The following is a 60,948-nucleotide window of genomic DNA, read 5'->3' as shown; positions in this document are numbered from 1 at the left end:
CCATTGTTTTCATGACAGGACAATCAATAGAGCGAGGACGCGAGGTCGCCTCCCGCCGTAGAGGCCCATTATTGTTTCACCTTGACGACACGCAGAGTGGAGTCTTCACAATCATTTCCCCGTAGCAACGCAACGGTGTGCGTTTATCAATAAATCCCTTAGTACTCCGGGTTTCAGAATCTAGACCGCTGTTCCCGAAGACTTTTATTGCTGCGGAGCGCTTTAGAGTCCTGTTTGAATAAAGAAGTAACAGTCGGAGCTGCGACTGAGACGATGGAAATGAGCCTCAACGCTTTTGTGTCAGCACGGAGAATTAACACACACTCACACATACGCACACTCGCGCTCGCAGTGCGCTGCGGGCAGAAAGCAAAAGCTCCTTAATTGGGCCCTAGGAGAAAACACCAGAACAATCTGTCCGACATTTCATTATGCATTTAACAGATGATTACTGTTACTGAAATGCGTTGCGTTTTTACATTTCTATCATGTGGCGTCATTCAGACGGTGGAGGGGCCGCCTCACAGCTGAGTCCAAGCGAGCCACAAGAAAAAGTGACCTTTTTCCCCTTTCCATTGATTGCATTTCACAACATGGGTTTGTGTTTGTTCCAAGCCGCGTGCCGGCGTCATCCTTCCCTCCGACGTCCTCCAGTGTTCTGTTGACTCTGCTGGAGCTCGTTGCCGTGTCGCCCCGCTTTTAGCGGGGAGCGCATTTGTTTGCCATCGTTTCCCTGCTCGTCTCTGCTCTTCGGTGACCATTCCTGCAACAGAACATTTGCATTCTGATTGAAAATCTAATGGAAGTTGATGAAGGTGCACTTCGCATACAGCCCGAGCTGATGTGTAGGAATTTGTCTTGGTGGAAAAACAAACAGCGGGAGATGTAACTCGAGTGGGCTGAGAGTCTGGTTTTCCTAACTTTTTACTCTCCAGATTGCATCTAAAAAAAGCTTTGTGACCCCAATTCTGGAATCTCTGCCAAAAAATTTTAATTAAGTCAAATGGCGGACGCACCCACCCTCCATCCATCAATGTTCCACCATCTAGACTAGAAGATCAAAAATTTAATTTAAACAAAAAGAAATACGTCACATCATGCCTTCGCCCCACCAACAATGAAAGAAACCAGAAAAATGAAGCAGCTCTTACTATGAGGTGTGACCTTGAGCGTGTGGGAGCCCGGTGATGTGTATCATTAGTGTATTCAGGAGAATGTGCTGAAAATTGAATGCATATTTCATTATCCCGCCACATTAAAGACATATCCACTGGCTGTTTCTGTTTCACACACAGCGGCTGGTATTTATTATTAAATTAATTCAGAAATAATACTTTTGTCAGCTCGATTATTTAGAAATTGAACAAAGCTCAAGTGTGTATGAAGATTAAAGTACCCTATAACCTTTGATTTTCAGTGGAAGCTGCTGACGCAGTGTGGAGACAGACCTCCTGACCCGGGGTGCGAGCCGGAGATCACAGGAGCGAGCTCCAAGCGTCGGCTGATGTGACGATGAGAGGTGGTGAAAATTAGATTTACATGTTTAAAAAAACACAAAGAAATTCACTGTAGGGTGAGGAGCATGTCTGGGTGCTGCACGATTACAGGCCACTTCCACCGCCTCAAGTCAACAGTAAATTAGAAATTTAAATGAAATAAGGGTATATGGATGGCATATATTGAGGCCATGGCTAACAGCAATTCTGTAACACTTTGGTAAACTTCTTAGGATGTATTTATTTTTGCTCTCGGTAAAGCCCTGCCCTTAGATCGAACTATTACAATAGAGACAATTCGATGCCTCCACTATGCAAACCTGTGCACAATGTGCCATTTTGGTTTGGATCTCATCCTCTCTTCAGCTGTGGTTCTACAGGGTTCATGTCAAGCATGACAGAAGAGGAAGGAGGGGAGGGCCGCTCCGTGCCACTCTCCCTCACCTTCACCGCTAAAGGAAAAAAAAAAAAAAAAAAAAAAAGAGGAGCTTTTCTCGCTCCACACCTTTGAAAGCCGACATGATGTTTCAGTGGTTCCCCACCTGCGGGGTGTTGACCTTGTCAGTGGTATTTCAGGCTCGGGGGACTTCTCTCACTTGGCTGCCGGAGCTCGCAGGTGGATGGAGGGAGGGGTTGTCATGGAAACAGGCCACTGGGATGGGACACGGCGCCGGCTCCGGCGCTCGCTTTGAAAAGCTCTCATTGATAGCTGTCCCAATGAGCTGATTTCCGGTCTGTTACTAGGCTACCCACTGAGTGTGTGGAAAGGCTCGTCCGCTCCGTGCAGATAAAAGGAACGGCGGCGGACGTTTCACAGCTCAGGTTTAACAAATGCCAGGGCGCCGCTGTGCTCCTGTCCTCCTGCACCGTTCCTGGGTATTTTTAGAGCAGAACCTTTCTTCATCCTTACCGTGTGAGGATAATATTGCATTTTACTGCATGTAATTCAGTTATTTTCTAATTAGATATTGAGATCTCTTCATATTTGTTGTAATGCACTTGTTGACAGTGCTGTGATACTCAAGCTTTTCCTGAAGGACCACCTGTCCAAAAACGCTCTTGGGGATTTTTTCTCATTAAGGCCATCTCAAACACTGACATGGAAATTCCAGTCATAAGTGTTATGAAGTTATATTTTACTGTACTGCCACAACGTTTGACATCAACATGCAAGCAACTGATTATAAATGTTCATCTTTCAGTTCCTGTCTCCTGGTTTTTGTCGATAACTACAGTTATTACTTATATTTACAGGATTTATCTGTTTACATGTGTATCTGCCTTTCATGAAGGTCTATGGCTGGCTAGCTTTTTTCTGAGCTGAATGTGTTTTACATGTAATAAAGAAAAATTGACATTCAAAAATTATTTATAGAACAAAACCGTAAATGTAAAACAAATTATACTCTTTGAATGCTTTGCATGTCATATTGTATGATGGTATCATATCGAAGCGTATTGCTTTGCACTGTAAAGCACTGTTTACAAGATTTTTAGAGGCATGTGTAAACAAGCTTTGGGTTCTTTTTAGCTTGCAAGACCGTTATTTAAATTACTGAAATAAAAGCCAATAGTAATACCATTTCTTAAAAATGAATCTTTCACATCACACACAGTATTCTTCTGTTGTGAATTACCACTGTGAAGCTTCATCAGTACTTGTCTTTAATGATTCTGTAATAACTGAATTACTGATAAATACACAAAAGGTGAACTGATAGCCCAGAGTGTCTTTATGGAAATACCTGCAAGCTGCGAGCACCTGATGAGCTGCTCATTGTTGTCCTCACACTGAACAATGTGTGATTCCATTGCAGCAATAATTGAGGAGGAAAGGGGCGGAGAGAGAGCGCAGGAGAACCAGCCTGTTGTCAGGGGAGACAAAACGGAGATGGTCTGATTGCACCATGAGGCCCAGAGCTGTCAGTCAGCATCACAAACAAACAGGGCTGCCGGGCTCCCGCCGGAGAGAGACACACTTTTTCTCGACAGCCACTTTTATTCAGATTCGCATCGTGGAAGAACCGCGGACCTCCCTGAGATATCGCTGGTTGGCAAGTAACTCCACACCTGAAGCCTGTTTTGGAGGAGGAACAGATGGCTGTTTCTTGTAGAACAGTTATTAATATGTGTTGCAACAAATAAAAATAAACTGGACAAATGATTTCAATCTTTGAGATACTTCCTGAAGCCGAGCACCGACATAAATACTGATTAAATGCCAATAAGCAGAGTTTACACGCGTTGTCGTGAACCATGTCTGTCTGTGTCGATGCTAAGTTCACGTCAGTGACCTTGCAGGCTGGAGCACACCACTTTATCTACAGCATAGAGCGTCTACCTACGCACTGCCCTGCTGTAGATGTAGACCAAGTGTTAATGAGAGAATTAGTCATATTTAATCATCTTTAGCATGTAGTATGTAGCACAGCACAAAGTGAAATCCTTCTGATCGACATCCTTAAAGCGATACTTCAACATTTTGGCAAATTGGCCCATTTAGTGCAATTCCTTAGTCATTTCGAACAGCATACTTACTTTTTTTGTGAGGGCAAGCTGTTGTTTATTCAGAGGTGAGTCGAGGAAGGTTTTCGGGACGGACACAATGGAAGTGGATGGTATTTTTGTTCCCCCTCGTCAAACTCATCAAATACAAAATCCAACAACCCCAAAACGCTTTGGTGGACACATTATAATCCGCACATTCACTACGCTGTGGAACACCAACAAATAATATTGTAGTGTTACGACACTGAAGCAAATACTGGGAACTACTTTTTCTTTTGAAATCACTACGCCCAGACGCCATGTTTAGTAAGTAGTTCCGTCTTAGCAATCTTCGCATAAACAACTCAATCTCGTAATTTTGCATTAATATTTCACAGCGCAGTGAATGTGCGGATTATAACGTGTCCACCAAAGTGTTTTGGGGTTGTTGGATTTTGTATTTGATGAGTTTGACGAGGGGGAACAAAAATACCATTCACTTCCATTGTGTCCGTCCCGAAAACCTTCCCCGACTCGCCTCTGAATAAACAACAGCTTGCCCTCACAAAAAAAGTAAGTATGCTGTTCGAAATGACCAAGGAATTGCGCTAAATGAGCCAATTTGCCAAAATGTTGAAGTATCGCTTTAACACTACTAAAGAATCTCCAAACCACTGACATCGTCTGTCTTGTCTTGTCTGCCTGCTGCTGACGTTGCCGACGGATGATATAACGTAATTTAAGCTTTCACAACTATGAGTACTCCATGCAGTGCCCACAGATTGATATCGGTGCATCCCTATATTGATGCAATCTATACCTTTTCTATCCACAGTTATTACCTCCTTTCACGCTGGCTGTGCTGAACGTATTATTTCATATGTGCTCGCTTTAGTACAGCTTAGTGGTTGCAGAGGAACAAAAACATGAGGTTGAATAAAAATTGGAGAATCGCTGTCCTCAGTTTATGAGACTGAATTTCCTTGTCTTTCGAAGTTCCTGCATGTACTCCCAGGCATATTGTGCTGTAATTATTTTCTTGTGGGAGTCACTTTTAAATTATTCTCTGATAATTGCTTTGCAGAAAGAAGCACGCTGCTGTCTGCATCCTCCTGTTTCACTCTATCAACACTTATGTCATAACCTACAGCGACGCTCATCACACTTGTATTAATGAAATCCAAGCGTAAGATCCTGATATGAGAGTGTGACAGAGATTTCACTTTTTAAGAGACTTTTTTCCCATCTGTTTCTCGAGCACACGCTTCACATCTGATAGCAAAAAAAAAAGACACTTGGTATTTAAATCGGTGTTTAGAAAATATGAGGAAAGATTTTATTTGACTCGCTCCTCGTTAAACAACATGTTTGTGTGTGTAAACCACAACAAATCCAGTGATTGTAGACATATTCTAGCAAAATAAGAAACAAAATATTTAAGAAAACCCAAAAGCCTTACACTATGTACCTAGTTTTTAACATTCATATTTCTATTGCTGGTTTACAGTAGTTGCTCTGCAAACGGAAATGTCTAAATCAAACATACTGTTATTCATTGTACAAAAAGTAAAAGTAAATCATAGCTGATACAACATTACAGAAGAGTTTCTAACATTATTCAATAGACAGGATATCAAGTCTAAACATACTTTGTCAGCTTACATTTGCGTCGATAGACAAATTAGTATATATATTTCAGTGCACAACAGTCAACAGTGAAACTGTTTTACAAGAGAAAGATTGCAGTGTTTAACAGTTCTGCCAGAGAAAAGAGTCATGGAAAAAAAAAAAAGATCGAACTTCAGCGTTCCTTTTGCTTCCGCATGTGTAATCCGCCTCAGTGCTCATGCTGTGTTCATCAAAACGAGTACTCAAAGTAAAGCACAATGACTACCAAATCCAGGAAGCTAAAGAAAGCTGCCATACTGTGTCAAAAATGGGCAAGAGGTAAAAAGGCAGTATGCTAAACTAGAGGTCTTAAAATGTTGCTTCATTGCTTGCTTCAGTCTGAGAGACCCAAAAAACCCCAGAAAGAAACGTGAAAGGAAACAAATGTTTTAGTTCACTCGGGCGACCAAGAAGCAAATATGTAAATTTGTGCTCCTGAAACAAAGGTGTCTCTGTATTTCCGACTAGAAAAGCTGCTCTCACCACATGTAATAGCTGCGTGTGGTGTCCACCTGGCTGGGTTTGGTGTCGGATGAGCCCTCCTTCTCCTTCTCGCTGTCTGCCTCCCACAGATTGATGAGGGGAGGGTACAGCTCATTTAGCGGTATTGAGGAGGTTTTCTGCATATATTTTTTTAGGGAGTGGTGATAGTTTTTCCTCTTCCACCTCTTGGCGATGTACACACCCAGAGAGGCCAGGCTTATGATTGCAAACATGGTTCCCATGACCGCTGCCAGGGCAGTGTTGGTCCCTTGATCCGATATTTCCACGGCGAAGGCCGCCTGCTTCGTCGTCACGTTGACGCACGACTTCTGCGTCTGTTGGTGGATGTTGGAGACGGTCAGGCACACCTCGTACTCGGTGGCTGGTTGCAAGTGGGTGAGATTGTACTCGTGGACATCCACGGGCACCCTGGCAGTGTACGTGATGTGTGGGTTGTCTATTTTCATTGTTGCGGACGACCACTTGAGGTTAGAGGTCATCACGTTGGAGTTTATTTTCCAGGAGACGAGGATGGAGTGAGATTCTGTCTGTTTGACGTAGATCTTCATGAGCTGTGTGCTGTCCAGCAGAGTGCCGTTCACTCGTATGGCTGTCACCCTGGTGTCGGCTCCCTCGGAGTTTTGAGCCACGCAGGTGTATCTGCCAGAGTCTTCCACTTGGATACGAGAAATCCTCAGAGTCCCCTCATTGCTGAGGCTGTACTTGTCAGATAAGGTGTCAATCATTACCTTGTTCCCCATCGGTGTCACCCAGTAGATTTCAGGCTCAGGTTGAGACATAGCTCTGCAGTCCAGATCCACGGTCATGCCGATGTCTAAATTGAGGTGGCTGGGGAAGGTATCGTGAGAAATCATCGGCAAGCACTGACTTATCAAGTTACTATGGAATACCTCCCGCACATGCATCCCTCTAACCTCAGCCGGCATCGCGCAAAACATGGACAGAGGCTCCATGAAGCGAACTGTGGTTCTGTTAGAGCTCATCCACTGAATGACACAGTCACAGCGCAGAGGGTTGCTGTGGATACTGATTTCACGCAAGTTGGGGAGAGCATCCACTGTGGACTGGTACAGGGCGTTCAGAGCGTTGTTGTTCAGCATCAGGCTTTCTAAGGCTGGCACATCGCGAAAGGCTTGACGATTGATGAAAGAAAACTTGGGGTTGTTTGTAGCCTCCAGCTTAGTGAGCTCAGGAAGGTTGTCCAAGGCGTGACGTTCAATAGAAACCAACTCTCCCATGTTGTTTATACCAAGCTCCTTCAGTCTCAGCATGTTCTTGAAATCTCCTTCCTGAATCTTGTGCACTGGGTTTTTGTTCAAATCCAAGAACTTGAGGTTAGGCAGTTTCTGCAGGGCTCTCTGAGGAACTTGCACCAGCTTATTGTCATAGAAAGAGAGACTCTCAAGATTGTCAAGTCCCACTAAGGCATTTGCAGGAATGTCTGTCAAATCCATTCCAGCCAGAACCAGGCTTCTCAGGTTGTTCAGTGGTTTGAAATTAAAGTCCATTATTCCAACAACGGGGTTTTCTCCAATCATGAGGATTTCTAGATTGGGTGTAGATTCGAACCACAGGCTGTTGATGGTCTTCAGCTTGTTGGAATTGAGGTGAAGCCTGAGCAGGTTGTGGAGTCCAGCAAAGGCATTGGCAGAGATTGAGTTGATCTGATTGTGGTTAATGTAGAGCTCCTGCAGGTTGCTGAGGTCCTGCAGGCAGTAATCGGGCATTTCTGTGATCTGGTTCTCCTCCAGGTGGAGCGTGGTAAGCTGGGACATATTGGTAAGGCCAACATCTCGAATGCTACTAAAGTTATTCTGGGACAAATCCAGCTCAGTCAGGTTAAAAAGCTGCTCCAGCTCCTCACTGGTCCTGGCAATGTAGTTACTCTGTAAGAGGAGAACCTGAGTGTCGCTGGAAAGGTTCCCTGGAATGCGAGTTAAGCGAAGGTCATTGCAGTCCACCGTGATGGCTTCTCTGTAGGTGGACTGAGGGGTGAACCAGGGTCGGATCTCGCAAACACACAACTGGGGACATTCGTTGCTCTGGACGAAAGACAATCCTATTGACACCAGGAGCAGGCAGGCAAATGCCTGGCTCAGAAGTGGGCAGTCCAACCTCCGTCTAGCCATGCTGGAATGGGACAGGAGGATGGTCCAATGACTTTGGGAAAGGGTGCGTCACACTCATCAACCAGGCCTTCCACTGATCACCTCCTTCAGTCCATGGAACGATGGTGAGATTCAGGGGTTGAGGTCCAAGGTGTGTTTTTACAGCAGAGCCTTGGTGTCACGGGATTATCTGTAAAAGAGAGATGGAAAACATATGTCATGAATTCTATTTAAATTCCGTTGTTCTAACTCAAACAGTTTTGGTCAGTCAACCAGTCTGTTGGTCGTCCTCTCCTCTGATTGAGATTCAAATGTCAACTATCAGTTCATATTTCATTAGTATTGCTCAAATTATTTTGTATCTCTGAAAAATAATAGGATTTTCTGCAGATTTTTCTTTTTCATTGTGTGTTTTCTCAGTAATGTTGATCTTTTTGCCTACAGTTGTACAACTCTACACTTTCCTTGCAAGGAGAAAGACTGCAACAACTGTTGTAATTCCCTAATCTTCCTGCTCCACTTGACTGCTATATTTTGATGCTCAGTGATTAGAGAAAAGTATGAGACAAAGTAGTTTGTGTAATCTTGTTGTATACTCGCTGTATACCACTTACAGCTACAGTAAGAGAACTAGCTTAAAGAAATGTCTGTTCAATCATAGAGCACACGCACAGACACACAATCACAATACACATTCAAATTTAACATTAAAGAGAGACAGAAATTCACTTGATATGCACTTTTGAGTTGTTAAAGGAAACTAATAAAACTGGAGAAAACACGGGGAGGCACAGGAAGAAAATGCAAACTCTACATAAAAGTACCCCAAATCTTGAATGAAACTGGCTAGAGCTGACGCCTACATCGCTGAGACCACACGAATCCATATCTCATTCAATATGACAGCTCAGTTTTCATATATTGTCACCATATGAGGTTTTATGTTTTCAAATTTCAGTTAATAACTTATGGTTCTTTTGATTTTGGTGACATGCCTCAGAGGTAAAGTAGTAGAAGATATATTTATCTATTCATCCGTCTTCTATCCAGTTTTTTTCCTGTTCAGGGTCACTGGAGCTGAGACCAGCTAACTAATGAAAACACAAAGTGAGGATGGCAGAAAAGCTGCTGCTGCACTCATGCTCCACCGCCACAGTAAAAAGTTCTTTTGCAAATTCGCAAGTAGATGGACAACAACAACGTTTGCCTCCAGAGCGTCATGACTCGCAGTGTGTGTGTGTGTGTGTGTGTGTGTGTGTGTGTGTGTGTGTGTGTGTGTGTGTGTGTGTGTGTGTGTGTGCGCGGGGGGGGGCTTCATTACAAAAACAAACATCACCCACTGGTGCCCCAGTTTCTGTCAGTTCTGTGTCAAGAAACATCGGTTTCAAACTGTTGCTCTGTAACTGCCCAACTTTTCTGCCACAAAAATGTAAAAATGACACGTTTTCACTTGAAACACTGTTGTGTAAACAGAGTCTAAAGAGACAGGCTAAACCCTGGACAGTTTAGAGCAGGAAAAATATTTGTGGAAATATCTGTATTTTTTGAAATTCTATACAGCAGCACAGTACAATCTGTCCTTTGCATCGAGCCTGTCCCTGTGGGAGAAGTGGGAGGTCACTGTGTGGTACCCAGGGAGCTTTCTGGGGTTAAGGGCCTTGCTTTGAACTTTGAACCCTGATCCTCTGGTCACAAACCTCGCTCTCAGACACAATGAACATCAATAAAACGTCACTATTAGGTTATTATTTTTTGTCAGTTTGATTGATCACCAAGCGCTCACATGTGGGAGTCAGCTCTATGATTTGATGGCGCACACACCTGCTAATCAGGAGCGTTTTCCTATTGTTTCTGTGAGGAAAAATCACAGCATTGAGCTTAAAGCACCATTGTGTTCCAGGGATGCCTCACACAGAGAGAACGTTCCCTCAGTTTAGTCTTGTTATGTGTAACAATTACAGAACGACCCGATAATGTTTTCCGTTTCTTGTAAATGCGGCAATTACATAAGACAGCAGATTGACTAAGAACAACAACAGTCTCTGCACAAGCCTTGGGAGACTGCGGGTTATGTGCAGCATCAACAGTTTTGAGAAAATGCAAGTTCAGCTCATTACAATGCACGCACAAAACCGGGCTGTGAACTACTTGGAAACAGATCAAGTCCCATTGAGGGCTTTCATCTACCCAACAGGCCCATAAGGACATGATCATTAGCCTCTCCGCACATCATTAAACACCGTGAGATATTAGTATGTGCCAGGCCTCAAAGAAAGAAAGAAAGAAAAAAAAACACAAAAAAACTCAAAACAAAACAAAAAGTAGATGCACGCCTTAATTTTTAATGCAACTTCTTCAGCATCCTGAATATAGGGCGAGCAAGAAAAATAACTTTCAGCTGGCTTGGGATTTTTTTTTTTTTCTTCCAGGATGATCGAGTGTGGAAGAAAAACTGTCAAAAGTTTTTGCAGCGGTTCTGAGCTGAAAGACGACAGGCAGCTTCAAACGGGACTTTGAGGAGAGTGATGTGGGAGGAAGAGAGAGTCTCTGGTTTGGAGGGGAGGGAGATCCTGAGAGGTGAAACGGGCATCTGCCGGCCCATATGGCCGCAACACTTGACTTCCACTCACATGGACGATAAAGCATTAATTCTCGCAGCTTTTACTTAAAAGCAGTGCCACATTTAAACCTCTTAACTGGAGACCTCACTCGACTAATTTTTTTTTTTTTTTCCTAGGGATGGCAGTGTTGATTGGTCTGCCACTTTGGTCCAGAATCAAACACTTTATCCAGCCAAAGGGCGGGATTACGATAAATTATAGTGAAGACACTCCACTTCTGACTTCTTGATTTATTTCCCAAAAGCAATAATTCGCTTAGAAGTGGCATTTTCTCTCAGAACCCATGAGGTTCCACTTCTATTCTTGTTTGAACAGTCTCAATATCAACTGGATGGATTCTAAATAAATGTGATGCATGTTCTTTAAGGTGAACAGCCTTTTTTTTTTTTTAATCACACCATACAACATTGAAATCAGACAATGGATTCAATGCAAAATTCATTTTCCAGACACCGTTTGGCTGCATTGTGTATTTACCTCCAACCTCATCAAGTAAACATTACAACATAATGTACTGTCAGTTTTGGTGATCTGCCGTAAATTCTGCCCTTAAACAGGTAACAGTTTTATTTTTCTTTGGCTGTTATAGAGATATAAAGACTTCACTGGAATCCATATATCAATAATGAGAACAATAAGGTTGTATAAAACACTTTCTATGTCAAATGTAAGAACATATTACAGCAGGGTGCAATTCAGTGAAACATAAATTGGACTTATTACCTTTCTGAGTGAACAGAAACTAATAAGTGAATAGAATAATCAGAAGCGGAACTGCTACTGGACCACATGGAGGGCTGTGTACCTTCAGTGATACAGAATATCATCTGTGTTCCAGATCTGAAAATGTTTTGTGTCTGTTTTAACATGTTTTAAAGGAGATGTAAATCGATTCAGCCTTTAGCAGAGATGCTGATGTTTTCAAGCTGAACAGAGATTCTTCAGCTGGCCCCCCATGACTTTTATCTGCAGACTTTGACCAAGCACATTTTCTGTTATTCAATCTTTTTGTCATCTTTCTAGTTGTTTTATGACTGATCACCTCATATTGCTTTGTTCTGTTTCCCCCAAATTCTGATTCAGTTACTATGAAGGCTCTGGTTTGATTACTGTCTCCACAAAACTGTCCAGCTTCAAGGTGTCTCCTTTTGTTTCTGTGCTTTAGAGGACTCAGCGCTCCATCCAATCCCTGCAAGCAATGAAACGTCAACATGCCAGCTTACAGTGAACAATTCTCCTTTAAAAAGCACCTTAATTATGCCAAACCCTCTTAAACAAGCATACAATTTGGTGCACTTCATTTGAGGTTAGAAAGTCAGGCCTATTGTCACAATGAGAAATCTGGTACAAGTTGTTCAACAACAAGACAATTCTATTTAGTGAAAATCCATCCATCGTATTTGCTCATTGTCACATAATTAATTGATTACCAATATTTGCCTCATCACATCATGGCATCAATTGGCTCGTCAATCCTCATGCCGCGCTGTAAACACAGCCATGAACCAATCAATTCACTGGATGCGAGTGGAGTACAATTCCCTTTTGGGGGAGGAAAAAAAAGGCAATCTGTCTCATAGGTACAGCTGAGTGGTGTGCATCATGGGGGATTTGTAATCTACGGAATGTTCGCTGAAAAATAAGTTATTGTTGTTTCCCATTCAACATAAAAAAAAGTCCAAAAACAATTTGCAAGAATACTGACATCTAACTGAAGTCACACTTTGTCGTCAGCACTAATTAACTGGTAACTGATAACCATTACATGGACTTACATCAGCACGTCACTATTATCAATATCAGCATTTGAGGAGGTGAACTGTGGGGTTTAGCGCTCAGCAGTGTGGTGAAACTTCACTGAGCTGCCAGCCTGCATTGTAAAAATGTTTATTTCCCCTTCCTTCTATCTTCCTCACGTCTAACATGCGTTCCACCCACAGTATACAGACATCTCCCTGCCAGCAGGCCGTGCACGAGCTCGCAGGTCTGAATTAAGGCTATTTAGCAGGCACCCCATCCTGAGCGCAGCCGCATAGTAACAGCAGCGAGCTTCCACCTTCTTTATGGTCAACACCAGCTTAAGAAGATAGCACTTAAGAGGCTTTCAAACAAGGGAGCTGAGTAATACATCCCAATGTAAACTGCCTGGCAACAGCAGCAGGGGGACAGCAAGACGGCCGCGATCCTCCTCCTATACCGGGGATTCCCTATGGGACAGGGCGGAGCGAGGGTGAAACGCGGATGCCGCGCTTGTCTTGCTTTCCAGCTTTGAACGGCGAGGCGATGTTGTGACGATTCGCCGCGCCCGGTAGGAATAGCAGATGGAGATGCCGAAGCGGAGATTAGCTGGGGGCAGCGTGCCCGATTCAGACCCACGGGAGACAAACAGGTCACTTAGCGCTTCAATTAAAAGCAGCACATCAGCAGAACCCGAGGCCGCGGAGGCAGGAGAGCGGCGGCGCCGTTAATGCATTCATAATCTCATCACAACAAACGGCTGCTTAAGTACTTGTTTGTCATTTAGTCGGCGAGTAAATGTACAACTGCAAAGCAACGTTTCAAGTAACTGGAGCTGAACAAAGCTTTGACAGACGCTGTGAATCTATCATTTTTATGCTTGTTTTATAGTTCCCAACATGTTTTCATCTCACACAAAATCAAAACATTTCAGTTGAGGTGATAATTACTCATCCTTTCATTGTTAAAATTTTGCCACAAGCATTTTGGGAAAGAAAGCTACTTTTTTTTTAAAGGGTAATTGGAACATATCTACAGCTTAATGCCTGTGCTGCGAAATGGTATTTAATACCATGAAGCATGGAGATTATTCAGTGATATATATCTGCCTGCTCCCACATGCTGTTTCCTCTGTTTACCATGAACGGGGTTAATCTTAGATTCTCGTCGTTTGATAAACGGCGACAGCTTTGTCTGTGCTCCTCTTCATACAATGCGAGATTAAGAAGTTTCTGATCCCGTTTTTAATACGGGTCACACAACATGACACAGTTGTCAAAGGAGAAAGTGGGTTAGCCAGCTTTTGTTTTTTTTTTTTTAAGGGATATCTAAATGCTGTTATAGTTTAACCATGAGTACTTAGAAAACGAGAATGAAATCAGGGTCAGCATCCAGCTGGGTAATTTATTTTTCTTTTTAGTAAAAAAGAAGAAAAAGGAGGTCTGGAACAGGCTGATACAGGATGTGCTGGTTTCAACAGTGAGTCCAAAGTTAAAGGAAGGACTCAAAAAAAACCACAAAACCGCTTTAACTTGTTTTTATTTGACTCTGGAGGATGTTTATGTGGCTTGTCGCCACTGCTACTCTTTATCACTGAACTTATCGAGTTGAAACTATTGATTACAGGGAAATCTAAAACTACCCAGTCAGTCCAGGAGAAGATAGACTGGGAGTCAAGATACTCTGGAGGCAAACATTGTTACTGTCCGTCTGCTGGGGCAGAAGAGCTGCTCACTACATCTGTGGTGCGCATGTGCAGCAGCAGCGTTTGTGCTTTCCCCCGTTTCCACACAGTTTGAGCATTTTTGAAAAGTTCAATCTTGTGGGGTGATTTTTAAAAAGTTGCGTTTTCAGTGGCTCTGAGCAGCGTTTAATGTTTTCAATGAGCGAACTCTTTAACATTCATCATGATCTTGCTTTTTACATCATTACATTTATTTGAATGCTTTGACTTAAAGAATATATATATGTGTGTGTGTGTATATATATATATATATATATTTTTTTTTAATGCGTTTATGTAAGACTACCGTGAAATGGAATGCCTGCCAACAACTTAGTGATTCTGACCTTTTTCACTGTAATAAAGCCAATAACACGATCATTTTCAGATAGTGTGATCTGAATATTTCATCCATTATTGCAACAACTGCAACCGATAAGGTAAAAAGTTATTACATGATTGGAAAAGTATTAAATAATCATTTGAAACTGTAATAACTGCGGCAAATAATGTAATTATATACGAATAAAACCATATTTCTTGGAAATGAACACCTTTCTTGGAGATTTTGTGAAGTTTGCTTAAAAACAATAAGCATAGAAGGAAACACTCTTCAACGCCTTCTCTCAATGACTTGTTATTGCCAATTTATTTCAGTATTAATTGTTGCAATCCTTAATTTTACCCCTCTTTCCTCTATTTCCTGTCTGATCCACTTTCTCTTGTGACATAAAACCTCTGATATTGACAAACACCGTCACCTTGACCCGAAATCACCACAAACCCGTCTGTCCTCAAACTAATCCTGTGTTCTTCATGCAGTTTAGAAATCACATGTTAACCTGCACTATAAATAACTCTGTGTGTTAATCTCAGTGGAGACTAAATCCCATTTCAAGTTTGATTCTCATATTTGAACTCGTGAATGGGTTTCTCGCTCTCATCGGTGACAGCTGAAGGTTTTATGCTGGTCGGTTACTGTTTAGGAGACTGTGTAGCGCTGCTACGCAATTCACATGAATGGATCTGTAATATGAACCCAGTGTGTCTCGTTTTAACTGATGTACAGTGCTAGTGATCCTCATCTGTAGATGATCTTACACCGATCGTAGAGATCCACGGACCGATGACAGACGAAATGCTAATGAAGGCTTGTCACTCACTTGCTCAATTTCAGATCTTGGCAGTGCCCTTTAATGGTTCATTTCCTGCGGTTTGACAAACTGCATTAGGCTCATCTCATGGTCGCCCGGAACTTTTTCCACGGTGCCAAAAGAAATTAAGTGAATGAGCGTTTTAATTATCATGGGCGTGGGCCCAAACAGACACCTGGGCAAACAGCTGCAGGCTGCGGAGGCCTTTGTGTGGGCGGACTATTTATTTATGCAACACTCGGGCTGCACACAGTGATATAAGATTATTAGGTTGAAATTCAGGGCTTTGTGCAATAATTACCTTTGAGGAAAGCTTGTGCATCTGCTGCATTATGATATTTAGCAGCTGCGCTCCTCTTATTAGACTGACTCTTTCTTCCTGTGGATTGCATTCCTACTGTCCGTCGTCACAAAATGTGCCACGGAGATGCTCAATCTCACTGAATCTGCAGCTTACAGAGAAGGTGAAAATACAGTATATACAATAATACACAGTAGACTACAAAAAAAAAAAACAGCACTGGCAACAGGATTTTTAGAAAACTACATGTTTACGGGAAATGACAGAACAACAGTAACGTTAGGACGTTCCCTCAACTAAAGCAGCCGGAGTTTAAACTGTCTAATAATTTACATATTGATGACTTGAGGTGTACCAACAGTGATCTACAGGCACAGCATGCTTCATTCTGTCAGGAGATGGTGACTTCTGATCTAAAAAGAGAAATCACCAGTAGTTCTCAGTGTCTTTGTCTTGTTGTATTATTTCACTGTAATTTGCACCTCCTTTAAAGCTTTTTCACACAGCCTCAGTCGCTACAGGTAAGAGGAGCACAACGGCTGCCAGTTCAGCTCCGAGCGCATCTGAGAGCCGTGAAATGCTCGGAGTAATTTCATGCAGCGCGAGGACACCACTGTCATTCCCACTTGAGGAAGTGTCACTTTTACGGAGTGATACTGAGATCCCGCTCCGTGTCTGGCATCTGGATGCACGGCACGCACGCACGTACACACACACACACACGCACACACACATACACACACTCTCCAAGTACAACATCACCTCTGCAGTTGTAGAGGAATTATGACTGATAACTTTAACCAAGTTCACTCCAAGTTTCCTTCAGTCTGCAGACAGCTGTTCTGAGTGACTCTTTATCTCAAAAGTTAAATTCTATAAGCTACATTAAAACCTGGATCTTGTGATGGGAGATGCTGAAAGACATCAGACAAATATTCGAAGCAGGAGTGTAAAGCTCAGTTTAACAGTTGGTCTCAAGTGAAATGATCGCGTTACTGTTTATAAATAACAAAAATCCAAATCTTCACTTCTTAAAAGTGCCTCTTTCTGAGAATTTCTTAAAAACACAAAGAAATAACCTGAAATTACCTCCTAAAAGTGGAATATGAAAGACTTTTTTGCCACAGTGTTTCTGTGATTCTTCAAATCCCAGAAGTATGTGGACTGGGAGTCACGCCAGAGGCGGCCATTGTTGTTATTGTCCGTCTACTCAAGCCTGTGCAGAAGAGCTGTTTACTACGGCCATGCACAAGCACAGGAGACAGGGTCGGAATGTTTTTAAAAAGTTGCATTTTCAGTAGCTTCAAGCAACACTGTCATTTGAATATTTGATTTATATTTTTCACACTATGTAATGTCGGTGACCGGGCCGAACTCCACTCTCCGGAAGGCCACATTGTGGTCCACTCGCCATATGTTTAACACTCTAAGTGAGCAGAGGAACCTTACAATGTGATTTAAAGAGAACAACAATATCTTTCCACTTCAGCTGTGTGATGTAAATGTGATGCATGCACGCAAAAAAAAAAAAAAGCGAAAAGATAGCAGAGAAATGAAGAATAACAGGTGGAGCAGGTGAGATAAACAACCCCAGGGAGCCAATAAACACATCTTGGCACAAATGGAGCCAAACTGAGGTGACAGAAACATCCCTGGATTTGATGAATGCAGCAGCAGATAAGCAAGGAGGAGCGGAATATGGAAGAAGTGAGAGATTCTGACGAGAAGCCTGAATATGTGAGAAACATCCCCTTCTCCAGACTCACGTCATGGAGGCTGTATTTTCACGGAGAAAGTCTCTAATCTTTCTCTTGAGGGATTTAGTATCCAAAGTCGCTGTTGGGATCGTGAGTCAAAATACGGCCTGGTTCGGTTAAACAATGCGAGCAGGTTTGATCAGTCCTCTACAGCGTAAACATGCTCAGCCTGGCTCGCTGTGCACACAAACACACCGGGTAATTACACTAAATCACACACAGTCCAACAAATCCATCATCGTCTCTTCTGAAGGGGACGGCTGGATTCCTCTCATATGTGAACATATAACGATCCGGCGGTTCCACATTTCTGCCGCTCGCTCCAGGTCCTCCCTGGCTGGAGACGGCCGGGCCGATTCGTCACCTGCGACGCCGGCGTCATCGATTTCACGGCGGCTCGGTTTTCTGCACGTCTCAGAATAGCTTCACCTTCAGACGAGTCCGGTGGGAACAGACGCAACGGAACACTGTAACACCATACAAGTTCTTATGTTTTTGTTTACTTTTGTATTGCAGAGAAGCTACAGTAGCCTCAACATTCAGGAAAAAAAATCCAAAGGAGAATCTTGTTTTCCTCTGAGTTCCCACCACACTGTGAGGAAAGGATGTGTCCTCCGTGTGAACAGAAAACTATTCTCAGAGTCAGGTTTTGGCAAAATTAACCACTTCTTATGTCTGTAAGGCGTCCTGGCGCCGCTGCAGCAGTCACAGGGTTTCTGCAGGTTTGATGCAAGCTTTTAGTTCAGAGCTCCAAAGAGTCTCCTGACAGGCAGCAGCAACTATAAATAACCAAACTGTCTCACAGAAAGTACCAAGAAATATTAACCTCTCTGCCTGAGCGATTAAGAAGCTTTACTGTCACTGCATGGGAAAATACAATGAAATGTCATTTAGCCGCTAAATATGAACTGAAGTAACAATGTCAACTTCAGTATAAACGCTGACATAAACTACTGTCAGATTCAAGCAGCGAAGTTCAGGCAATAATGAAAGACGTTTCACTACAATTAATATCATCCCATCGTCGGTTTTTGATAGTTTAAGTGTTTGTTTTCAGCACATTCCTAGGTAATACATGTGTATTGGACAATTATTATTCCTGATTAGTGACACAAGATGATTTTTGTTCATCTAAGTCCATTAGAACTGAAGGGAAAGTGCAATAATTAACTGTTGTATGCTGTGTGTATGAGTGTGTTTTTTATGCTGAATGTGTTTTTAGGCATTTTGTTGTTCCCTCTTAAACCTTCTCCATACTGTGCCACATGCACAGTTTTTTTTTGCGCTCTCTTTTCTGTCTCTTAGAAATGCATTCATAATTTTGTTGTTTCTTTTAACAACGACTGAGATGATTCTTATTCTGAACTGAATTTCTGTGCTTTCAAACTATACAGTCTATAGAAGATAAGCAGCTGGACCTGCTCACTGGATGGAAGGTCGCCCTCCGGAGACGTCTGCTGTCACCAACAGACACACGCATACACGCGCTCGCTCACACACACATACGTGTTCCCTGGAGCTTGAACCGCAGGTGTGTCTTCCTGAACGCTGATATCTTCCTCTCTCCCTTCACACACGCTCCCGTAAATAAAAAATAAAGAAAAAAACCACATGACAACTGTTGAAAGACGTGTCTGCCCTCTGAGCTGAGCTCCTGTAGGGACAAAGGCTGAGCGCCTCAGCCCTTCTTACAGGAATAATGGTGGAAGCTTGAGCTGAGTGACCCCCCCCCCCCCCCCCACCCTACTTTATGCCCTGGTGCGCGTGCGTGTGTGTGTGTGTGTCATTACACTGTTGAGTTGCTGGATCAACACTTTAATTTGGCCCCCAGTTCCACATGAGGAAAGATGGACCTCAGCACTTTGACGCTGGAGGGCAAAAGCTCAACTGTTGCAGCGAATCCCCCTCACATTACAAACACGCACATTAGAAAACAAACAAACAAGCAAACAAACAAACATCCTCTCAGAGAAGTCCCCCTCTGTCTGAAGTTGAGCGATGCCAGTCAGCTCGGTCACAAAGGGCGCAACAGCTGCAGAGATGGAGCCACAATGGACCCCCCGCCGCCGCAGCCCCATTCCCACCCAGGGCCCGGTCCTCACCCCCCCCCGGCAGGAAGACTCGGCGACTTCTCAGCCCGGGGAGGAGGACTCGAGACATCTGCCGACATACTTTTGACATTAATATGCAAATCACGTCTGCACGGCGGCGCGCGCGGCGCACGCGGCTTCCTCCTGGCTGGCACGGCAAGTACCGCAACGAGATCAAAGTTTGTTTTGCTGAGAGGGGGGGTGCAAAAAAAAAAAAAAAAAATCATTTGTCGCATTAAAACGGCTGATGCATGACAGCAAACGCACCGGGAGATGAAATGTTCACATGTGGATTCAGATCAGGAGAGATGAGAATCCACCAGGCTGTTTACAGGAGAGAAACGGTCTTGCCCTTGAGTGTGTCTGCTTCTTAAATGCACCCCAACTCAGCGGATCGCCCCTTGCAGAGAAATTCGAAGTGAGTGCAAACATATTTACGCAGCAGGCACGATTTAACTGATGGAAACAACACTAATCCGCAGCTGCAGCGTTCATTTACATTTTTTTTTTCACAGTGAAATTGCAGTAAAAGAGGAAACTGATGGGAGACCCAGCCTCTCCTCTCCTCTCCTCTCCTCTCCTGAAGGGTCTCACCTTGTTGGCATTCCAGTCCGACGTTCCCAAGCGCGCGGCTCCCTTTATCCAGACATGCGCGTCAAAGCACAACAATAAATAAGATCAGTGCTGCGGCGGAGCGTCGCTCATCGCGCTGCGTAAAAACGCATATTCCGCTTTCCTGCGGGCTTCAGCTGGCGGCCGCTCACTGCGATCTGTATCCGATCAGTCCCAGGGCGCCTCGGAGAGAGGCATGGTGCGGTCTGCAGAGAGAGAGAGAGAGAGAGAGAGAGAGAGAGAGAGAGAGAGAGAGAGAGAGAGAGAGAGAGAGAGAGAGAGAGAGAGAGAGCGAGCGAGAGCTGCAGCCCACCGCCGACCGGTTTGTTGCCCCGGTATTAATTCCTCCGCTCCTCCTCCTCCTCCTCCTCCTCCTCCTCCTCCTCTTACGGATGGAGAAGAAAAATGATAAAAACACCTGGCGCTGTCCAGACCAGTCAGCTGATTCTCCGGCAGACTATTGGCTGAGAGCGACTGTCTGTCACCGCCGGCCAAAGCAAAGCAAAGCACCATCTGCTCCGGGCTTGTTGTGATGAGAACAAAGGCAGGAGAGGGCTGTGGGGGCACGGGGGGAGGCGGGCGGGCGTGTGTGTGCGTGTGTGTGCGTGTGTGTGTGTGTGTGTGTGTGTGTGTGTGTGTGTGTGTGTGTGTGTGTGTGTATGTGTGTGTGTGTGTGTGTGTGTGTGTGTGTGAGGGCGGGGAGGGTGTGACATGGCATTACTGCTGGGAAAAAAAAAGAGAAAAATAAACCTACTGAGCCTCCTCTGTGCACAACATCACCAACAACTGGAGCAATTCTTCAATAAAAACATTTTTCTTGTTTTACCCTTTTAAAGTTAATATTGATTAATGTAGTTATTGATTGGCTCGCCTATATTTTGAATATTTGAACAGCTTGCTTTCAAAAACTTCCTTCCTTTCAGGGCCAATCCGTGGTTGAGGGATTACACAGGTCACCAGTTCATCACAGGGCAATCAGATCACTTCCAGCCAGCCTGAGGCACTGTTTGTCCATATCGTGCGTTTCGGGCCAACCGCTTGAGATCGCATACCTCTACGTTACATCCGCTGAGCTGTCTGGTCCAGCATCCCCAGACAAAGCCCAGATCGGTGTCCTCTGCCCTGGGAGCTGAAAGGCACCCTGCAGAGGCCCGGGCATGGATGCTGATGCTCTTTCCCATAGTTTTCTGGGAAAGTTGGAAAGTTGTAAAAACTGAAACTAAGACCTGTAAATTCTTTTAAGCTAAAATCTGGCATGCACTAATGGCATTTATGTATTTTTCAAAAGAAAGTATCATTAAAATTGGTTTTATGTAGAAATTGTTGAATTTTTTTTTGCTAGTAATTGTTTGGGTTTGTAAAAATATTGGCGTTTTAATCACGTATACTCCGCTCCAAAACAAAGAAAAACTTTAAAATTCCACTGAAAATGGGTTGTAAGTGGCCCCTGAACTGAATATGTGTGTGATACCATTGTGATAAGGCTTTTGATTGATCGATGTTACACTTTAAGCAATAAGAAAAAAGGTACGGCAGTCTAAAGAAAGTACTTGGAATGATGTCAAGAGTTAATTGTGAGACTTTCTCTCTTGATTTTGGAGAACTGGCCACTCTGCCTACTTCATTTTTAAAACAGAACGATTTCCTGTGTTGTGTCCAGTCTGCTGGTAAAGTGTTTTCATTACTGTGAGAGTTAGATCGATTTTATCTCCTAAACTGCCAGTAAAATAAATCTTGTAGTGGGTTAGATCTCTCTATCCCCTCAAGGCATCACAGCCTGATTATATCCAACACAACCCAGAGCATAAATTTAAAATAATAAGGTTGTATTGTCCCTAGAAATATCAAACAAGGCAGACCTGGCCATGAAGAATCATGTACACAATTTTAAACTCTTAGAATACTCTCATTTTAGGGAGTTTGTCTTTAAAGGACTTTCATGGAGTTGAAAGTGAATCAAACACAGGTGGAGGTATTCTGTTGTCAGAATATATGGAAGTCAATGTAAGCCACTGAAGTCCATGTCAAGCTGTGTTTTGAGTTTTCCACATGACAGAACAGTGTTTTGTCAACCAGCCAGCCCAGACTGAAGGAATAAATCTGTCAGATTCGGTCTCAGATTCAACACAGACTCTCATCATGCTCCTGATCTGTGTGGCCGTCTCTGCAAAAGGCTGAAACCAAAACAGAAAATGAACATTTACTGGATGAAAATGACTTTTCAAACTAAGTTAGCAACTGTAGGCGTGACTGATGCAAGAAATTTCCACCACAGCAAAAAGTCCGTTCATTTTTATTGGATAGTAGCAGCAGAATCCATACATCCCCTTTCAGTAGGATTTTAAAGCTGGTTGGCGTTCACTAACACAGATAAAGGCAACAAATTATTCACTTTTCATTTGTATGTTTATTATAAACTTACATTTAATCTCACATTGCACCATATTGATACACATTTATGTCCTCAGAGTTATTTGCAGACGCCTCTTAAAGGGGACGTTGATCAGTGGACCTCTTTTTTTAAACCTGTAAACACTATTAAATAGTCTGATACCAATGTGAAACGACACCAAAGTGTCAAGTAATGCGGTTCATGTCTTTGCCCGCAAGCCCTGAAAAATGTTCTGCCTGGCTGTGAACGCTCTGTTTCACTGAGTTTTTTTCAAGCCGGGACCGTTGTGACTTAGATGTGATCGGGCTTCCTTATATGGTCATGCTCAGACTCGCCCAGGCTTCTCTGTGCCTGGTGTGCCTGTGTTGGTGTTAGATCCAGAGAACATGGCTCCCAAAAAATGTTTATTTGGATATCCTGGAAAGGCAGTTTTATTTGGCTTTCCTGAAGACGAAATCGGCCAGGCAGCAGTGGAAATTATTTCTTTTTCCGGGTCAGAAGAAGACAAATACTCCAGTCTTTGTCTGTCGACGGCATTTTACACGGCACTGTTTTGCAGAAGCGGTAAGTTAGAACTTTTCAGTGTCCTGTGTTTATTTTGTGTTAGCTATAAAAGTTATTTTAGATGGTAAGGTTGGGTGCTCGAAGAATTCATCAGCTGAGAGGGGAATAGCGCAAAAAAGTTAGATTTACCACCAACGTCCGAAATTAACAGTCGCCAACGGCAGATGAATTTTCTGTTTGGCGAGTAAATAGCAGGGTTCTCTGCCGCACGGGGCAAGCGGGTGAATGTTTTCTACCATAACAATAATAATAATAGTAAGCGTTTTGGGACGCAAAGTGTGGGATCACTACAAGTTGAAACAAAAACACAGTGCAGCATGTCTGTAGTGCATCGGAGCTATCCTAGCATAATAGCACATGGTATGCTACACCAAGACGTAGCATGTTTATTATCAGAGCAGCGTCGCTGCAGCAGGTCAGTGAAAATACAATCGTCCCATAAATAAGAAGCAAATAAATATTTTTACAATCAGCTGTTTACACGTCTGAGTCACAGAGGAGAGCCAGCAGTCGTCACCAACTGTCTTTGAATGCGCCACACCGCCGAGAAGGTCCTTGAACGCAACGCAAAATTAAATGGAAGTGATTACACAGAGGAGGCACAGTATGTTCAAAAGTTCAGGCTGGATTTCTGAAGAATGTGCCATTTCACAAATAGCTGATATGGCAACGCTTGTCAGTTATCTCGACTTCCGTACCGGCAGAATGGGTGTGACCAATCACAGCGAGTGGAAGGCGCACATGGATGAGACTCGGATGGAGTCAACTGAACAGAGCATTTTTGGAGGAAGGAGGAAAAACAAGGAAGCGGCGCAGTAAAAGACACAGATCTAAGAAGCTTTCAGTGCTGGTTATCCTGTATAGGCCCTCTATGGGGGGGCGAGAAATTAAATACAAATGAGCAAAACCGGCCGATCAACGTCCCCTTTAAAGAATATCATATTAACAGCTTAATGTTTCCCTGTTTGTCTTTTGTCCCCTCATTGTAAGTTTGAGAAAGTTCATAAACTCTTTCAACTGTCATAACTTCAGGTTAAGACTTGTTCTAACATGAGTTGTTTGTATTTGACCCTCTTCTCTGGGCATAGTGTTAGTGTTTCTACTCTATTCTGTGAAGCCAGATGCTGACAGACACAGTAAACAAAAAAAGGAGCCTTCAGCGTGAAACACATCAGGGGGGCGAGCAGCAATCAGACAGGAGGAGGCGAAGAAAAGGAGCCTGAAACAAGAGACAACGAGAGACTTCAAAATACCACAAGACACTTGAAAATAGAACAAATGTTCCCAGGTCTGCTCTGGTTTACAGAAATTCTGTATTCATGGTTTTGTTGTGAATAACCAGAGGACAGTCAAAGCCCCAGGCTCTACTGCGATCTGCAAAGCCTGCTGAACAGCTCCGAAAGCACAGACCAGTTTATTACACTGTTTGAGTTTATTAATTCAGCACACATTAAAAAAAAGGTGCAAGGAGGGAACAAAGCCCAAAGGGCTCGTAGAGAGGTGCCACCCTTTACAATAATCACGATAAATTAAAGATTTCTGAGACTAACAAACATATTCTGATGAAGTGTTGAGATAACCAACACTGAAGGGTTAAAGATGAATCCATAACCTGCCTCTGCTCAACTGTAATTGTGTTTTTGGTTAAAGATAATCTGAAATGCCTGATATGAGCAAAGACTTTAAGGAAATGTGGAGAATACTTAAAACCATAGTTTGGTGAGAGGGGACAGCTTCAATAACCAATCAACCAACTGGCCAACCGACCAACCACACCAAACCAACCAACAGTTAACAGCCAAGGGAAATCAAAGTGCATTACGATAGGACATAATAATATCCAAAAAAATAAAGAGCTCTAAATGAAAAGAGTTTATCTCACTCTCCTCCGTAACGTTTAGTGCAGCCCTCATGTTTCTGAGAGACGCTTTCAGGTGCATCTGAAAGAAAACCCGTCTCCCTGTTTCAAGGACGAACTGCTGAGACGTTTTTCCTTGAGTTGAATCAAAGATACCATCACAGTTTTACCTGGGGTCATTCTGACAGCCACCTACCCGGAGGGGCTGTGATTCCTGCCGTGGAGGACGCCTTTCACACTGTGTGGAGTTAAGTGGAGAGCAGTTGAGCTGCATTCGTCGCCGTGCGGCGGTAGAGGAGAAGAATCTGCATTGTTCTGTCACGTGCGCAGTGAGTATCCGTGACCTTTTAATATGATTTTCAACTAAATGCAGGGCAGCATTAAATTGGCGCTGGGGCTGGGAGTGCCCCGGCTCCATTAGCATTGTGCCACCGTGTATGATGAAGCATTAGCGTGATTTGAAGAATCCATTTGCTCGCAGCCGCGGCGAGACGAGGAGATTATGAACCCGCCGGCACCGAACGAGGATCTGCAGGCCCAGGCCTGCTGCCACGTCCCGAAGTGCACGGCAACTCCAGGGAGCGTCCAGAGTAGGCATGGAGGGGCTGAAGTGTCCTGAATGACTAATTGCTCTCAAAAACCTCAACCTCCCAGTAAATCCATCCAAACAGCATCGGGAGCTGGGCTAAATATCTCTGACTCTAAAAGTCATCTTTCCTGGTGAACGCTGGCTTTTACTGGCTGGAGAAGTCCTCGTTGGAGAGCTGCAAGCAGTGTCCTCTAGAATCCATTTGCCCCATGAGTGTCCTTCACTTTGAAGCAGCCGCATCTTAATGCCCTGCTTCACACGAGAGAGCCGGCTGCGCCACGGATCCCGGCGAGGCGAGGAGGCAACCGCAAAACAGCGCCCATTTCACACGTATCGATAGATGTTTGACATTAAAAGAAGAAACGGTCTCGGCACGCGCTTCACGACACGTTCGCCCGGCGCCGATTCCCATGAAGCGTAGGCAGAAATCATCTGAGGGAACAACACGGCGAGCCGCAACGAGCACTTTGTTAGCTCGATTTTCAAACAGTTGGAGCTGTCCGCCGGTACATATGTTACGGCGCCGAGCAGCCCGTCTTCAAAGCCACCACCGGTGAGGTGACGAGACGGGCGGAGGGGGGGGGGGGACGCTCTTATCTGTACACTTCCTCTCATCTGCCAGAGATGAAGACAGATGGGAGGCTGGATTTCCTTCACCAGACAAAACCTGAAACAATGGTTTGGTGTTATCACACTCCAAATATTTTAATGTCAGACTTAAATGAATGGACCTGGAACTGATCTTGGATGACAATGTTCCAGTTTGATCATTCCATGTCTTTTTTTTAAAATATTTTTTAGTTTATCAGAGAGATGAGTCAGTGATCCAGAGGTTAAAGACACCAGCTGATATGAGTTTATGGGTCAATGAGCCGAACCCTGGACCCCCAAGTGCCCTCTGGTTGTCTTAGGGATGGGTTAAATGAAGATATATATATATACTGTGACACACAAGTGCCACCACAGGTCGGCTAGACACGGGCAGAACCACAGCCAGTGAGTTTGAACTTCCTTTATTGTCCAATCAGTGGGCCCAATCCCCATCCCTCAATTCGGCGGGCTTCTCTAGCCGCCGCCGCCGCCACACCGTGCAGACCTCGATCCAGGTCGCTCCAGTCCTCAGCCTTTCCAGGCTTGCGTGCGCGTCCTCTCCAGTCTGCTGCTCAGTTCAGCTCTGCTCCTCTCTCCTCTCCGCCCGGTCCAGCACACTACTTCAAGCAGGAGAGAGTAATCAAATCAATTGCCAGCACCTGCTGCACCTTGGACACCGGCTCCCCGAGCAGCTTCCCCGCCTCCTTCTCTCCTGCAGCGAGAGCAAACCACGCCCCTCCTCCACATATACATATATATATATATATGTACATATGTGCTGTATATATTATTCTTCTACTGATCTCTACATCCATCAAAAAAAGCAGTGCTGTCAATCAGTTACATTTTTTTTCAAAGATATTTTTATTGGAGTTTTCACAAAATAATGAAAATATTTTCCAAAAAAGTTATAAATGTAAATTTTTTTCAACAACAACATAAAGAAATTAATTAAATTTGGAAAAAAAATTAAATAAATACCGTGAAATACAACAATATGCATCAGCAAAATGTGATATTAAATGCAATCTTGGACTGAATTCAAACATGATTCGAAAAGTTTTACCTTGTAAAGAGAATAGCAGAAGAGAAAAAAACCATATATATATATATATACATAGTCATCCAAGAGCATTATGCTTGGTGTCCATATGACACAGCACCTTAACTATAGTAAGAGAAAGGAAAAAAAATACAAGAAAGAACATGGTCTTCGAGATAGAAAAGTAAATAATCAGGTCAGCAAATGGTCAGTTTTTAAAGTTTTAGATAAAATGAAATTGTAAAATAATAACGAAAAGTATCTTGCCTACGATGGGATATCACGGAATTGCAACGTCTGAACATAATCAAAGAAAGGTTTCCATGTTTTCATAAATTTGCCAGAAGAACCACACAAAGTAAATTTAATTTTTTCAAGCTTACTAAAGTGTAGAACGTCTCTAAGCCATGCTTCAAACTGTGGAGGCGATGGGGACTTCCAGCACAGTAAAATTCTCCTTCTTGCTAATAATGTAAGAAAAGCAGTGAGATCTGATTTCAATTTAGAGAAGTTCAGAGTTTCAGAGAGTGTTCCAAATGATGCTAATAGTGGATCTACGTTAAGAGGTACTTGAAGAAGAGTCGACAAAGCTGAAAAAATCTGAGTCCAGTAGGATTGAAGGCATGGACATGACCAGAACATATGTATTGAATTTGCAGGTGACTGATGACAGCGGTCACAGTCTGAAGTCACGGTAGGATAAATATGAGAGAGTTTATGTTTGGTCCAGTGAGTGCGATGTAAAATCTTGCACTGAATTAAACCATGCCTGGCACACAAAGAAGAGGTGTGTACCCGGTACAAAATTCAAATCAATTACAATTTTTAAAGTAATCAGTCACAGCTCTGACCGCAATTAATCCCATCATTTCTGAAGTTGTAATCAACACACAAAATCATCCATTTTATGCACTGAACTGGCTTTATCTGAATCTATAAACTTCAGTGGAGCAGTGTCACATGAGGAAACACTCAAAAATCTAGAATTTGAACCATCCAACATTTTAAATTTGAGATGCTCAAGGGAAGACCAGTCCTATTTTTCCTTCCATAAGAATATATTCTCGTTTTACTTGGCCTAATTCATACAGTTAATTAGAATATATAAAAACAAAATCATATTGAATGTTAACTACTGAGAAATTCTGTGGAATAGACAAAGGCAGCAGCACTATAGTGACCTTCAGGGCCATGTGTGAATCTCACCTGTTGCTGGACACCTCTGCTTTACAACATCATGCGTTGACCATTCAGAGCCATTAAAAGCCCGACAGTCGCAGAAGCATTGCTGAAAGCAGACTGGAAAGTCTTTGTTTCCATATGGCGAAAGAAGACTTTGGTGTTCAGTTATTAGAAGCGCACAAATCAGCCACATTGTTCCACATGGTGTCACGTTCCCTCACTGGCACTAACAAAGCAGCGCAGTTTATTTCCAGTCAGTCCCACGTTCACCATCTGCACTGTAGCACAGTTCCAACACTAAATATAGCATCAACTAATGAAACATTTTTCCTGACTCTTCAGTGGAGAAGAAAGTTCAGAAAAACAACTGAGCTTTGCACGTGTGTTAAATGTTCTAACTCTAGCTATGTATCCAATGCAAAAAGCATATTTCAGCTTTAAAATTTCTACAGCAAAAATGCACAGTTGGTTGTTTACACATCAGGCACACCAGCAACATATGATTTACATTATGAGGGGATTCCACATTAATTCTTGAATTGAATTACTTCTTAAAGTAAAATCACTTTTATTTAGATATTTGAAAACAGTAAAAGTAGTTTTTTTAGTCATGTCTTTGGTGAAGGTTGAATATACCACGTTAGTTACACAAGAATGTGTGACGAACGCCCCTCGACCAATCACGGTTAGAGCCTCAGAGGCTCTTCTGATTGGTCAAAGATACCTGGAGCTGTCGAGATTCCTTTTCAGCTCAGAACAGAGACAGATGGAAACGCTGCGCCCTCGCAGTAGTGCAATTATGCTGCACTCCTAAAGGATTATCAATGGATACCCTAACATTGAATCCAAAGAAAACACAGAAAAATTTGCATTGACTCGCGAAATCCTGCCTACAGCACCTTTAAGTTAGCTGATTCCTAATCATTGAAAATGCTTTTACTTTTATTCCTTCCTTTCCTTTTTTTTTATTTTATTTCCAGTGGTCATAGTTGTAATTAAAACATTGTGAGTATCCCAGACACTTCCTGAATGAAACACTTGCAGGATTTGTCCGTTCTCTCTGATTTTCTCAGTCATGCCACAGCATCAACAGACAAATCTGCAAACACAGAGAGCTGGAAACCTTCTGCCTTCATGAGCAAAATGTGAAATCGCAACTTATCAGTCCACATTTGCGTTTGAAAAACTTCACTTATAATGTTCAGTAAACATTGTTTTATTCACAGTATAGAATCCACATGACACCTGGGATTTTAGCCCATGGCTGTTACGTAACAGAGACATAAAGAAATACAGTTCTCTGTCTACTTATCATTTATTTACCACCTGTGCTACTGTATCTGTGTCTCCTGCACAGCCCCCATGTTTCCAGTGTGTGTTGCATCACACACTGGTAAGTTATTTTTGGCTACGTTTGCTCCATCGGGTTCTCGAGGCAACTGTGGCTCAGTTGGGAGGTGGGCGGGTTGTTTTTTGATGGCAGGGTTGCAGGTTTGATTATCTGTCTTCTTTTATGTCAAATTGTCTTTGAGTGAGAGAAATCGCTCCTGATGCTGTTTGAGCGGCTCGCATGGCAGCCATCACCTCTGTGTTTGAATGGGTGAAAGCAACTAACAATGCAAAAATACATATTTATAAGTAAAGTCCAGTTTTCTAAATAAACAGACAGCGGTATTTTGCAGCAGTACGTCAGTCTGGAACTGCTAATCCTCTCCAGTTGATGCCATAACTTCAAAAGCTTCCGCTTGAGAAGAGCTGGAAGTTTTCAACAAAGGCTACAGGACACAACTCTTCAGCCCACTTCCTGGACGTCTGCCTGGGATCGCTTTCTTCTCTCATTGAGTTTTCTTTTTAACGTTTGATCAGTCTCTCTTGAGGCTTCTGTGTCAGGGAACAGAAGTGTCTGTTTAACAACTTCAGAGTGTAAGAGAGAACTTCTTCATCGGCCCGGCAGCTTTTAAAAGCAGCCCTGACACATGTCCAGACACGGTACTTGCACTGTCATGCACTTGGACCTATTAGTTCTGAAGACGGTTCGCTTGTTTAAATGCAATATTACAATCTGGAGTCATGACAGCAGAGTGGCAGACCCCGAGGGAAGCAGATTCACGATATAAATCACTTCCTGTCAATCAGATAGATACGCTCGTTTCTGGATATTGCTGAACAAATTGCTGTGTGACCTCAATGACACACATACACACAAACACAAGGACATGCAATCAGACATGTAACTTCTTGGTGACAATGCAAACCACTGCATGACTGTGCCACTCTGAACTATTGTGTAAGTAATAAATTAAACTGCAAGAGCTTTGTGTTTGAAGTACCTTCACTGCCTCATAACACTCATCTGTCACTCTGTCACATGGCCCCCCACCTTCTGGCATCTTCCGTCCACACCAATGTGTTTTCTCTGAGAGCAGATAAATGATATGATATGATATGATATGATATGATATACTAGCTGATATACTGCTACGATATAACTAGCACGACTGCAGTTCAGATCCTGTTTGAAGGTAAAAATTAGCTCTGATTATGTTATAATCAAATAAAACTTGCTACAGTTAATGGCAATTCCACACTGGAAAGATTAAAATATACTTAAAAGGCAGACCTCACTTGATAGTTCACAGCTGCCGTGTCAATAACTCTTCTGTTTTTGCTCTAAAGTTCTCATCTGTCCCTCGACGGAGGCCCTCCAGTGTCACATGACCGCGGCTCCAGCGAGTGCAGCACAGGGTAAAGTTCATTTTCTCTTTAAAAGGCCCTTTGTTTTTCTTCTTTTCACCTTATTATGGAGAGCTGGCCTCCGTCCCATCGCACCAGCTGACGAAGCGCTCTCCCCTCAGCTGTTCTGTATTCGAGGTATTGAATTCTGCCATTGATCGCCGCTGTTAACTTGTGCAGTAAACACTGAGGCTTATCGAGCAGCATCATCTCCTCACTGTGTCTGCTCAGCCTTTGATAGCATAACCAGCTGCACAACAAGCCCTGAGACACACTCTGTGTGACAATGTGTCTCGGTTTCCCGCTAACTTTACTCTCCCAGGAGCCGGGTAGGACAGAAACTTCGGCGCTGATGACTGCCAGGTACAATCAAGCGATAGCTTTGTTCAGAAACAATTCTGAGTAACTGTCAATGACATTAGCCTGTGTTGGGAATACGCCGCTGTATAAGTTCTTGCTTCGAGACAGATAATAAATATGGATATCTCTCAGCGGAGGCAGCGTGTAAAATAATAGCATTACATTGTTCAATATTAGCATTTCCACTCCCTGCCTACGCCACAGGAACTCAGAGACAGATCGCTATAAATAGAGGCAAACAAACAAATGGTCCTCATTTCCAGGTCGTGTGTCGCGTGGAAGGGCGGAGGAGCAGGAAGGTGAGGCGGTGTGCGAGGTGCCGGATGAGGGTGTGAAAATGATTGAGGGCCGGACTTAGGCGGAGGCGAGCCCGAGGTGAGGTGGCATTTGGCTGCGCGAGCCTCCGGGAGGTCAGGCTGTCAGGACGACTGACAATCAGCTGAGCATGAGCCAGGAGATGAAGCATGAGAGGAGGAGGAGGAGACAGGAGCAGACGGTCCACTCCGACCCGGCCGAGGCCTCGGACAGCCGCGATCCCAGCTCTCCATCACACGTCGGCGCCGGAGGACCGCCCTGAGGAAGTGCAAACAGGAGGAAACGCTTTCTATTTTCAGCTGAGCTTGGTGCTTTGATTTGGCCCCAGAGGAGAAAAGTGCCAAACGATTTTCACTGTGTTCCGTTCAGCATCTGCCTCGAGGTGACGATCTCTTCATCTGCTGCTCAAACCTGTTGCGCCAACTTGTGGCCTGGCATGAAAACTACGTAATACTCAGCGCTTCTGTTTCTACCATTTCTCAAAACATTTCCGTTTAAAGCTTTTCTGAAATGAAGATGCAAAAATGATAAATTCCATGTAAATATAGGAGGGGAGGCCTTTCTGAGCTAAGATAAGGTAAAAGACACAGTACATCCTGAACTGGGTGCCAATTAGTCAGACTATTCATTAGTCGTGAAAAACACGTGTGCACACCGCGCACCCAGCTGCAGTCTCACCTAACAAGCATGTATTTGGATTACAAAGGGAAACTCAACACAGAAAGCCCGATAATGAGCTGTGACGCTGTGGAACAAGGTTCCTCATCACTAGAAGACCGAACCGCCATTCACAGTCACATCATCTTCTATTCATTCACATGAATTCATTTCCACTGCTCCCCTGGCTGCTGAAACATGAACTCTATACCGGCTTCAGTATTTCTGACGAAAAGACGAGGATAAAAATCAAGAATACTTGATTGATACGAGCCACATCAGGGTCCAGTTGAGGATGGTTGAAACAAGTACCGTTGAAATTCATCCATTTGTACTGATCAGTGTAGGTGTTTAGCGGGAGTTACCCAGGGTTTACTAAAATCTAGATGCCAAAATGTATTCATTCTGTGGCTGTTCTCTCTAAAATAGCTTTGCAATGGTTCCAGCTTGAGTAGCAGTGGGTGGAGACATAAACATGCCTTGTTGATGTTGTGCCAGTAATGATTCAATAAGCTTTTAACAGTCCGTGTCCGACCTTTTCTTCATGGCAGCCTGGTAAATGAGTCTGTGAGTGTGTGTGTGTGTGTGTGTGTGTGTGTGGTGTGGGGACATAAATCTGTTCAATCAGTCCCATTATGATGCCCAGAAAGATCAAGTGTCCCTTCTAAATCATTCCTGTTTGTGTTTGAAGGTTTTGTTTGTGGTGGTGGTGAAGTGGTGATCTGCTTATATTACATTTCTTTGTGGTCAGTAGTCAGTATCCGGGAAGTGCAGGCATGAGCATGTTTGAGATATGAGATCTCCAACTGTCCTCTTTAAGTGTCGCAGAACAACCGAGGAGTCAGGACAATGCAGTGCTTCTGGACTGTAAAATACAATACTTGCTTTCAATCAAGGGTGCTAAAACTTTTCGGGTGCACAAAGGAAAATGACAAATGGTCTCATGAAGTGAAATATTTTCAGCATTTACTGTCAGCATTTAGCAAACAGTCAAGCTCTTTAAAATAAATACTTCAGTTAGTGCTATTTACCAGTCATGTTTGCAGCCTGCGAGTGCCAGATCTGTTACAGCAATGGTTTTACAACATAACTTATTTAATGTTTTGCATTTTGACTGCATAACATATTCATATAATTTGTTGTTGTACTGACAGAAATCTACTGTTTTAAATTTATAACAGTTACTTGGAAATCTGTTCAAAGGACAGAAATATGTGACAGTTCATCTAACTCCTACACAGCCGTGCACCGCATGACACCGCAGTTCAAGAGGGTCAAACCGAGCAAACGCCAGCTGACGGTTGCTCAGCTAGCTGTGGTTGCTGGGCAGATTTTGGCATCTTGTATTGGTTAAGCAGCCGGATGACTTTCTCACTTGTTCTTTTTTGGTCTTGTTTTTTTTTTTTTTTTCCGTCTTCTTCTCCACCTCCTTCCCTCCCCACATCGCTGCCTTCTCCCCATGTAACAGATTTGCGAGGTGTTTCATTACTCAGACACTTCCTTCTGTCACGCATCCCCGCAATGAGGTATGCATATCCACCCATCCCAAGCTCCACCTAAACTCCTTTTGAGCACACATACAGAAAACATCAAACATGTGCTCCATAAGCCGAGGAGCATCTTCCTGTCTCTGCTCGGAGTGATGTGGGTTTGGGAATATGAATAAGCAAACACACTGTAAGTGGGTTTCTCTGTACCGTCAGCTGTGTGTGACAATAGCAGAGCAGCCATCCTGCATCCGGGGGAGTGTGCCCCCCTCCTCCTTCTTCCCACTTTTCCCCAAGAGAGTGCACAGTTTTTGCACCACTGAAGAAGTGAATTTACACCACAACATGCACAAGAACACTGTCTTTAAATATTAATAACATCTGCCTGGTAACCAAGCCTGAGCTCTCCGAGGAGCGCTCTCACGTCAAGCCGGAGGCAGAGGTCAGCTGTTCGCTCAAATGGACAGCTTTACCGGGGGAGAATCCAGAGGAGGAGTAAGTGGGAGGAAACATCAAAGGCAGATCAAAAGCTAACTGATAATCTTCCCCTGCCCGGGCAGCTGCAGCACCTCCATTTCTCAGTACTTACAGTACGGATGGTATCCTCCTGCGATCAGCGAGCGTCTGCAGGCCGACGCTGGGAGTCAAACTGATATGTGAATGGATGAACTCATTTCCTGGGACGCTCGAGTGGGACAACCTTCCAGGATTCATAATCACGCTGCTTCTGCAGCCTGAGAGTGCCGAGGCGATTTCAGCACCTTGGAGAGAGCTGCTGGTCCCGCTAGAAACTTCCCCAGGACCGGAAAGAGCTCATTTCCCTCGCCGTTCTTCGTGCAAGACTTCACATAATGCAGACGCTTGTTTTATCTTACCACTCTGTGTCTCAGAGAGTCACACCGCAGAGAGAATAAAGTTTAAAAAGGATTTTCCCTCAGGCAGATCCGTTGTCAGGCACGCTCATGCATGCTTGTCGTCGTTGTGAAAAAAAAAAAAAAGTTGCACAAACACATCCTTAATCCGTGTAAGCTGATCCGTGTCAGCTGAGTCTCCAGCTGTAAATGATGCTTTGTTGCATGTTATCTGTTCAGACGCTGTTGTCACATTGTTGACTTGAATTATTCAGAAACTGTGCTTTTAAAGACAATGAACAGCTCAATATATGAATATGCAATGGAATGGCTCTGCTCTGATAATCTCTCAATTCAGCCTCCAATAGAACAAAAGAGAATGAAAGGCAGTAAATGCAAACATTTAAAAATTGAAATGATTTCTTTCTCTCTTTTTTTTTTTGATATCTCAGATGCGAAACAAAAGATCTCACAACAACTTGCATTGGGAATTGTTGTGCTCTGTGCATGCAGTTTCTGAATCAAGGCTGAATGAAACTCATATTTAGCAACAGCAGTTTGTATATTAACAAATAACAGATTGAAAATGATTGTTGAGATGGTGGTGCAGTGGTTAGAGCTCTCTTTTCATTAGAGTCTTTTCAGTACATTCACTTATACTTATTTTGCAAGTAGAGGTGAGAAGTTTCTGTTTACAATAATCTCAGGACACGTAAACATCTGAACATTTATAATCAGTCTATTATCCACAGAGGAAGGATGTCTTGTCCTTCAATGGATCGTCCTGAGTCCTATTTTCATTTCCTGGCTGCAGAAAAACTTAATTGCGAACCCCTACAATCATCTTTATTATTCTTTTCTCCTCCACTAAACATTTCTCTATCAGACTTGTTTTTTTTTTTTTTTTTTTTTTTTTTTTTTTGATTGATAAGACGAGAGGGGGTGGTTTTAGGAATCCATATTTACGGCTGCCTTTACCCTCACGCCGACACCACAGACGGCCAAACACAAACACTCCTCCTCACGCTGACATCGAACGAGAAAAACAGGTAAACACGTCGAAGCAAACAGGGTTTCAGGGAGCTGTTAAAGTAAATCTGCTCATGTTATTAGAAGAACCGCAAACTCCTGCTGACATTAAACCATTAAGCTACACAAAGGGGGCGATTACATCTGCAGGCCCGTGGCAGGCTGAACACAATGCAGCTTTTTCACACAGATCAGGGTAACGTTCGTGAAAGAGGATTGTATATTTGTTCCAAACCCCCCTGCACCCACCCAAACACCCCCCCCCGCCCTTGACTGACACCTCAGACAGAAGGAGCTTAAAGGCCGACCACATGGGGCTCAACCATACAGTCCACGGCACAAGCAGCAGCTTGGCGAACAGCATGAAATCTCGCCATTAAACACGGTCTTGATTAGCGAGTCACCCTGCTCAAAGAGGAATCGTCGTACTAAGTTGCTCTTTTTTTTTTAATTGTCTTTGTGCATTGCAGGACTTTTGGTAGGATCGGGTCAGGCGCACTGCACAGCCTGACCTCTGTATACGACCTCTGAACCACTGCTCTGCACCACCAGCCTGCAGCATGCTCCACAACTTCCAACATCACGTTTACCATTTACCCTGCAGGACCCGCTTTAGCGTCTGAAACGGATGATAAGGTGTGATAAGCTCGTATCGAACAAATTCACCCGATGAACACACAGCCCATTAAGGTCCTGTTCATACAACGTCTCAAATGAAAACACACGGTTTTCACGATTTCGTTTCAGAAAAGTCTCACATTTACACAGAAGCTGCAGAAACACTCAAACCAGTGTAGTTGCAAAGGACCAGTAGGTAATGAAACCACACACACACACACACACACACACACACACACACACACACACACACACACACACAACAATGCCTTCTTCTTGTTCTTCTCGTATATTCGTCTTAAAAATAAAATGACAGCAATAAACATCCTCTGATTTTAAATGATAATTTAACATTCAAAATAATGTAAGGAACAAACTAATTCTTGAGCTCTGAAACTGTTCTGGGTGATTCTGGGGAAAATATGAACCCTGCTGGTTGAGGTCGATTTTATATCAGATCAAATAAACTGATAGTTCAGCTTAGAAAATCTGACAATCAGCTATTATGTGTAAAACACAGCATGATTTCACAAAAACCAATTGTAAAACTTAAAAAACACATTCTCTCTCCCCTTTAAAGCATTTCTGAAGGATAAATGAACCAATTACTACCATGGGGAAGCTGCTTCAATGGCTGAAACTTGACCAGGACTATGTTTCAATCCCAGTGAATATCAATAATGTGTAAAAGCTGTAAAGTCATAGCATACCTGGTCCTATTCATGAGGTGTCGGGTTGTACTGTTTCAGTTTGCAGTCTGAATCTCTCTAGTCAAACATTTTCTTTTTTGCTAAACCTGAATAAAAATATATTTCATATCCAGCTACACATTGGCTTCATAACTACAAGCATCCCTTGTATGCACCGGTTGTTGAAAAGATAAGTTGTCAATGAGACCAAAACGACATGAAGACACTGTTTTGAGCAACATGTGGCACAGACACAATGAAATCACAACCGTGAATCCTCAAAATCTACACAAATTAAACTGAAATGTGAAAACCACAGTGATGATCACTCCGAAACTCACTGATGCCACTGGAACACCCTGTGAGGAAAACTGGCTCTTTAAATCACCGCAAGATAACAATAAATTACCGAACAATGCAGTCTTTATTCACAGTAATTGCACCAATAGCACAAACAATGGGACAATAAATGCTATCGGGCAGCAGAGTGTGAGAGCTGGCTGCGGCGGAGCTCGGGAGGATTGGGAGACTTGCCGCGGCGATGACTTGCATTTCTATTATGGTTTTGCATAAATCGTCACTCTGCGACCAACAAGTGGAACTGATGCCATGTAAGGTCTGGCAGGGCTGCCCTTTGAGGCAGAAAAAGAGAAGCATAGAAAGAGGCTTGCGCATTTGCATTCTGCAGCGCAGCAGATGGAGCGTCTGTCATCCATATGCATGAGGCAGACGGCTGCCAGCCAATCACCTTGACCCTTGCTGTGGGACTGTGACCTTGGGACTCAATGGAAGAGAATGGGAGCAGTCTAAGCCGTGGTGCCGGGGCTTTATCCCGCGGCTGGGAAAAGTGGCCGAGCCTCGTGACTCCAGTATCCCGGGCTGTGACTGAGCCTGTGGAGGAATGCCACTCCGCTCTCCGACACCTGCCCGGCCGCATGCAATTTCTGCTGGTGAATGATGGATGGAGGAGGAGGAGGAGACGTGAGAAAATGCCACAAAGACGCTTCTGTATTAGAGGCAGATGCCTCGGGAAGAAAACAGCTTTGAGAGCGGGATCGGGGCTGAGAAGATAACCCGAATCATCATGTTTTCTAAAAAAAAAGAAATGTGTAGAGAGGATACAATTCTTGCGAAAAATTAATGACTCTTCTCTTAAACGCGTGTAAAATATGTCCCGGGCTCTTACAAAAGGCAGCGTCTGTTCGTAAATTCGCTTGAATTGACCACTGGCACAATGCTCTCTCATCATTTGTGTTCCCTCGTGACGTGACAACAATAGCCAAGGCAGTAACAGCCACTCAATTATACAGTTAACCTTTACACTCTCCCGAGCAAACTACAAACAGTCAGTGTGAAAAATGCAACAGAAATGACTGCAATCCATAATTTAAATGAACTTTTCGCAGGGCCGTCGCGCCCTTGTTTGGTCCCCCGTGCAGAAGCTGATTTCTCTCACAGTGATGGGGATTTAATTCTGCCGCTGAATGCCAATGGGGGTGACCTTTGTGTGGAGGGATGGAGGCACGGTGACATGCCATTTCGCACCGACACAGAGGAGGAATGAATGATATCTATCAAAACATGTCGGCGGATAGATTTTCACCTAATGAGCTGACGACGGAACACTCTCATTCATCTGACGCAGAATCGTTTCTGCAGCTAACCAGACCTCCAGCAGTGTTGTTTCCAAGTTCCTGTTCGATATTCAGCAGCAGGGGATGGTGCAGTGGGTGGCTCTGCTGCCTCCCAGTGACAGATACCCTGGCTTGAGTCCGGTTGGGAATTAGCATGCATGCTAACTCCTCATGCATTCAGCTGAGGCCAACTTTGCATTATAATGAAGTTGATGCTGAGCATTTAAAAGACATTATGTAGTGATTGAAAAATATGAGATGCAAGTAGAAATTTAACCTTTTGACTTCCATGTTGAATGTATTTCTCCATGTTTAAGTGACTTTACAGATTTACTGGACCCATGAACACTTGACTGACGTTATCCCCTTTGACCGAAACTGTCTGAACTGACCAAACCTGGAACTTAAAGGAACGATTTAAATGAACAACTGAAGCAACACCGGAAAGACCGTATCAATTAAGTTTGTAAATTGTATTTTATTTTACAACTTTTTATTTGTGATTGAATTGTGTTTATGTTGTGTTAAAGAGTTAAAGATGGTGATCATGCCCTGAACTTTAACTTTTTTTTGTTCTATTTTTGATAGCAAGTTCATAAAAGTTTAAATTTCTGTTACCCGAGTGGTTTAAAGCAAGTTTTACTTTTAACACTTTAAAAAACAAAATGACTTTTTCTTCATTTTCACTGTTCTAGTCATCTTGACTAATTTTACCATTTCGAATGTTATTTTTTTTCCATTTAATCTTTATAACAGTGGCTCGTGTTTCAGAAATTCTTGTATCTGTGGGCCCTGAACTAAAATGCATTTGAAGGCTGGTTTTGAAGCCCTGTTTCAAAGTCATGTGCATTATGCTTCATTTATTGTGTTATTTTATGTTTTTACTGCTGTATATTTAATGTGTTCATTCAGTTATTTGTTGCTGTTTTCCTAGTGTTTTTTAGTTATTTGATCGTATTTTAGTGTGTTGTAGGGACTAGAAATAAGACATCTTTTGATTTTAAATATGTTTTCATAATAGATTATCCTGAATTGGAGCTATTTTAAGCTGTTTTAGCAGTTTCATATGTTTTAAATGTTCTCTACCCAGTGCGATGGTACTACAGATATTGTTGTGTTCGTGAAGTGTAGCCTGTGTAGAGATTATGTTCCGAGCTGCAGCTGTCAGTGAAAGAGATATACAGACACAATAAGAGTCATATCCGCCAGGATTATACTGTATATGTTCGTGTTATAGCACTCCGGGGATCTTCAGTGATTAATGAAGAGCTTACATCACAGAGACGTACTGTATATAGGATACAACCTTCCCTTCTGATTTCTACACTTAACTTTATTTAACTGCGGCAGTACATCACTTTTTTGTGCGTATTCCCAGCGCGGGCACCATTAATGCATTAGTCACTGTAACCGAGGGATTCCCAGGTGGGAGGAGGGCGTGTTTCTGCTCACGCCGTGGATGTGTAAGCAGAAGCTGGCAGGGAAACGAGGGCACGGTGCCATTGTGATGTACAGCGAAAGAGAGGAGTGCGTCTCGCTGCCACGGCGTCGGGGGACAAGTGGGTGTCTCCTTGAAAACTCCTCAGAAAGTTCCTGAGGCAAGCAGAAAAAAAAAAAAAAAAAAAAAAAAAGCAATATGTGTTTGCATTCGTGCATACTGCTGTTGACACTTTGCAGGATTGATCTTGCGGAGCGGTGCGTTCAGGAGCATCGTCTGAGTGTCGCCTGCATACATGTAGAAGCTGGGAATGTGCAGAAATCACCACCAGTGTTTACTGTATTCATCTCAATTTTCTCCCACCATAAACCCCATTAATTAAAGCTCATGCACACAATTCTGTGACAAACAGGATTCCCAGTGTCTGCATAAAGGAGAGCGCTCGGCTCGGTGTCACCACGTCTTCCCGGAGGAGTCTGGCTGCCGCGGCTCATCGCCAGCATGTAGAAATATCACAGTGTAAACAGCAAAATGAGCCGTGTTTTACTCCCAAGAGCATCATTACATCATTTGAAAGAATTGAATGAAAAGACCAATCAAATAAAAAGCGTAATGACAGAGATGTCAGCTGCTCACTTCCTACACCACACACTGCTTAAAGTAACGGAAAAACCATGCAGGACAGATTTAGTACTTCCACTTCCATGACAGAACTTTCCTAATGAAGCTGTGTGCCCGGTCAAAATCATTCAAGTCATTTTCTGGCTATTTTTAGCAGCTGCCAACTCACAAGAGCTCAGAAATGTTTCAAGGACTAAAACACTGGGAGGGATTAATATTATTTAAACTGCAAGTCGATCTCCAGCAAGGACACGGAGTTTGTGAAGCCTGCTGTGTTCGCTGCGTTTCTGCACTCCAACTTCAACAGAAGCTGAAAGCAGGTCCTGTTTTTCATGTTTGATCAGATCCGACAAATGAAATCCTCTGGTGCAGCGGTGCAGCGAGAGCCGCTGTAGGAACGCTCAGCTCGCTCAGATCGACCTTCTCCTCGTTCTTCCTACCATTTACAATGTGTCGTGCTTGTTTGCGCTCGCCTTTTTTCTGGGTCACAGAGTCACGCACTCAGCATATCTCCAGTATATCACCGCAGCAGAGTCCAAGGACAACGTGCAGGCTGGAGACGGCGATTCCTCATCGCAGATTGAAGCCAGCTCGGCTCAGCGATAATCAATAGTATCACTGTCAGCTCCTCTTTACCTGGGGGAAGGACAGACTGTAGCTGCCGCGCATCTGTTGACTGGCCTACTTTTCTCATTTAAAGTCCTTTTATTTCCTCCCTGAAGGAAAAACCATGGTTAGGAGGGTTTCAAGGGGCTGGAGGAAACTGGGGGATTGGACCTGTTCAAACCTCCACTCTCTTTTTAATTTGTGTTATGAATCACATCGCTTTATCTTCGGGGTCAGAGCAGCCCTTCATCCCACGCAGCCACAGGTGGCGGCCGCGTCCGGCTCGTGTGTCGGCACGATCACTCACATAATGAGCGTAAGAAATGCAAATGGGACCATCAGTGCAGGTGGCCTTGGAAAGATGGCGATTATGAGCATGACCAAAGGGACCGAATCATGGGACTGAAAATATCCCATAATGAGCCAAATGACGCAGACATGAGCCGACGTGCTTCATATTCCTGCAAAAGCAGAAAACACATCACAACCACGTCTTCTGATAAAGATGATTGTGCAGGAAAACAAGCATTTTTGATCACTTTATCTTAAAAAATGCCCACATTTTATTAACAGTGTATCGGCCCCTTTGATCTGGGAGTATTGTTTGTACATATTGTTCTTTAACAAGAATCATTCTGTTTTTCTTCATTTTCTAATTCAACCAGGTGAGTTCCAGTGAGATTACAGGGTCTCTTTTTCCATTGCCAAGACAGAAGCAACACACATCCATTACAAAATATATCACAAGAATTCCTCAAAGGAAGGCTTAAACTTCATAAACTGGCTTGAATTCAAATTGTTTAAAGTTCCTCATTGGGATCAGTTCTTGTAGCTGTGGTGCTGCAGGGACAAAAACATGAAAGACCCTCAGGACAGCGGAGTAACAGAGTTCAGGAAACGCACTGGTCAGAGGTTCATACTGACAGCAGGTGTCAATCAGCACGAGGAAGGTTAAATGTTCATCAATTAAAATACCTAAATACTTCTATTGTGCCATGAGTTAATCTGACTGACCTGCAGGGGTCTAATTATTACTTACCTAAATATTTTTGCCTATTTCTCCAGTGGTTTAGAATCAGCTTACATATGTTTCATTTTGGGGAGATTTTAAACACGATTTAAACCTGAGCTTTGAAGGTGGATCTTTGCTGGATTTTCCCAGCTGGCGACTGGGGAAAGTAGTGCGACAGAGACGGCCATACTGTACATAGGCATGGCTAATTCCACAGGGAGAACATGCAAAATGGACAGAAAGGCTGTGTGCCTCAGAATTAAATATTCCAAGAAAAATGTAAGTGACGAGTGTTCTCTTTATAAAGATCAAAGAGTTCATCGCAGTTTTTCTCACCCTGAGTAATGTTACAAATGTAAAACACAGTTCCTTATATTACGTTATATATGTTCTTACGTATGTCTTTGAATTTTTGGCGTTTAGAGGAAATGAGGTTAAAAAATAAATTAATTAATTAAAACACTTTGAAATCCAGATTGATTATTGATTTAACTGTAAGATGTTTATTTCTGATCTTTGAAAATTGGTTTTGACACACACACACACACACACACACACACACACACACACACACACACACACACACACACTGAGGGTTCACTCGATATAAACACTGTATACAACAAAGTCTTTTGCATATTTAATGTCAAAAACTGCTCTGTCCTTCAATAATTAAATCTTCCATCTCTGATCAGTCATCAGACACTTTATCAGTTACAAACTTGTTAAATGATCATAATTCATTGGAATGAGCTGATTTTATCTGATGCATGATCACATATTTTTGTAATTGAGTCATGAATGAAAGAAAGTGGCTCGGAGAGGAAGTCCAGTTGGAAGACTATTTTGTTTCTTTTCTTCATCTAATATATTTCAGCATGCGTGCAACATGTGTAAGAGTTTTTAATCTGCCTAAAGTGGCTGATCCCATTTCAGTTTTCCATATTTGGGATTACTACAATATTTATTACATCACTGAACGAACTACTCTCTGTAATTTGTCTCAATTTATTTCATTGTTGCGGCTGAAAACTGCTGAGCTCAAACTGCGCCTGCACGGAGCGAGACGCCTGCGGTTGGTTTCATCAGCCGATGACCCGAGGCCTCGCCGCTCCCCGAAGACTTGAATCCGCCCCGTCAACCACTTAGTCCTTTCTTTGCTTCTGATATTCTCTTGCTTTCCTCCTAGCAACCGATGGAGTGCTGATGTTGCATTAGCTCCTTTGAAAGGAACCCTTTCTTTATGTATTCACAACCCAAATAGCATAAATTAATAAATCTGCATACTACATTACGAGTACTCCGGCCTTTTAAAATTATAATACCAGAGACATTTGCATGTGAAGTGATGGTGTTCTGGTAATGGAGACCAGAGATGAATGGCTGCTGCTCTCACCAGATTAAATGTAAACTCTTTGAGCATCTTCACATGGACAAAACATGTATGTTGGTTGTTTTCCTTGTGTGCGTTGCTTTGTTCTTGAACACACATGTAACATGTTGTTTATCTTTGATGAGGAATATATTGTTTAATTCAAGTCTTGACATTAAAGGTGCTGTAGGCAGGATTTTGCTAGTCAATGCTAATTTTTCTGTGTTTTCTTTGGATTAAATGTTAGAGTATCCATTGATAATCCTTTAGGAGTGTAGCATAATTTCACTACCGCAAGGGCGCAGCGTTTCCATCTGTCTCTGTTCTGAGCTGAAAAGGAATCTTGACAGCTCCAGGTATCTTTGACCAATCAGAAGAGCCCCTGAGGCTCTAACCGTGATTGGTCGAGGGGCGTTCGTCGCACGTTCTTATGGGAGGGGCTCAACTTGCGTAAGGGCGTGATGTCAGAGAAAACAGGACAGGATTGGCTGTGCTGGGTTTCAAATCGCCATCTTAGATGCGTCAAATCGCTAAGCAAGATGGCGGAGATGCCGAATCCTGCCTACAGCACCTTTAAATCCGTATCAGCGATAGCTTTGATACACAAACTCCAGCAAGAACTATAAGAACGATAAGCTATGCATGAGAAGTCTGGACATTTACACAAAACTGTAGAGATGTTGAAAATGATGTAGTTAGTCTGCCGGGCCACTAGCGGCTGCTGTTGTTTGTTTTGTAGTGAAGCGATCCACACATCTGGACAGGGAACAATACACTATACACCTTAACATTGGCGAATCCACAGACATTCGTATCCACAGATGACTAACGTTGTGGGTTAATCTCGCCCCTAAAACTATTGATTACTGCTACAGATCCTGCAGAGATATCAGAAATCCATTTTAAAAACATAAAAAAAATGGAAAAAAAAAGAAAAACCCTGATCTGAATAGCAGAGATGTGAAAACATTTTGATGATTTGATCACTGATACGTTGGTTGTGTCATTTAGTCCTACTGGCAAAATCAACCACAGCATTAAGAGGAGAAATATTTTAAAATAATGCTCCTGTTATATTTTTCTGTATTTGGATATGCTCTTTGTGTTTGCTGTGTTGTTTTGGGCAGAGCGGTGAGCCTCGGGCACTTCGGAGACGGTTAAATGATGAAATTCATGGCTTTTAGATGCAGAAACCATAAATTGGCCAACCAAGGAAATCATATTTGCTATGGAAAAGACACAATTAAGGATTAAGGAACTGATCCAACAGACGGATTTGCTCTTCTTTGCATTAGCTGTCACACTGTAATTAAATCTTTTTCAAAATTAAGCAATCAGGAAATATTTTGTTCTAGTTTTCGCTGATGAAATGATGGCTCTGTGGATGGTTTTTATGAGACTGGCCAACCTCATTTAGGCATGTTTCAACTCTATTTTTAGTCTTGGCAAGCTCTGGCTGGCTGCTTTGTATGTGTCTTCGATTCCTGTAGAGGTGGTTCTTTGTCCGGAGCCAATAAACGATCGCTGCCAACGGGTGTCCGACCGAGACCGACATGCTTACACTCTCTGCTGTCTCCGGGTGATATGATGAAGAAAAATTACGGATCGGGGGAGCGCGCAGATTCGGGATCAGAGACGCGGTCTTCGCGGGTCTCGGCGGCCCGATGGAGGCGAGCGCAGCTGCTGCTCGAGCTGCTTTCTGGCCTCTGGCCTGCCACCGACTCTGATGAGCACTTAGTATTCAGCTGGGGCTCGTGGACCGCTGCCTAAAACACAGAGGAGCTGAGAGGAGACTGCTCTCCGATCCCGAGCCGAGTGGCCCACATGAAACAGAATATTCATCACGTTTTTGAAAAAAAAAAATTAAAAATTACACATCTGCTGAAGGCGGCTTCCCTCGCCGACAGGTACGGCCGCGCTTCACGTGTGGAATGGGGAGTCGCTTCACGTCCGCAGCTTTGGGATTCTTGAAACGCGGCTTTCAAAGTCACGAGGGTGGAAATGTTGAGAGATGAAATGATGGCTCTTCTGAAATGATTATGTGCTCGTCCCCAGATGGGCGCAGGATGCCGAGCATGTTGGATGAGCTGCAGACTCCAGACTGAAACGTTCAGTGAAATTAAAGCGTGAATTAGATTTAGGATTGCAGTGCTCTAATGTTGGCGTGATACCAGACTGCTTGAGTTATCAGGGGCTCATTGTGTTGTATTTCATTACCAAAGGATGGCAGAAGCGGTGCTAAACGATCACCCCAGAAAAAAAAAGAAAACCACCCCATGATTTTGCAGTTGGGATGGAGGGAGAGGCGTCTGGCGTGACGCTCTGAGCGGGCCTTGGCGGTGATGGAGGGAGCCCATCACTCCTCCTCTCCTCCCTGTCTTGTCACGCTCTCCTCCCATCATCGCAGACCTCACCATCAAGAGCAGGGTGAGCGATGAGTGCTGTGTCACTCCTCCAGCTCCTCTGGTCCTGCAGATTGATTCCCCTGACACACACACACACACACATATACACACACACACACCCACTCCAGCCTCACTCCACCTCTCCTCCCAGAACTGGAAACAGTGAGAGCGACGAAGTGAAGAAGAGTGGAAAACTAAAATGTGTTACGTCGAGACGCTGACTGAATTCAATACAAGCTTCCAGGAATATTGGTGGCATTGGGGTGAAGTCAGAGCAGTTCAGCTGGTTCATGGTCCGTTCATCTCTGAGCCAGATCACTGGGATCCTGAATGAAATACGCTGATCTGCAAACACGCAGACGCCTTCGAACATGATTGACACCGTGCACAAAGAGGAGTTATTAAATGTGGGTTTAGCGTTACTGCTGTCCTCCATCATGGGAGGATTGAACACAGAGCCTTGATGAGCGCTGACAGGCACAAAATAAGGATTTATTACATTATAGGGTCTAATCTACGACAGCACATACAGTATCAGGTCGCTCTCTCTCCCACATCGCACAAAACACTGAAAAAACTGATTACAATACTACTTCTAATGTGATTTTCAATTTCTGAAGATGAGAATGTGGATTAATTTTGTATCTGTATAATATTTTATAACGTTGATACAAATTGGTTCAACTCAGACCAGTTTACAAGATGTTTTTATGAATAAACATAACACAAAAACTCAAAATAGAATATGAACTGGGACACTCTGGAGGCAGACATTGTTGTTATTGTACTCGTGCACATGCAGAGGAACTATGTCTTAGGTGTGTATGCGCAGTAGCAGTGTTTCAGACAAGTTATATTTTCCCCGTTTCCAGGCCGACGGAGTACTTGCTATTTCAAAAAGTTGTATTTTCAGTGGCTCTGAGCTTCCTTGTTGTAAAACCAAAGGCAATAAATTACTCTCAGTAGACAGATGATGATTTGAAGCTTCTACTTTGTTGACAAGAAAATGACTTTCACACAGAGCTGTTCCGTATATCTTCATTCTGGGCTGTTAGACATGTCTATTTCAAGCTCATGTTAATACTTCATTGTACTTCATTAACACCGTTCAACACATATTTAGATGAAGGATTTGAATTCAAGAATTCAAGCATTCAGTCCATGTTTTTCTGTGCTAATCATTATTTTGTGGATGTGAATGGCTACTTGGTCTCACAGCTCGTCTCCTCTGGTCCATCCTGAACACAGAATATTACAGAATACTAGTGTGAGCTAAAAGAGAAAGCATTTCGTTGTTTCTGAAGCTGGTTCTGTGGTACAGTTTCACCAGTTCATCAAACTGCCTGCGAGGCATTTTGTAGGCGCAGTCACATGCGCTTGCTGCTGTAATCTGAAAAGGTTGACTTTATTCTCAGCATTGTGCAAGTGCTTGATAAAAAAAAAAAAAAAAGATCTCTTAGCATTTCAATAAAATAAAAAAATCTCGACATTTTATATTGACTTTTTTTTCCCTCTGAGTGCATCATGAAAAAAAAAACCCTCTTATGATATCTCTTTTCCTGAGTGGCCGTAATCCTCCTCTGTAGGAAAGAGGTCAGCGTGATGTTCAGGAACAATGGCCCTCCTGATAAAGATGGCTTAAGCGGCCAATAAGTGCTCCTTTATGGCATCATTTACTGCACAGGGTCCACAACAGTCCATAAGGACCCCCCTGTCTCCATGGAGACGCAGTGGAGACGGCCCGTAAATCAACCTGAGCAAAAATGGAAGTGGCTTCACATTAGCGACGGCTAATTAGCTCCCAGCGATGACGACTGCGGGCCGCCTGCAGCCTGTTGGTGCCGTATGTCTCCGCAGACAACGGGAGAAGCTCCGGCTTCCGCGTCTTCACGGGTCATTTTACGGCTCTCCGGGGAGCGCTGAAAACGACACCGCTTTTCACAAAACCGAGGAAATACGCTGATGTAAGGAAGAGCACGGACCAGAACAAGCTGACCTCATGCGGTTTGGCCCATAAAGGCGTGTTAGGTCCTCTGTCAGAGTGGCGGCCGGCAGGGCAGGGGGCTATCAGCCTCCCTTTTCTTTTTTCATTAAGTCTGGCTGTGACTTCCTGCTCCCTCCAAAAAACCCTGAGAAAACGGCATCCGATAGGAATTTCAGTGCGGATGATTAATTTTGAAGGCACTTTCCCGTCATGAGGACCTTTACTCTGCTGATAGAGGCAATGTGTTCTGTCAGGCCTTTGAAATTCAAATGATGCCTTCCACTTTGTGTCCCACTGACGCCTTTGAAAGTTTTCATAAAAGGAGAGCAACCGAGATGGGACCGAACTGAAGGAGAACAGAAAGACAAAATCAGCTTCATCCCCAGAATAGATGACAGCGCTGAACTGGAAGAGACGCAAATAGATAATCAAACAGATCCTTGACAAAAGTGTCGAAGGCTCCGGAACGTATAGCTAGCACGGATATTTTTGGAGCAAAATTGATATTTTCTGACATTATCTGTAAAATTTACAGTCGTGAGGACTTCAACAATACATGTAACACAGTAACATTAAAAAACTGCCTTGAATTTAGCCTGTGAGTCTCATGTACTGACTAAAAACTCAAGATTTAGTCTTCATAACGGTTTTACAAGTCTTTTTGGAATGCTACACGAAATAATATGTAATATTCGGATCTAACCTGCTTATGTGCAGTGTGTACATTATGTATTAAAAATGTCAACTGATGGTCACTGCAAGCATCACCAGAGAAGCTTACAGCTCATTTTGAGTGGAAGATTTAAATAAGAGCCACACGGAGCCGAGCTCCATTTAAAATGTTCATTAACGGTTTCATTATCAGCTCATTAACTTTCTCAAAGACGTTTCTGCACTTTAACTGCGTCCAGACGCTGGCTGTAATTATTGACTGTTCTGAAATAACAGCAGTTTTGTTCTTTGATATTTCATGTTTTCTGGTGAAGTGAGAGACATTTTGAAGGAGGGATTCTGAAGAGGAACCGGAGATTTGCCACTTGGACCGCCACCTGAGAGAGCTCCTAAAAGCTAATGATCCGTCTCCCGAAACCACCAAATGTTCACATTTACGTTAGAAAAAGTTTCCTAATGATGTACCCTGTAATAGAAAGCCCGAGTGAAAATGACCACACTTCATTAGCGTAGTGTTAATCCGACTACAAAAATAAATAAATAAATAATTCCTTTTCATTTTACATTACTGCAGAAAGGTTCCACCTCTGAGTCAGGTTCTGCAGGTTCCTGTTAAAATGGAATTGTTGGTCTTTTCTTTGCAAAAGTGCCTAGAGACGACTGTGCAAAGATTTCTCATTTGCTCTCATGCGGTGGAATTGAAATTATAAAGACACAGGTTCTGTGTTGACCGCCTGGATCTGCTCCGAACTGACACATCGTCATGAAACAGCGCAGTCCAACAAAGAGCCGCTTTTATGAGGAGTCAGCAGAGCTGCAACAGGGTTTTTGCTGGAAACGTGTCATGCAGACCTCCTGGAGGCTCGTCCACTTGAAGAAGATGTGGAAGACGATGACGAGCGCAGAGCTTCATCACGGTGGCCGCTAACGAGTTACACAAAGAGAAATTCCTGGAAATACTGAAACAGCTCTTTCTATAAGCTCAGGCAGCTTTGCAGCTCATTACCATCCGGGAAGAAGAAAACTTTGTAGCTTTATGGATCCTCAATGACTAAATTACTGCCAGCACCCCTGCTGTGGAACACAACCCCGGAGAGGAATCAGCGGACACTGAGGAAACCGAGAAGCTGTTAGATTAGAGGAGGGTGCAGCCCGAGGTCTGTGAATGATGCTCTCTGTTACCCATATGAGCCGTTGGAGAGCCGTGCACACGTATTCACAGCTTTCATAAACATCAAAGTACACAAAGGGTTATGGTTGTAAACATCCACGGAGCGCCGACGGCTGAAATCAAACACGATCAGTGTACATATGAGCTTCTTTCTTACTGGGACCAGATTACATTACATTACATACATGCATCATATCTTCCAGTGCTGTGTCTATTTCAGTTCATTTTGTACATATTTCCAGTTATTTGTGTGTTTGTTTTATGGCAGATGGAGCTGCTGGTCCTCACTCACTGAGAGTGTAACTGAACTGATTCACTGTAAACTCATCCTGTCTGCTCAAGACGAGGAAATCAATTTAAAGGGGGATTTCCCACATTAGATTGATTTTCAGTGGCTGACCCAAAGACATTACAGCCAAGTTTAAAGCAGAGCATGAATGGGAGCCACTGAAAATACAACTTTTTGAAAGCAAGGCAGACCTTTTTGAAAAAGCTACGACGGCGTCTCCATGTAAACAGGGGAAACCCAACTTTTCCCAAACGCTGCTGCTGCTCATGCACCACGGCTCACTGGCGTCCTGTAGAGGGGCACGACTCCCAGTCTACATTCCCCCGGGACTTGGATCATATTACAGAGGGTGAAAAAGATTGAAATAACCAACAATGAAATGGGAGATTGTGGACATAAACAGAGCAACTGTTGAGTGGGAAAAACCATCTTGGTGCTAATTGGACAGATTAGTTCATTCACAGTCTTATCAGCGCCAGTCTGGACTGTAGACGTGTGTACACAAACAAGGCTGATAACTGAATGTGAAATTTCCATGTAAAGCCTAGAGAGAAAGAAAACAGGATGTATTCATGTCCCGATTGCTCAGGCTTGGTTGTGCTTTGTGTCCAGGAATGTTCTTCTGTCCAGGATACCTTCAAAAAGCAGCTTCGTCCCATTCCGTCGATGACATTTGACAATCTTTGAAGCTCCCGACCTGTATCTGCATGCTTCACGACATTCGGATGATTCAGTTAATGAGGTGCTAAACGGGCGCTGCCAATAAACTCTACTGACCGTTATCCAGATGTGTTTTCTTCTGGGTAATCTGCTTTATGGCGGCGGCACTACAGACTGGCTGCTCTGGAGCAGATCATCATGCATTGTCTCACTGAGACAGCCCAAATATTTTCCAACCGTTTAGAAGTCCTTTATTGCAACATAAATCCGTATTACAGAGATGAGTGTCCATGCTTGGCAAGTTCCCAGGCAGATTGCATTTATGGATCTTTATGTGTTACTACGAGACTGTGGAGCCAAGAAATTATGCAAATGGTGTTATTTGCTGAATCATGAGGCAGGTTGATTTTTCACGAAAGCGCCAGTCAGAAATAAGAGGCTTCAGTGCTGCACATTTGGGTGTGAGCCACGCAGCTCTGAATGCATCACATTATAGACAAATACGGTCCCGTAAAGTACTTTACTGCAGTGCAGCTGTTTCCCCCACAAACAGCTGAATTACAAGCTCTTGTACAATATGACAACAGTCGTAAAGCTGCTGTGAGCCGAATTACACAGGTAGCGTCCATTCATTAAGAATTCAGAGGTGCAGAAAATTAACTGTGGAAGTACGTGTGGAGATATTTTCCTGCCGTCTCATGAATCTCAAGACGCAAAGCTGCAACTCTGCAACAAACACTCAGAGACACACACACACACACACACCACAGAAAAAAACACACATTGTTAATTCATGCATATGCAGCAACTGCACTCCAGCTGCTTGAACATTAATGCTGCTGGAGATATTGCCTGTGTTCATGAATACTGCTTGCTGGTATTCAAGTCTGCTTTTTTAATGTGAAACATATCAATGTTAGATTGCTATTGACGGTCTTTACACAGCTGATGAAAACACATGATAACTTACAGTAATGATTCTCTAAAATAAAACACATTAATACCAGTCAGTCAATCAATCAGTCTGATATATGATGGTCAGTGAGTCTGTTAGCAGCTCACTGCATTCATGACTTCTTCACCATTGCAAAATTGCAGATGTCCTCCAAAAAAAAAAAAATAAATAAATAAAAGAGATAAAAGCTTGAAATCAGCTAAATTATTGATGATCGTCTAAAAACATCACCAAGCCATGTGTCCGGGTTCAGGCACAGTGCAGGAGGACAGCAGGACCCAACAAGAACCTCCAAGACAAGCAGGTGAGAAAACGAAGAGAGGCGAGAACTCCATACGGAACATGACGGGATCGAATGTGAGAAACACTGATGAAATCAAATCATTATGCAAAAACAGGAGCGGAGAGTTAAACCAAAGCACTTGCAGCCTCATCCAAGCCAGTTTGCATTAAATCTCATTTTGGATCAAAAAACATAAAACTGGTATTGAATGGTTTTTGTTGAAGCCAAATGTGATGTGATTTGCTTGATCCTACAAAAAAAAACAATTAGGATTGAAAGCATAAGTCATAGAATATTGATGTAAATTAACTTTTTACCTTGAAAAACTTCCGATTTATGCTCTTTATTTTGGTCTTTGATATATATTTTAGTGCTTTGATTGTTCAATGAAAACAGCTCATCTTTGTGTTTTTGTTACAGAAAACTTTCATGTTTAACACATTGCTAAAGATGTAGTTAGAATTCCAGGCCACAAGTTGTTCTTCCAATGAAATCACACACATGCATGCATAGAACAATCCACTGTAAATATGAACATGTACGTACTTCAGGTAATTCACACAGGGGGAGGAAGTCAGGGTCTGAATTGAGAGAGGAAGGATAAGTACAGGGAAGTGCATGAAACAAAAGACTTAACTTGAACTTAAACTGCAGCATGACATGAAGCACTAAACATGAACATGAATAAAATTAACACGACTGATGAGACATAAGTAAGATTCCTCTGTTTTGTTATTGAGGCAGGTCATAAAACAGTGTTATAGTTAATTTAATTTAGAAAGTTTTCAGCTCCTGAGCCTCTGGTTCCTTCTACAGGAGCGTCTTGAGTCTCGATACCTCGTCTGACCCTCCCAGACTCGCAGACTGTGTTATGTCTGCAGCCGTGATGTAACTCCGTCAGTCTCTGATGCGGCCGTGAATCCCAAACGCCGATCCCCCTCGCTGTAACCGGCGTTTAGAAATGTAAAACATCTCCCTCCGCTGCAGGGACACAGGAACCCTGGGGTCCCCCACAAGATAACAATCCTCCCCTCAATTATTCAGTACAGAGAAGAACTGAAAGTCTGTGATCAATTATTTACCTGACTCCATGCATTATTGAGCCACCAAGCTGGAACATTTATTGGAACTTTGTTCTTTTTTCTTTTTTTTCAACATCTGTCCATCCAGGAAGAGGAAGGACCACCACATGTGTGCATCTTTGACTGAACCTTGAATGATGCTCTTGGGGATCGTTTCAAGGCCGCCGAGTGCACGGGGGGGGGGGGGGGGGGGGCGTTCACGCTTTGATTGCCTTCAATTTGCCACACATTTCGTCAAACTAATTTGTTTTCCTCCCCGCATTGATCACCGCTCGCTCTGGGGCAGACTCAGCTTCGCGGGACGGCCCGCCGCCGCCGCCGCTGCTGTCGTCGTCGATACGCACGTCTGACTCGTCTGACCTTGGGAGGCTGAGCAGACGAGACGAGAGCCCGCTCCTCGCCTTGTTTCCTGAGGGCGCGCTATGATAAATAGCTCTTATCCGGCGTGCAGTAGGTGATGCTCATACAGTAACTGTGTGGGGTTGCGTCACCAGGGATCCTGCCGCGCTCCGCTAATGCGATTTGAGACTGTGACTTTAAAGAATTTCTAATGAGAGGAGCGTCTTCAGAGCAAATCAGTGTGGGCTTCAGGCACATCAAAAGGGGCGTCAGATTGGAGGCGAACTGATGAATATTTTGCACGGCAACTACGACTTTGACAAAGACAAAAAAAAGTGTTTTTTTTTTTCCAAGTAAGCTTCAGAGGAGCTTTTCCTCCTGGAAGCTTCAGCTACTCAGACATTTCAGAGAAGCTAGCAGGAGATGTGCTGTTGAGTTACGAAATGATTATTGTCATGAAAATCTGACCTCTCATTTGTTTTCTTAACTCTCTGACAACTTTTAACAAGATGATGTGGGACATCATGACGAGGACCCGGGAAGCTGAATAACACATGCAAGCAGACTGTCACACAGAACTGCATTAATATTCTAATCTTAGCCCAGATTCTTTCTGGTACCCATGTTTTCCAGGTCCAACTACAATTAATAATATAAAACAACAACAAAAAAAAAAAACTTCACCAGGCTGCATCTGTACTGAGGGAAAGAAAGTTTTATCCACATGGCCTGATTTATTAAGATCTTGTGTAAAACTTTCTTAATTGCATGCTCAGGCGTATAAATTACGCTTTCAGTTTGTATTTCGCAGGGGATTTTTCTAAGAAAAACATGAACTGATAACAGGAGCCTTTAAGACCTGTTTACACAACAACAATTCAAGGCATTACATTTACATGGCAACACGATGAAAACGATGTTCGTTCACTAGGAAACTGCTGAAATGATAAAAACAGTCTAGTTTCATGTTGGGGCACTTGTGGGTGCTGTTGGTTGTTTGGTAACGAAGCCACACGCACGCTTGCAGGGAACAATATACAATGAACATTGTGTACAGTAGCAACATTTTCAGAGCGTTGCGTTTTTCCTCATTTCCATGGAAACACAGTCTCAACTTTTTCCAAAAGTTCCACCTTGGGAGCTGTTTTCAGGATATTGCTCCGTTGTTGTGTGAACAGACACCCAAAATGCAACACAACGTTTCTGTTTTCACTTGGAAACGCCTTATAAACTGGGGCTAAATGAGGGTTTCTGATAATAAGGTCTGCAAACAAAAGTCACGGGGGGGCCAGCTGAGGAAAAGTCTCTCATTATGAGAACAGAAGCAGCAGGAGACGACTGAGGTGGTGTAAACCGCCTTTTCATATGCAGCAAAAAGACAAGCAATAACCATCAGGATAAACTACCTCCAGCACAATCTGAGAGACTCGCCTGATCTTCTTTAATCATGGAGGCAAATGCGCAAACTGCATACTGTGTGATATTCTGATCATCTGTCAGGCACAATCCTCTGAAAGAATCCTTTACAGTCACTTTAGTTACCCAGCTTAAAACATGAGTCACTGTCCGTCTGGGAGTCATGGAGAACCTCACTGAGACTTGTTCTGTCTTTAAACCCCAGGCGGATATGCTGAAGGCTCTCACATTTCAGCTCTCTCGTAAGATTATTACCTGCTACTCTGTGAACACGGATTTCATAATCCTGACAGTAAATGTTACAACATGTTGCTCTACCATAAATCAGAGGCGACAACCACTTAAATATGCACAAATAACGACATTATCCTGTCGGCCACGCGGCTGATGTCTACTGTAAGTCAAGTGGACCAAAAATCGTTCTTTATTTAGAGTCGAAACTACTCTCTTATATTGTCATGTATCAATGCTGTTTCTTGTTTGGTTCTTTTCTGTTGTATTTGTATCAAGAAAAAAATGTATTTGCTTATTTTAGAGGTCACACTGAAACACACACACACACACACACACACACACACACACACACACACACACACACATTAGTTTAGTCAGTTAGCCTGCGGCTAACATGGTATAGTTATTGCACAGGATATTGAAAACCTATGGATCTGCCTTGTTTTCTGCCTCCATAGAAAATAAGTCACATGTGTCAATATCTAATGTAATTACATACAAGGGAGTGTTGAAATGTCCAGTGTTAGACGATATGGTCGTTAAATGCAGTGAATCCTCCTGTTCACTATCTCTGTAACGATCGCTCACTCTGCTTTAAAGAGGCTTTCACTGGAGATCTCAGAGGGAGACGAACAGCCTGCGACGCTGTACAATATTCACCTCCATTGTCTGGCAGGCAGCCCGGGGTTCGGGGTCCTCTGGGAGGTAATCTCTGCTGGGAGCCCGGTCAGAAATCACACTGTCAATTTTACACGTGTGGCGTGGGCCACATTCAATCGTACCAAGCAATTCCAGAGTTGACTCCCTTGTAAGCAGTGTTTCTGTGGCTGTAATTGGATAAACTGTCAGCTGGGGCTTTCCGCACACAGCCGAGGCCACACTGTAACTGCCGGTGTGTGTTATACGTGTGTATGTGTGTGTGTGTGTGTGTGTGTGTGTGTGTGTGTGTGTGTGTGTGTGTGTGTGTGTGTGTGTGCTACAGTGTGGATTTAATGTTCCTGCAGACTCTTGCAGAATTTCAAATTTCCAGTTGTTGCAGGAAGTCTTTGCACTGCAAACAATGAATGAAACCAGCCAGTTCAGAGCAGATTTTCTTCTCAGTAATGGTTGATGTGATCTTTTATTCCTCACACTAATCTCAGTAGGTGAACAGCAGGCATCAGATGAAGTTGATTAATAAATTCAAGTGTGACCCATGCTGACATTTCTTATTTTAGCTTTGTGGCAAAACCGTGATGCATTTTCTGACGAGATCTGACTAAATCTTCACTAATGTTCCCTTCCTGTGGAGGAATCAAACCGCAGGCCTCCCGTCGTCGCCTGTCAGCAGCTGAAAACCTAAAGCTAAGTGTGTAAGATCTCACGAACGCTATTTTAAAAACAGATCTGAGTCTTATGAGACTTTACAGAGATTTTTTTCCCCCTCAAAGATGTGAAAATAAGTGAAAATGAAACACCAGCCTCTCTATAATTAGACGTTCTGCTCTGTTCTTCACATCTGTGACTCATTTAGATAAACTACAATCTGAGGAAACTATTTCAAACTTTGATTGGATTCTTCAGTGGTGATCAGCTTTAATTTTTTTTTCCACACTCATTTTCTTTCTGCTGAAGATTGAGTTGTGAAAACATCTGAAGCTCCTCTGCACAAATCAGTGATCTGAAGGAACACGTCTCTTTTAGCACAAACAAAAACGAGCCGCGTTGACAGGCCAGGCAAAGAAAGTGAAGAACACAAACAAAACCGTCGGCATGATGAAATAGTGCTTCAGTCTTACTGCTACATGTCTTTTTTCTTCTTTTAAACCCCTCCTTGTTCAGATGTGGAAACATGTTTTAGTCCAGGCAGGCAAAGTGGTTTTGGAAAAAATGAAATTATAACATAAAAAGATGGCTCAAATGAGATGTTGACCACTTCTTTTTATCCACAACTCAAAAAAACAAGTTTGCATGAGGAGTATGTGTTACAGCAGTTGTTTAACCCAGTCCTCTGGTTTAAGTTGTATACTGCCAAATGTTCTGCTTAAATCACCAGATGCAGTCAGTAACTCTGGGTTCTTGCTGAATTTGATGCTGGAAGATTATTTTCTATGAAATTACCTTATTGATCTTACTGCACTCACCAAACGGAAAGGAGTTCACCATTTTGACAGGACTGCAAATTCACTGCTGTCAACATGTCAATATCAGCTTAGTTCCGAATATAAATCAAAGTTGTGGTAATTCTGGAGCAAATTCAAATGAAGCTTCAGCGACCTTTTTGACAGGCGACACGAGAATCACCAGGAAACACAATCACGTGTTGTTTTTCTTCGGCGTAACCCCAGAATACGTTGAAAATATTTTTTTTTTCTTCTGGCTTAAACCCAGTTGATTTCACAGCATTTACCCAGAAAATGTTCCTTCCTGAAGTCAGTATCTCTGTGGATCTCTTTGTACCTCGCAGCAAAGCTAAATTATTAGCCACGCTCCCTCCGAGCGAATCACACAGGCATCAAAACAGCCCCGGGGCTGCGTTTCGCGTCCGGCTGGGCTCTGTTATTGCACCCAACCCAGATGACGTCCCACAGCGCACAGAGACAGTAATCGGATTAGCCGTGGTCTTGAGAAGGCAAACGTAACATGTTGTGCTCTCCGCTCCGACTTCCCCTTCAGCCATCGTCTTCATCAGGTGCCATTGTCCCTTATCTCCGTCCCTCAGCTCCTGTCCTCCGGCTGAGGACAAAACACCGGCGGCCAAACCAATTTACCCACGTCCAAAAAATCCAATCACTCCCACAATGTATCTGTGTCAATGTCAGAGCGAGGGGAAGCTGCCGCCCAGTGATCTCTGGATTGCCAAGAGGAAATAATTGAGTTGCACATTATGAATGGTTAATCTCGCTGATGACGGCAAACAGAAATCAAACAATGAATCAATGAAAAAAAAAAAAAAAAAAATCTAATTGTATCTTTGAAAATCATCACCTTGCTGTTGTACCAGCATTTTCTACACAATTCTTCATCTCTGCGTCGCTTTTGAAGTGGAATGAAACCCTGCGGGGGGAGGACCGTATCGATTGCCCCGATGGCCGCCGGAGGAGTGCTGTGTTGTAATAACAGCTTGAAGGCATGTCCCGGCCTGACTCTGCTACCCCTGCGACGCCACGCCGGGGGGAGGAGGAGGCCACAGATCAGGAAGCATATAAATAATTCACTGTGATCTCTCTCTGGCCCACATGTAATTTAGCCGGTATCCCCGATGGCTGCACCAAAAGACACAGGGTGTTGTGTCCTGCTCATCTGGAGGGGACCCTCCGCTGTGATTCCAACAGGAAGAACTTCTACCTGCCGCAGAGCTGGCGGGAGCCAGAAAAAGATGTGAACACCGCTGGATGTAGATGGACAATAACAACAATGGTGGGAACCAGAGTGTCATGAAAATATCCAGACTCTACTGGGACTCGGTAGTTTTAGAGTTGAATTCAACTTGGTTATCTGTCCATATGAATGTCCATGTACTCCGTTTGGTAATATTTAGCACACATATGTGTGGCTTCTTTATAAACACCATCCATTCTTCCATCCATCCAACCATCCATCCATTTCAGGGCCATGGGGTCGTGGAGTTGATCCCATAGAGATCAAAGGCAGACAGAGAGACAGACATACCCAAGGGCAATTTGCCATCACCATTAAGCTTCAAACACACGTTTTTTTTTTTTTTTTTTGGACTGGAGGAAACTAAAGTACCTTGAGAAAATCCACCCATTCACAAGGAGAACATCCAAAGTCCAAAATTTCTCATCCAAACCACTTCATCAAAGTTGCGCCTGTAACCAGGAAAATGTAAATATCTCATTGAGGCATCTGATGCAGTACAGAGATTTAGAAAGAGGAATCAATTCATGTATGAATTGTTTGGCGGTATTTTTTTTTGACACTCCAGGTTTACCGGTGGTTCATTTTTAAACAATGAGATATTCATAATATTCAAATACATACACTATTTAACTTAAAAAAAAACCCAAAACAGTTCAGCTGTGTTTGTGTGTGCAGCCAGAAGTCATTTTAGAAAACTTTTAGTGTTGACACAGTAATTGCAGGATGTGTGATGAGTGTGTCTCTGTGCGTCAAATGTGTATTTTACTTACCTCTACCAATAAAACAATTTAGAAAAATATAGCTTATTACTTTAGAAACACTTCATCTGCTATAAAATTATCATGGCCAACAGAGAGATTGTGTGTGAAGCAGTAGCAGAAATGTGTAATCAGAACGAGGATGGATCTTGATCTTTGGTGAAATCAGTTCAGCAGCCAAACAACCAGGGTGATGAGCGTCCTCGCTCAGCAAGATCACAGTGTAATGTTGCCGCTGGTGTCGGACCCCCTGCCATCTGTTTGTGCCTTGGCGAAACTGAGCTTTTCATCCGTTGTCCTCAGTTCCCCTCTGTGGAATTATCAATTCAGCTGCACGACTTGTTTTATTTCAAGCTGATTCCATTTCCCAACACACCTGTTCAGAAAATGAAGCCATACTAAGCTCATCACACACTGTTGACTACAAAAAACAGCAAATTGTCATTATTTAGGAATATAATCACATCCAGAAGCAGATTAGATAAAAAAAAAAAAAGTGTATTTGACAAGAAAATGCACTTTTCAGACAGGAGCATGTACCTGCTGTTGGTGGTAACGTGGCAATCAGCGGCTCCACCGGGAGCACAGCGGAGTCATTTAGTGGCCATCTGCAGGAGCCACCAATCTAATCAGCACAGCCCCACAGTATGTTGTTCTTTCAACCTCAGCTGCTCAATTAGTCAGATCCAATCTTTGTCCAATTCCTCTCATCTTTCCCTGAAAGTCAGGGGTGCTGCTGGGAGACTGCAGCCGTGCCCGCACGCCGCTCTCCACCGCTCTGAGCGCAGGCTCACTGTTTACGTTGCATCTGCTGCCTCACACCCCGAGCACAGAGATACTTTACAACGTGTGTGGCTGGAAGAATAATACAGAATGTACCAGAATGCACAGGGAGAAAATGGTTCATTAGTTTTGTTCACTCTGGTATTAGCAGGATTTGTGTCCTGATACATCACACACACTGCAATGAACACTTCCCTGAAACAAGATCTCTCTTCTTTTTTTGTCCCCAGCAGCTGTTTCTTTTTTTTTTTTTTTTAATAGTTTCTCTATCTATGGATTTGAGCAGGAAGGAAACTTGTTCTCTTTTAAGCAAAAATCTCATTATGCAAAAAAAAAAATAAAAAAAATCTCATAAGTCTTTGGAACAAATGGAATATAAAATTTAGCAAGAATAGTCTGGAAAGTTGAAGATTTAGACTTTCTGTCTCCTGAAAGCAGACCTTCCAGTAATAATACTCGGCCTTTTATTGAGTGCATCCTGTCAATTGAAACTCAGTATGTTCAGTTTGTCTCCGGCTGTTTTCCAACACTCTCAATGCTCAAATGACGGTAAAGGTAGAGGTGGTGTCGGCGTATTAACATTGTACCAGATGGACAAAAAGGAAAGCTGAGGAAAGGAAACACCACTAAAGTTTATCATTCTCACTTGAAAATGC

At 43.2% G+C, this 60,948-nt stretch overlaps 1 protein-coding gene across 1 annotated transcript; it reads right to left on the bottom strand.

Annotated features, from left to right (window-relative positions):
* Window positions 1–5,296: 5,296 nt before the first annotated feature.
* LOC115388304 (leucine-rich repeat neuronal protein 1-like) lies at window positions 5,297–20,504 on the bottom strand. Its single transcript, XM_030091376.1, has 2 exons — window positions 20,241–20,504; window positions 5,297–8,453 (listed from the first exon to the last, which is right to left on the bottom strand). Exon 2 carries the CDS (start codon window positions 8,282–8,284, stop codon window positions 6,131–6,133), a length of 2,154 nt encoding a protein of 717 aa, XP_029947236.1. The 5' UTR covers window positions 8,285–8,453; window positions 20,241–20,504; the 3' UTR covers window positions 5,297–6,130.
* Between the last annotated feature and the right edge of the window lie 40,444 nt (window positions 20,505–60,948).

The sequence above is a fragment of the Salarias fasciatus genome, chromosome 5 (assembly GCF_902148845.1).
Source record: "Salarias fasciatus chromosome 5, fSalaFa1.1, whole genome shotgun sequence".
In the NCBI taxonomy this organism is placed as follows: Eukaryota; Metazoa; Chordata; class Actinopteri; order Blenniiformes; family Blenniidae; genus Salarias; species Salarias fasciatus.
Note: the sequence above shows the minus strand (reverse complement) of the source record. Positions and strands in the feature narration are given on the sequence as shown.

Excerpts from the sequence above, each read along its gene's own strand:
- LOC115388304 (XM_030091376.1), bottom strand. The coding sequence starts at position 8,284 with ATGGCTAGACGGAGGTTGGACTGCCCACTTCTGAGCCAGGCATTTGCC.